This window comes from Panthera leo, chromosome F3, assembly GCF_018350215.1.
Source record: "Panthera leo isolate Ple1 chromosome F3, P.leo_Ple1_pat1.1, whole genome shotgun sequence".
Classification (NCBI taxonomy): domain Eukaryota; kingdom Metazoa; phylum Chordata; class Mammalia; order Carnivora; family Felidae; genus Panthera; species Panthera leo.
In genome coordinates this window covers 42,013,431-42,083,774 of record NC_056696.1, presented here as the reverse complement: position 1 = coordinate 42,083,774, position 70,344 = coordinate 42,013,431, and the positions used below count along the sequence as shown (strand labels likewise).

The window sequence follows — 70,344 nt, the reverse complement described above, 5'->3', positions numbered from 1 at the left end:
GGCCTGCAAGGAGAAACTAAAGAAAGAACCTAATATCTCCTTTAACTCAGGAAGTGAAAATGCATCTGAAGCATGCCTCCTGGGAGGAGAGCCTGGGGAGACCATGTTCTTCTGGCATCACCATCCCCTGGAACGTTCCTACCCTGCTCCTGGGTGTCATTTGAGAATTGGTTTCCCATCAAGTAATCAGGAAATATTAGGCAAAGAGGTTCCAGCTGTTCTCGCTGGAGCCCTGAGATGCTACTGTGTTATTGGCTTCGGGCTTCAGCTCCTATGTGTGAGGCCGCCCCAACTGTCCCCAGCCGGGCTTTGGAGGACAGGCGTGAATGAAATGAAATGAGGGGGTATAGGGGAAGCAGTCCCAGAGAGAAGTATTTGATGAGAAGCAAATCCAGTTTGGAGGGCTCTCTGACTGGGCTTTTGGAGTCAGGGAAAAGAAGGTCATTCAAATTATTTCAGTGGAGTCACACGCACGTGAGAACTCAGGAAAAGATGAATGGCCAAGTCATGAGAGAAACGAAGATTGGACGGTGTTCATGGCCCTTTGCAATGGCGCTCCGCCATGAAAATGACTACTATAGACGGAATGTTTGTGTGCTCACCCATTCAGATGTTGAAATCCTAACCTCCACTGGGTTGGTATTAGGAGGTGGGGTCTCCAGGAAGTGATTAGGTCATGAGAGCAGAGCCCTCACGAGTGGGATTAGTGCCCTGATAAAAGAGACTCCAGAGAGCTCCCTCCCGCTTCTGTCATGTGAGGCCACAGTGAGAAGATGGCCATCTATGAACCAGGAAGTAGGCTTTCATCAGACACCACATCTTCCAGGACCACGAGCTTGGACTTGCCACCCTCCCAAACCGTGAGAAGTAACATCTTGTTCCCAAGCACCACCACCCCCGCCCCCCATTTAAGGGACTGTTTCAGCAATCCAAACAGACTCAGACAGTGACTTTACAGTTACATTACTAACCTCGTGTTGTCTTTTCTTTCTCAACCACAGCTTTCCATAATGCTACACCATGTAGATTTATAGGTGGATATGGATATGGGTAGCAAGATGCTGAAATGCAACTCTTTCTCTCAGTTTTGAATAGGAGCCCGCAACAATAGATGCCAAGCGAGTCCACATTCCAGAGTGAGGTGCTAAGCCACCACGCAGGACTTGCAAAGGACATATATAAAAACCCATTTTGCAATCCTGAGCACATCAGTCACCTTGAGGGTATTGAAGGGTTGAGACCGAAGCTGGGAGAGGGGGAGTCAGAGACAGAGAGAGAGAAAAAAAGGGGATCTAAGTTTTTGGAGAAAGTTGTAGGAGTGTTGGGGAGGAGGGGAAGAGAAGCTTGCCCCTCGAACCGAGTGATGAGGGCAGTAAGGGACCATATGAAGAATATGACAGAATAATAGACTGGTGCAGGACCCCAGCCTAAAGGCAAGAGACTGTGGCTGGCTAGTGTCTTGGCATATAGTGGAGCAGAGAGAGCTGTGTTGGGAAGTCACCAATATCCTGATAGGAGGCTGGAATAGAGATGGTGGCCTGGGGCTGTCTACAAAGGGACCCTGCCCAAGAAGACTGCTTGAAGGACTTTTGGGGCCCCAGTGTGGACCCAAGGATACCCATGAACAGCTAAGGAAGGAAGGGTGAATGGGCAGTGGCAGCAAAGACATGGTCTGTATCAAGGAAACTGCCATCGGAGGAGCCCAAGGGGACCATCACCAAGAAACATACACATAAGATCCAAGAGAAGAATTTCAGCTTTAAATATCCACCAAGGCCAGAAAACACAAACACTATGCTACAACAGTCAAGTGAGACTTTTCCCATCTCTTACATCTTTCTCCTCTCTGAGCAATAGCCCTGGGGGACAAGGGGCAAGGGACAGCCTAGTGAGGGAGGGGAAGATGAGGAGATGAACAGAGCTGATCACCATCCCTCCTGCCCCTGCAGCTTCTGGCCTGAGACAGACAAGGACTAAGAGAGAGACGTTTTCATATTGTATGAAATTTAGAGTTTTGACTCACTAGACAGGAAAGAACTGATGTGTCAGGAGAAAGAGAGGATCACTGCAGTAGCAAAGGTCTTGAGAAGGGATCGACCCAACGTCTCCCTCCTCAGCAGAACAGAGGCTGTTCATCCGGTAGCTGAGGATTTAGGGATGAATTGACTAAGGAAGTGTGGTTGGATTTCCTGGCAGGATGGAGCCTCATTAGAGATTAGTTGTCTGCATTTAGGAGAGGACCAGGCCATGGAGTGCTGGCTTTCTTCTGACCACGTCAGCTCGCTCAGAAACGGTACAGAACAGAGCGCTGGGTCTGCCTAAGGTTTGGGTTTTACTGGGTAAATATGCTGGAGGAAGACAAGAACATGTGCAAAGGATGAGTACACTGAAGGGCCATAATACCTACCCCGGGGGTGGAAGGAAGTGAAAACAAGAGCGGGATGAGGGGCACTAAATCGCAGGGCCAACATCGCAAAGGTCCCAATGAGCAGGAAGAACTGTGGGGCTGATTGTATCTAAAGGCGGCCATCACAGACAACCCTAAGATAGAAGACACAAATCTGTTAACACCGCTCACTCCCACCTCTCCACCCTTTAAACCCTTCTGAGGCTTCCCATTGTCTATTGTCTGACCCTCTATCCCTGGCATGTTCTGTGTATCCTTCAGCAAAATGCAGGAGCTGTGAATCTAGCCCAGTGCTTGGCCCTTCAATGCCACTAAAATGATTTCCCCCCAGATTTCAGTCCCTGTCCTCATTTTTTCTGCACACTGCCATTTCTGGATCTGTGTGCCTTGGGCAAAGCTCAGTCATTTTTCAGAAAATCAGAGCTGGGGTAGATGCATAGCCCCCCCCCCCCCCCCCCCCCCGCCCCCGATCCCAGCTGTGTGAAATGTTTCCCATGGAAGAGCTTTGGGAGACAAATAGTATCCCAACTCCTTTAGGTGGCTTTCAGAAAATAATAGGGAAAGACCGTAGGCATAGACCCTCTGGGACCCTCCAGCTAAAATGGCAAAGGCTCGAGACCCAGATAATGCCAGGGAACTCCAGTGAGAGAACTATCCTTAGAGCTCAAGGGTCTCAAGGGAATAAAACCAGAAGCTCTCATAATCTTGACTATGTAAGCTGAGGCACATACAGTTAGGAGCTGGCTAGGGAATGTACAGCCTCCTGCACATTGAGCTGTTCTGGTCAAGTACACGTGGTAGGTAGAACCAAAAAAAAAAAAAAAAAAAAAAAAAGTGTTTTCCAATCTCTTTTCTTTCCCAGGCTGGTGACTGTCCCGCCTTCTGGAGACAATCCCCTGAAGGAAATCGAGCCCACTCTAAGCCTCCCTTGGCCACGTGGCCGTGGCTTCTAATGGGAGCGGTTCTAACACCAATGCATTAATCCCCAGACTCGAAATAAAAGAGGAACTTCCACGCTGGCTCCCAAGAACGAAGTGGCCAATTTTCCAGAACCTTGTGAGCTGGTTGTTAAAGGCATACCTCATTTGAAATTAAGTTACACAAACTGACAATGTCACATTAAAAACCAAAGGTAATACATACTGAAAGCTCATCACGTGCTACTTATTTCACCGCATTTTATTACTATCTGTGCTCGCGAGGTTACGTAAGTCTATCGTATCTGTACGGCAGACATGTTGTAAGATGGGGCCATACTGAGCATCTCTTCCTAACTCTGCGTTCGCTGACTTTAGTTCTGGTAGTTCCAAATAGGCCGTGGAGATCAGCACCCACACCCCTACTCCTCAGAGGGCTGGAGCACACCGCTGCCCTCCAGGGACCCGTCGGAGGGCAGTCAGGACTACAGCATCGCCCTGCCATTTTCTCTGCCCTGTCCCCACACCCTCCTCTCTGCGGGGAGGGGACAATGCGGCATTTACTTGAAGGGAGTCTTGGCCAGATGGTCTCCCTCAGACAGTGGTGCTGAGGAGCTGGCTAGGGAAATATTTTCCCAGCTCTGCCTGGTTTCCTTCTGAACGGGAACAAAACCAGTTCTAAGGAATGCAGCCAGTAGGTGAGTAAATAGGGCGGCTGTGATGTGAGTTCCAGCTGAAATAAAGCAAACTTAGGAGTCTGGTTTGTATAAAAAGTAAGCTTATAGATTCAGATTTTCCTCCCTTCCTGCCCTCCTATAACAGGACACAGTCTGTGCCCGCACTGCCCTCCCCCTTCCCTGGGGACGCAATCAGCACCTGGCCGTTCCTTGGCTCCAGGACAGGATAAACTTGCTGTTTTCTGGACACTTGTTGCCAGTGGCAGAGCTCTTTCTTTCTCCTTTCACAGTGGACATTGCTTAGACTCCATGGGGCTCTTTCAAGGGCCCACAGTCAAGGATCCGCTGTTCTGAATTAGAATAACCCTCCATCCCCCATTCCGTTCAAAGCTCCGTCCTTTCACATGAGGGTCCAGTACAGGACAGGGAGGAGATGGGAAACCTATCAGGTTTGGGAATTCAGCTAGACTTCTGATCCTCCCTGAACACATACAATTTTCTTTCCTACCCCGAAACCTGATGGTGAGTTAGCCACACTAAAGACGTACCGTGCACATGTACTCCGTGCTAATATATGCCATTGCCGCCGCAGAAAGGGCTCTATTTCCTAGCTTCTGCTTGTTCATAGGCATGTGTTAGGGCATAGTGGAATCATCTGTCATGAACCCGAATATCTACAGGCGGACATGGATATGTGTGTAGACAAGCATATATGAGCGCCATATTGTAGATGTCTGGTGTTTGCACGTGTGCTGAATGACGTGTGCAGCGGTTTGTGTTTACCTGCGCCTTTGCTTGATAGCGTGTGTGCAGGAGGAAGCCCAGTGACTTCTACAAACCTGGTTCAAATGCTTGGAGAATGTCATCACCTTCTAAAAATAGAGCTACAAACATTTTGAAGAAAGGATTTCTTTAAAACACACACACACACACACACACACACACACACACACACTCTGAAACATATTTCTTTTTAAAGACTCCTCGTGTATAATGGGAAAACGTCAAATATTTGCATTTTTCTGTCATAAGGATTGTTGATTTTATCCAGGGACAGGATTTCATCATTCAATTTCAGCTAAAAATTCTTTTTTTAATTTTTTTATTTTTTTTAAATTTTTTTTTTATTTTTTTTTATTTTTGGGACAGAGAGAGACATAGCATGAACGGGGGAGGGACAGAGAAAGAGGGAGACACAGAATCGGAAACAGGCTCCAGGCTCTGAGCCATCAGCCCAGAGCCCAACGCGGGGCTCGAACTCACGGACCGTGAGATCGTGACCTGGCTGAAGTCGGACGCTCAACCGACTGCGCCACCCAGGCGCCCCTCAGCTAAAAATTCTTTAGAGGGAAGGTCCTAAGGGGAAGGAGGAGAAGCCATAGACCCTGAAGGAACAGGTTTGGATGTATCCAGCTTCCTTGCTTCTTTCCAGCTGCTAATATCTGCCTCTTATACTTCTTGTCCCTCCTCCCACTGTTCAAATGGAAGGAGCTTGTCTCTGGCTGTGGATCCATTTGGCACATGGGCAAGGGACCAGGGGGCCAAGCCCTTCTTCCTTTTTAGGACAAGGAGACACAAAGATGACATAAAACTGTGTTGTGGTAGAATGAGGTTAGAACTCTGGGGAAATGTCTACTTCTTTATGGGCCATGAGATCCTACAAGGACTCTCTGCAGTGTTTGTGGAGATTCCTCCAGAAGATTCTAAGAGGGGACTCCTGACGCTCTGAGGTGAATTAAAACTAGGATCACAGAGAGGCAGACAACAAGCAGGATGACCTCTGGAAGTTTTAACAGTACAATAACTCATGTCTACTGGGCCTTTGTTATGGTGGCATGGATTGAAGGCTTTGTGTGTATCAGCTCATTTACCCACCACAACGGTACATGGATGATCATTACCCCTATTTCATATCTGAGGAAAATGAGACACAAAGTTGTAAAGACACTTGGCCAAGGTCATAGAGCTAACAATGGATTACATGATGCATCCAAGGTTCGTACCCTGGTGGTCTGGCTCCAGAGTCCATGCTGTTAGCCCTTAGGCCACCCTAGTCCTGCCAACTCAGCTCCAGGGCTCTGTGTCACTTCAGAGAAGTCAATGCCTCTTCTTAATACTCGCATACAGAAGTTTAGGCTAAAACAGGCAGACATCAAAGGTTCCCAACTACCAGGAGTACTTTTAGATGTGTGTGTTCATGCCATGAAAGCCCTAAGCTAGAAGGGAAGCTCAGGAAGTCACCTGTCCTCCTAGGTTGAGGTTGGGAAGTTTCTGCAGGAAGGAAACTAACATTTATTGAGCCTGGTATCTGACAGTTCCTGAGCTCCTTGCCTGTCTCAGTCACCAGCGTTTCTCGATCACCAGGTCTTGACACAAACCCTGTGTAACAAACCCTTTGCTCTGTCATTTCCCCTGCAGTTGTAAAGTATAGCTTAAATAAAATCCTGCCATGCACACAGACTTTTTCTAAGGAAAACTGCCCTGCCTACAGGCCCCATAACCTTGTGACCCTGTCTCCCTGCATACAGTTGCCTGGGAAGCAAAAGCGACTCGATGGCAGCCAATTCACAGGCTGGCCAGCCCAGGCTATAACAAGGTGACACAAGTGACACTCATGTATGGTTGCTTTCAGGAGCCCAAGCTGGGGACTAATGGAAAACGGAGGTAGGTAGCATGGAAGTTAAGGTGGAAAGATGAGGGGAGATAGAGAGATATGATGGCGATACAGGGAAGGGAAAGGCCTTGATGGCCATGTGCAACATGAGCTTACAAGGGAGCAGAAACTAGGAGTGAACAGAGGTTACATGGAGAGAGAGAGAGAGATGGGGAGAGAGAGATAAAGAGACAGAGACAGAGACAGGGACAGACACAGACAGCGAGAACGTGGCTGAACCCCAATGGCCTTCTGGTTTCAGAACAACCACTAGCCCCTCTGAGCCCTAAAGCAGCTTGAGTGAGCTCCTTGCAACCAAAAGACCTACTTAGAATTCCAAAGTTTTCAAATTATTTATGTTTTTTCTATTGTTAGAATTCAGAGTCACTGTTACCCCATAACAAGTCTTCTGTTCATTTGTGTTTTAAAATGCCATTTTGAGTGGGGGGAAATATTAGTAAAGGTAGGAAAATTTCATGTAACATGAGACACCTCTTATCTGTGCCTGCAGCAACCACATCTCACATACATCAGTAGTTGTCACAAATTCAGATTATCGCAGCGCTCTACTTACCTGCAAAATTGATTTAGGTCTTATAAAAGTGTCATTCATGTGAATGCCATCCATCGCAGAGTGAAGCATATGGCGGTGGGAAAACAGATGAGGACCACAGGCTATGCCATTTCAGAGTCCAACAGAGACTCAAAATGCCTCCCCCCTCTGCCCCCCAGCCAAAGATCTGCAGCTAGAACATGTCAGCGACAGGATAAAAATCTAGGTCTTGACTTTATATTCCAGGAGTTTGATGGGCTAGAAGTTCTGAAGGCGCTTGCTACAAAACAGCTAATCCTGCATGAAACTTAATTGTCATTTCAATTCCAGGCTCATAGTAAATAATTCTATAAGGACCGAAAAAGGCCTTGAAAACCATGAACTAAAACCAGCACTAGGAATGGTAAGTGTAAGGAAAAGGTGAAGGCTGCCCACAGGACATATGCTCCTATCAGGGTGGCCCTTAGGAGACTAAGCCTTGGGCCATCTGCAAAGTTGGGAAGCCGGGCCCAAGACTGAAGTTAAGCCAGGGACCCAGGGGGATTAAGCAGTCCCTGGTCAGGAGTGCCCCTTACCTCCCGCAGAAACAAATGCAAATTCTCACTGAGGAAAGTACCTTCATGTTAGTTTTCCAGGTTTTTCAGAAATTAGGCCAACCAAATAGATCACCATCAAAGATCACCAAGCACACAAGAAATAAACCACTACAGCAAATGTAGCCACCTGCCTCCCCAGCAGGCTTCAGGTATTGAAATGATCAGTTACAGAATATAAAGTCATGACAATAAAAATGTTTTAAGAAATTTAAAAGAGGAATGACAAATATGAGCAGGGAACTACATATTACCAGAAGTGACCAGGCATATTTGAGAAAAGAACCAAAAAGACATCTCATAAGTGAAACACCACCGGGAGTTTAAACAGAAGAGGAGACATAGCTGAGGAGAGACTAACCAAAATGTAAATACAGAACAGAAAGAGAACACATGAAAAGCATTAAGTAATAATGGAGGATAGAATGAAAAAAAAAAAAAAATCTGAATAAATATCCAACGAGAATCCCAGGAGAGAAGAGACTGAATGGGGGAGAGAGAACATTTGAAGAGAATTTTCCAGAACTAGAGGAAGACACCATACACCATGCAGAATAAACACATGGAAATTCACACCTAGACAATGTTTGGAGGAATGTGAAGAATAAGAAAGTCAGGGAGAGGATCTTACGGTCAGTAAAAGAGAACAGAGAAATCACCAGCAAAGGCATGATGTGTAGACATATCTCAGACTTCCCAGCCGTGATAATGGAAGCCAGAGGTGATGCAATCACGTTGAGGGGGGAAAAAAAAAAAACCTCTCACCCTGCAATTGCACAAACAGAAATGTTATTATTCCCAATAGAGGGCAAAATAAAGGCATTTTCATAACTCGGGCTCGTGCTTCTCCCTCGGCGGTAATGTAACTGCTGGCAGTTCTCAGCTACTTCTAGATCTGACATTGTTTTACAAGAATTCCCTTCAAAGAAATTGTTCTCTCTTCTCTTTCTTCCTGCCTCAGCTATTTCTCCTAAGGTCAGAGCATGTTTGTGAAGAAAACAGGCCTTTTTCTTGGTTTGGAGGGAGCTCCAGGCCTAAAGCCTGGGAAGTTCTCCATCAGGAAAGGCCCCGAGGAAGTCAAAGGTTCGCAGCTGTACCCTCGTGGCAGCTGAGATGGGGCTCAAGCTAAGCCGAGGGGGGCAGTCACGGAGCCTACCATGAAGGCCCCCGAGTCCTTCTAGAAACCTTCCAGGCTCCCTGGGAGGCCGCAGCTTGGTAAACACCGTACCTTTAAATACCATCTTACTGGAGTGAACAGAATCTGCAGGGACTTCAATAATCACTTCAGTGTTTCCCTCTAGGCCTGGGGCCTGGCTGGCTTTTCCTTCTATTTCCCCAAGGTCAGAAATTACTTTGTAGTTCTCTTGGCTCAATTTCCTTTCGGATCAGCACTAGGCTTTTAACGAAAGGATTTTCCCCCTTGAAATGCTCCAAACTCTCAGCTAAAACTCCTGGCTTTAGATCACAAATCCCGCTCCTTCCCCTCCCCTCCACCTTTTCCTCCCCTGAGGAGCAGCCCCGAGGGTGATTGATTTGCTTAACATTTGTTGGTGCAAATATTTGAATCAGCTAACATTTGAATCTATTTATGTTATTGCTTTCTAGGGGCTGGCATTTTTGAAGGTCTTCTCTGGTCCTCCACGGAAGAGGCAAAGGCCTCTTCTCAGCAGAAAATGGGAGGAAACACAGGACCCAAAAAGGGAGGACAAATGGAGACGTGGCAAAGGAAAAGGGACACCCGAGATGTCAGCGGAAGGGCTGTTGTGTCCCTCCCCGGACCTGTATCTCAGCATTTCTCTCTCTCTCTCCCTTCTTCCCCCTCCCTGCCCTGCTCTGGGCTCGCCTATACCTCTACTCTGCTCCCACCCTAACACTCCTACTCCTTCTTCTTCTTCCACGACTCCTGGACAAGAAAGGACTTTCCCCCTGTAACCTAGACCTTGCTTCATCTTGCCTTTCACCCCTAGGCCCCTCAGGCTTGGGTTCCTGGAAGTCCTACCCTCACTCCCTGTATTGGGTCAGATAATACTAACTGCTATAACAAATAAACCTAAAAATACACGTGGCTCAAGTATGATGGAAATTTATTTCTTGCTCGCATAAAGTCCAAATTGGGTCTTCTGGACTGGCAGGCGGCCCTCCTCTGAGCAGTGCTTGGCATCCAGTTTCCTTCCATCCTTCTGGCCCCACCACCTGCTCCCCCTGGCTCCCCACGTGCCAGGGGAGGCTCACACGGGCCTCGGCCAGAGACCGAGACCCCCGTGCACCAGGCCTGGAAGCAGCCCTTAGCTTCCCCTCATTCCATTGGCTGGAGCCCCGTCACGTGGGGAGGCTGGCGTAGGTAGGGTAGCCGTCCACCCACCTCTGCATCTCTTGCTTTACTATTTTGCCTGCGACATCTTCACCGGACACCGGGTAAGGCAGGGTCTACTGTTCAGAGAAGCTGTGCTGCTTCGCTCATTTTTCTGGCCAGGGATGGTCGCTAGATGTCATCTCCACGTCACTTCCAAGTACGTGGGAGTGGCCCCTCGGCATTGTCTCCAGAAGCATTCTGAGCCCTCACTGACTCTTGAGTGCCAGGATTGACAGAGCAGGTGTGGTGGCACCGGTTCCATTTTTGGGCTGCCCGTGCCCCCACAGCGTTATCTTGTGTCTATTTCCCTCGTGGCCGTGTGTTTCGATGGCCGGTGCCGACACCCGCGGGATGTTGTTCCCCCTTCCCGGCCTACTTTACCCCTCTGGGCTCAGCCTCTACCTACCTCGTTAATATCAGTTGACTTGCAGAGCAGAACCGTCCCGTGTAAGATCGGGGAGAAGGAGCAGACCATGAAAGGCTCTCAAAGGCAGCCCGGTGACCTAGGCAACACTGAGTGGTGGAGGGGAGGAGGGAGCATGAGGGGACGTCCTGTGTTTCAGGAAGCAGCCTGCTGTGGGGGGACTGTCATGGCGGCTGAGGACAAGAAGAGCAGCCAGAAGGTGTCTTATCAAAGTGATAAAGAAATCTCATCAGGGGCCTCTGATTGACCAGCCCCTTCTAAAACCCAGCCACCGCCCCCCGCACTTCCACATTTCCACCATGGCTGGAGCACCGAAAGCTGAGGTTATGGTGTGACCCCCCCCACTTCCCCCATCACACCAAATTGGCTACATCCCTTCTGGATGCAAATACATGCAAGTCCCCGCCACAGGTATGCTTCTCTGAGGGAACAGAGTCCCAGTTAACCCAGCCCTGATTGGCAGGAGCGATAGACCGAAAACGTCAGGTTCCTGAGCCCGAAAGGGACCCACTTGGCCTCCATAAAGTTCCCCGTCCTTGAGGGCCATCAGAAACACCTGGCAAAGTTGTTACCATTACAAACTCCTGGACCTCAAGCCAGAACCCCTGAATTCGATGCTTCACGTTTTATTTCCTTCTCGCCGGAACCCTATGAAATAGGCACTCGCGTTTTCTCCGTTTTACAGATTGGGAAACTGAGGCACGGGGAGGGGTTTCCTCAGACCACATAGCTAGTAAGCGAGCAGCAGAGTCCAAATTTGATCTCAGAAAGTCGTGCCCCAAAGTCTCTGTGCTGAGCCATTACGCCAAACAATCGCCCCGTCCTAACTGGCCTTTTCTCCTTTCCCAGGAAGTGTGGGGGTTGGAAGGGGAGAAAGATTCGAGAGAAGAGCTGAGAGGACAAAGGGGGGAAGGACCACTGAGATCCATCTTACCTGCCACCTGTCCCTGTCATGCAGGCAAGAGGTAGACAATGAAGGGATGGGGGGTGACAAGAAAGAGAGGCCCCCACTTGTATTTTGATCGGGCCACTCAGGTAACGACCTCCTGCTTCCGAGGAATGGCAAAGTCTGCTTTCTCTGCCCTCCCTGTCCTTTTCTTCATCGACACCTGACACGGTCCTCCTGATCCTTCAAGGCCCCCTGGGAAGCCTTAGGTAACTCTTCATCCCAACAGAGCCCACAATGACTCTCTTTTGAAATTAAAAAAAATTTTTTTAATGTTTATTGATTTTTGAGAGAGAGACAGAGCATGAGTGTGGGAGGAGAAGAGAGAGAGAGAGAAAGGGAGACACGGAATCTGAAACAGGCTCCAGGTTCTGAGCTGTCCGCACAGAGCCCGACACGGGGCTCGAACTGGAGGAGGGCCGGATCATGACCTGCGCTGAAGTCCGACGCTTAACTGACTGAGCCATCCAGGCGTCCCCTCTCTTTTGCAATTTTATGTGTTCACATCTTTCTCTAGCCGTGTGCTCCTTGAAAGCGGGGACTCCAACAGTCCTCTATGTCACTGAGGTCCCCATGCTTGGCACATAAGAACACTCAACAAACGCCGTTGAGAAAAAGTGAATGAGGGAGTGAGACATTTTTTACTTAGCACCTACTGGGAGGCAGACACCAGCAGACCCCGTGGATCTGTCAGGACGTGCAGACACTGCCTCTCATCGCAAGAAATGTCCGATCCGGTTCAGAGAAGGAGATGCGCCCCCAAGAAAAGTTAAGATCAGAGGCATCACGGGCCTGCTGTGTCCTGTGAGTCAGCCGCTGCCCGGCTTCTCTTTTCTTCCCGATTGAAAGGGTTTTAAAAACCTCTGGGGATATTCCCTGTGATTCTGTTGTCCATTTCCCCAGAGATGTCTTTATTTTATTTTATTTTATTTTATTTTATTTTATTTTATTTTGTTTTATTATTTTCTCTACTCTCATCCTTTACTCCTTTGAGGTGGATGATGGACAATCTCGATTGTACAATTTTGTGGCAAATAAAGCCTTTATTTCCGATTTGGCTGATTGCCGCCTATTTTTTTTTTTTTTTCTTTTTAATTTTAATGCCAATCCAGTTCGCAGGAAGAGTTCTATTCGCTTCCAGGGTACAAGGTAGTGATTCAACCATTCTCACCATTGCTCAGTGCTCATCGGGACAAATGCACTCTAATCCCCTTCATCTGTTTCACCCATCCCCCCCTCCCTCCTCCCCTCTGATAACCATCAGCTTGTTCCACAGAGATAGAAAGACCTATGTCCTCGATGACATTTCAAGATGGGAGGAGTGAGGGAGGGGAACCGAGAACGGTCACTTCCCAGCTGCACTGAGGAGGAGAGAAAATTTGACAGGGGCCCTGGGCCCCTGGTGAAGAAATGAGGGGCTCCGCAGCGAACCAGCCTGGGAAGAGGCAGTGCCCCAGTGGGTGATTTTTATGCCTGGGTGCCAGTCCAAGGCTGCTCTCCATAGCTTTGCTCTTTGGGGGGGCGGGGGCTGGGGGGTGAATGGAAGGGGGAACCTTGCTATTGCCGCTTCTACTCACTAGGCCTGCTCAGAGCCCAGGAGCCCGAGACCGGATGTGTCCCCCCAGGCTGCCGCACGCACGACGTTCATTTGGGCCTTCCATACGGACTGGCTCCACGCTGCGGCTCCAGGACTTAATTGTGAGCCCATCACGACCCCTTCTGTCCTCAGACAGGAATGTGCACAGGCTGGAAGCCGCAAACCGTGTTGCACGGGAACGAGACACCGGCGAGTGTGGCCTGGGTGGGAGATCTTGGTGTTGAGCCGTGCCTGAATGGATGCCGTCCTCTGATGGACGAAAGGAGGCAACGAGGTCAGGGGGCCCAGCCAGGGCCACAAAGGTCAAGAAGGAGGCAGAGGCATGTCATGAGTTTCCCCTATGGAAAAACTGGTGTGAAGACACAGGGTGGAAAAGTTAATGTATCTCCCAGATCCCGGCTGTTTTATTTTTTCTTCTGATCTCAGACGTTTCCCAAATGGCTCATCCAGGCCTGGCCAGTCCCTCGGCAGAGCCTAGGAGGATGAGGTCAGGGCTGAGAGGTCAGCACCGCCGACAGGATTCAGGAGCCCTGAGGAATCCATTTTCCTTCTTTCTGGAACGAGTCCGTCCAGGCTGGCCCAACAGGTGGCCTGGCCTGGTTCCCACTCCAGCAGAATGCCACGCCATGGTCTTGTGTCCCAGGCCTGGACCTGGGTGGGAGCCATTGTTAAAGCTGCTGGAGCCCAGTGCCCTCGGTGCCTGCATCAAGCCCCTGGCTGTTCATCCACCTCTGACCTCAGGCTGTAATTGTGACAGCCAGCTTTCGGCCTTGCTCTTGAGACCCTGTTTCTTATACCCGGAGGACCGAGGCCTCCCCACCAGTCTTCTAGTGAATCCCTGCCTCTGGGAGTTGTCTGTTCTTGCCCAGGGATGGCAAATACCCCCTAGACGCCCACGGTAGCCACTGTCAATCATACCGCTCTTTCCTCCTTTTTCTGCCGAAGCCAGACTTAAAATCCCCCTTGACCCAGAGCTCCAGACGGTCACTACCAATCCATGAGACCTAGAATGGGAGTGGACGCCAATTTACCCTCTCTGGGTAAATGTTTCTTCCATTTCTCCCTCAGAACCCAGAGTTCTGACAGCAGCTAAGGCCCCTCAACGGACTGGGCTGCCACAATTTCCACATCCGTCTGTATACCCCACGTCTCTTGTGCCGTGTCCATTTTGCTTTGGGACCTCCAGCTCTAAGGTGGTCCTCCCTGGACCACCACCTGCTGTGTCCCCTCTCCCACACTATATTCTGCCTGCCAGTCTAGATCCCCACCGGCCCCTGCAGCTGGCTCCCCTAGCAAGTGCCTGACCCAGCCCAGGGGCAGATTCCCAGCTCAGTTCTGTCTCCTCTGTCCTGTGACAGTTCACCAGGCCAGACCCCAAATAGGATAAGAAGCTCAAAGCTGCTAATTAGGATTCCAGCTCCTTTTCCCTTCTAATCTCAGAGGGAAATTGACATTACCATTTTAGGAAGAGGAGAATTGGGGGAGAAAGAAGATACGAACATCTTACCTGGTTCCGAACTCAAAGGGGGAAACCCCCCCCCTTAGTCAGGCTGAGCAAAGTCCTGGAATGTAAGCAGGACGGCCAGCTTTATCTGATGTCACCCCTGTTAAAAAAGGAAGGTATTTGATCGCCATTTACCTGGGAGCCTCAGGTTTCATTCCACAATAAACTCTCATTTCACAACTTTTTCCAGCTGTCTCTATGACACTGTCCTTGACCTAAGTGGGCTCAAAGCCCATCTCCTCAGCATCCCCTGAGTATGACTTTGGGGGCCCTAGGGCCCTGGCTTAACAATGCAGATCTAAGGCACTGGCTCCCTTTTTTAAAATTAAAAAAAAAAATTATTTATTTACCTTGAGAGAGAGAGAGTGAGCGAGCACAAGCGGGGGAGGGGTGGAGAGAAGACAGAATCCCAAGCAGGCTCCGCACCATCAGCTCAGAGCCCGATGTGGAGCTCGAACTCATGAGCCATGAGATCATCACCTGGGCAGAGATCAAGGGTCAGATGCTTAACCAACTGCACCAACCCAGGCGCCCCTAAGGCATTGGTTTCCTAAACCTCGTGCTTCAGCGTCACCTGCAAGCTTGTTAAACATACAGATTCCTGCGCCCCACTCTATTCTGACCAAGAATCCCCTGGATTGGGGCTTGAGACTCTGGCCCTCGACCAGTGTCCTTAACATGTGGTCTGCAGACCACGTCATCAACACCTGGAAACTTGTTAATGCAAATTCTCCCTCTACCCCAGACTCGCCGAATTAGTGGCGCTCAAGATGGGGCCACGCAATCCTGTTTTAACAATCCTTCTGGTGATTACGGCTGCACACAGAAGTCGGAGCACCCCTGCCCTAGGTGGCTCTGAGACACATTTGAGTTGGGGAGCCATTGATCCAAGAGGCCCTCTGGAATTCCGACGCCAGCTGTGGCTCCCTTGGGCACACTCAGGGCAGCCCACGAAGTGGGGAGCAAAGACCAGGACATCTCTAGTTTTCTCTCTGTTGCAGGGGAAATGTTGCAGTGGACAACGTCTCCAAGGCTGTTGATATACCTGGCAGCCTTTTCGGCTGCCAGCCAGCCAGCCGAAGGCCCTTCTGAAAGGTTCTATTCAGAGTTGTTAGAAGAGTAAACACCACCGCTTTTTTCCTTTCCCCTGCACCTGGGACTGTGACCAGAACTTTTGGCAGCTGCAGCGGTGGCCCCAGGAAAGGGTCAGGGCAAGAGAAGATCAATTCTCACCTGCTGAGGAGATGGACCCCAGGGAAGGAGCTGGCCAGCCGGTTTGGAAGAGGAAATGTCTCCCGGAAACAGGGCCAATTCCTTGGAGTGGGAAAACCAATCTCTCACGCATATCCCTAGCACAGTGCTTACATTTAGAAGGTGCCTGAGTAGTGGACTGTGCTGAATGCTCACCAGATGGCCTCTGGGGGTCTCTCAGTCTGAGGGGGACACATAGTCAGGTTGACCACCCACAGATAATGCAGCAGCAGCAGCATTAAAACCAAGACGGGAAGCTACGTCATAGCCCTCAAGGGTCAGAGCACTTTGGGTTGGCACTGGGGACCCCTATAGTTGCAGACAGAGCAGAGATTTCAATCTGTCCTATTCTTGGTGGTCCATGTCACCTGACCAAATCAGGGCTCTGTGCTGAACCGGCCACTGCACAGAGTGAATCACATCGCTGTGAGTCCTGTCTCAGGGGTCCAGCACACTTAATCATTTCCACAAGGCCATATGAGTCCTGGTTTCTGGTTTCATCTGCAGTTGATGTTTTAAATCTTCTAACCTGTAATTCACTAGGGGACAAGAATCAACTCTCTGGTATTTTATGAAATCATAAATACAATTTTGACTATGTTGAACTTGAACCCAGAAAGGGTCAGTATGCATTCCATCACCTCGTATATTCCTGGAAACCATTCGTATTATGGTGGGATTGGGTAACCTTCATGTTTTTTCCCAGCCTCAATCTCCTTATCTGCAAAGTAGGGATGACACCATCAACCTCACCACGCCCTTTTATCACACTACAGGCATTCAACAAATTCCAATTCCTACTTACTTTCTCCTTTAGACTGGAGAAGCCAACACTCAAGGCCACAAAATGGTGGAAGTGGGGCCAAGTCTGGATTCTCTGACTCTCCACCCAGATACCACTGTGGTGATTTGAATTGTGCTCCCCCAAAACATTTGTTGAAGTCCTAAGCCCTAGTACCCATGAACATGACCTTACTTGGAAATAAGATCTTTGTACATATAGCCAAGTTAAAATGAAGTCCTTGGACCAGAGCGGGTCCTAAAGCCAACGACTCGTGTCTTTATAAAGAAAGGAGGAGATTTGGAAACAGAGATACACAAAGAAGGCCATGGAAAGATGGAGGCAGAGATGGGAGTGACAAAGTACAAGCCAAGGGTGCCCTACAAGCTAGGGCCACCAGAAAGTAGGGAGAGGCAAGGAAGGATCCTTCCCTGGAGCCTTCAGAGGAAGTGTCATATACCTCTGTCAATACCTTGATTTTGGACTTCTGGTCTCTAGAACTGTGCAAGAATAAATCTCTGTTGTTTGAAGCCACCCAGTTTTTGGTCATTTGTTCCAGCAGCCTTAGGAAACTAGTACTCCATCCTCCCCCCAGAGTATGGCCACTGAACTTTCCTTGGCCCCATTCTTATCAGCAGCCTCTGCTTTCCTAGGGATATCCCCCTCTATCTGGCTCTCTCTGAAACAAAGAAGTATTTTACATGGAAACCATGCTTTATAGTTTAAAGGGCAGCAATGATGAAGTCTTGGGGTGATGGTGGGTGGTCTGGAGCTGACGGCCAAGAAAGAACTCTTGAAGACATCTTTGGTGCAAAAAGGTGATTTTATTAAAGCATGGGGACAGGACTCGTGGACAGGAAGAGCTGCACTGGGGTGGTGATGAGTAACTCATTACATACCCTCAGGTTGGGAGGGGCTCAGGGATAGCGCCAGTCTCTAAGGTATTTGGAAGCAAGGTTTCCAGGACGTTCAGGGACTAGCTGTTCCCATGGCCATTTATTGCCATTTAATAAAACCTCAGTCATGAGACCCTTTAGACGTGTATCGGGGGCCATAAGCTTGGAGTATGATTGCCACATAGATCTTGGGGGAGTTGAGATAAAGGAAGTAGACTTACAGGATCCTCAAGGTTGGGATGACGTTAAGCTAAGGTTCTCTTTTGCCCCCAGCAATGTGTCATCCTTGAGGCAGCTGAGCTCCTAGAGGGAGGTCACTCTGCGGTTTCAAGGACTTGTCAGTGGGCTGCAGGCAGTAAGGGAATTTAATTTTTCATTTGCCTTAGTTTCCCACGTCACCATGGCAAGCAGTTAAACCCCTTTCCTTTGTTCCTGGGTAGCCCGGAGTGTCCGAGGAATACCACACATGTTCCATCTGGTTGTGGGGGCGGGGGTTGCCAGCCTGTGTTTTGCCCTCAGCTTGCCCTACGCTCTCTCATCAGCCAACAATACCCAAGTTTTCACTCCGTCCACACAGCCTGCCTGAGAGTTTTGTTCTGTTGACCCCATTTTATAGACGTGGAGACCGAGGGCCAGAGAGACCGAACAGATCATCCTATGATGTCACAGCAAACAAGGGGAAGAGACAAGATTGAACCCAAATATCCCGCCTCTTCGGCCGGGATTCTTTATCCCTAAACTTTTTTATTGCAACGTATTACAAGACACATACATAAAAATGCACAAAACACAAATGTAAAGCTCGAGGAAAACAACACCCACGTGACCAGCATCTAGGTCAAGGACTAGAACATTGTTCACCTCCCAGGCGTCCCCCACCAATCTCTCTTCCTTCCCTCCTCCCCCAGGTAACCGCTGTCCTTTGCCAGGCCCTGCGCTCTCTCTTCAGGAGACCACACATTCCATTCTGACATTTGTGTCATTAAGAATCAATGGAGGCTATAGTAAAAGGTCAGAAGCCTCTGTCCTAGGAAAGTCCTCCAGACCTGAGGCTCAGCATTTCCCTGCAGCCATGCCTCTCTAGGGTTCTTCTCCGTCCTTCTCTTCAGAAGAAAAAAAAAAAAAAAAACACAACTCCTAACTGGTCTTGACATTTTCAGAACCATAAAACCTGGGCGTGGCAGCCACTTCTTTGAAGGAGTCAAACCACAGACTTTTAACAAGAGGGGAGGGAGGAGGGAGGGCAGAAGGATAGGCCCCGGGGCTGGGAGAGTGGATGGGTTAAAGATACAAAACAATTACCAAGTCTCCCAGGACTGGCTGTCCGCAGCCACTTCTCCCTCCCTCCTCCTGTCAGAGATGTCTCTGCTATAAAATGGCAGGAGTCACTCTGATCCTCAGGATTTGGGCCTAATCTTGCCCAGAGGCAGAGGTAAACCACGCTGCTCCTTGGCCTGAGTTTGTGACCTCTCTCTCGCTTCTGGGATCCTGGGCTCCAGCTCTTGGTATCCCAGAGCAGGGCAGGAACAGGGGAGAGCAAGAGACTAGGGGCCAGTCAGAAAGCGTCAGCCAGGAAACTGAGCTGTTATTCCCTTGCCTGACTTCTGGAAAGTCACTTAAGTCTTCTGGGCTGCAGGTCAAGCCCTCTGAAGCAAGGGCACCGGTTGAGGCCCTCCGGGGTTGGTAGTGAGTTAACAGCAATGCAGACACGAGATGTCCAGTCGAGCTCCCAGATGAGAAGCGACAAGCAGTTGGATCTTTCTGCAGAGGACAAGCCTCTGGGTCACACATTCCCCCCCGCCGGGCTGCCTGAGGGGGTGGCTCAATGCAGGCAGCCATGAGGGGCTCCTAGAGACAACAGGAGCTCAGGGGAAGTGACTGCTCAGCCAGCTGTCGGTTACCATCAGTGCCACTCTCTATCTGCTGTCAGGCCTGGCACCAGGAGAAGGCAGGACGGTGCGGCGGGTTGGGAGAGCCGACTGGAAGGGCTCTCTCTGCTTGGGCCGGGGATGGGGGGTGTTGGGCCGGGGGGGGGGGGCAGTCTCCACGCCCATGGGGAAATTTATACCCACTGGAGTTGTTTTCTGGGCAAAACGGTGGCCTGGATTCTGAAATCTGCTCCAAGACATTGGCTCTATAGACTAGAAACTGGAAACGCCCGGTTTCATTCTGATCCTACTACTTAGAGCGTGCTTGAGCAAGTCACTTCCACTCTCTGAGCCTCAGTTTCCACATCTGGTCATCATAATAACATGTTTCAATTTTACTGAGCCCATATTATGCGCAGGGTAATGGGCTAGATGCTTAATATGCATTCTCTCTAATATCTACCCTATCTAGCACACAGGGATGCTGTAAGGATCAAATAAAAATGTATTTCCTGGGGCGCCTGGGGGGCTCAGTCAGTTGAGCATCTGACTCCTGATTTCGGCTCAGGTCATGATCTCACGGTTCATGGGTTCAAGCCCCACATCTGTGCTATTAGCACAGAACCTGCTTGGGATTCTCTCCCTCTCTCGGCCCTCTCTCTCCCCCTCCCCTCAAAAATAAATAAGCATTCAAAAAACGTATTTCCTTAAAAACTGAAACATAGCATTACCATGTGACCCAGCAATTCCACTCCTAGGGATATACTCCAAAGAATTGAAACCAAATACTTACCCACAAATGTTCACAGCACTTCACGCTACTCACAACAAGCCAAAAGGTGGAAACAACCCAAACGTCCACCATTGGGTGGATGGGTAAACAGACGGTGGTACGTTCACACAATGCAATATTATTCAGCCATAAAAAGAAATGGAGACCAGATGCGTGCTGCAACATGGATGTACCTGGAAGACATCACGCTAAGCAAAAGAGGCCAGACACAGAATCACATATTGTATTATTTCTTCTGTATGAAATACTCAGAATAGGCAAATCCTTAGAGATAGGAAGCCGATGCATGGTTGCCAGGGAACGGGAGATGGGGACAATGGGGAGTGGTTTCTTCATGGGTAAAGGGTGTTCTTCTGCGGCGATAAAAACCTCTTGAGACCAGAGAGGGCTGGTGGCGGCACAGCTGGGAATGCGCCGAATGACGCTGAATTGTACACTTAAAAATGGCTAATCGTGGGGGCCCCCCGGGTGGCTCAGTCGGTTGAGAGTCCGACTTCGGCTCAGGTCATAATCTCACGGTTGGTGAGTTCGAGCCCCATGTCGGGCTCTGTGCTGACAGCTCAGATCCTGGAGCCTCCTTCAGATTCTGTGTCTCCCTCTCTCTCTTCCCCTCCCCCATTTTCTCTCTTTCTCTCTCTCTCTCTCAAAGATAAATAAACATTAAAAAAATTAAAATGGCTAATTGTGTATCATGTGACTTTCATCTACTAAGACATATCCATACATAAATACGGAAGTCACGGCCGTGTGTGAAGTCGTTGGTGTACGTGACCTCTGGCTAGCTTTACTCCTCTAAAATGAGAAGGGATAAAGGCAGCTTGCCCTGGCTCTCCTCTAAAGCACAATGTAGCCACGCTTCTCTGCACGTGGTTGGATTCAACCTCCTGGGTCGGTGTGGTCGCCAAACTGCACAGGCGTATGTGATCCGTGCACGCCCCGATCGGCTGTGGGCTGCGGTGCTCCACGGGGTACACAGTTCCCGCGTGGAGACGGCATTCCTTCCTCTGTAGGGAGGAGTGTGCCCACAGCTCCCCACGCACCCACCTCGGGGGGCGGGGAATTATCAGCAAATACGATGGGTTCCTATTAGCACCGAGCCCTCCTCATACACAGCGGTGACCAAAAGCTGAGACAGAGACAATAGCGAGTGGCGGCAGGCCGGTGGGTCGTGGGAGGCTGCGGGGGTAGCAGCCATAATGCAATGCGCAGGCAGGACTTGCTTTTAGCTGATGAACAACGCCCCACACCCACCTAGTGCCTCTTTCCGGGCTGATCTCCAAGCACTAAAAGGGCTCTGCTCTCCTTGGGGATCATCTCCAGAGAGGCAGAGGCCAGAGGGCGTGGGGGGGCTAGATGTGCACCATAGGGAAGGAGGGACTGCCCTCCGGGTTGGCACCCAGGCCTCCTCTGCCGATCGTCCTGGGTTTATTATTTTGCATGAAGATCCCAGAAGGGCTGGGTGGACAGAGCGGTATCGTGTGTGGTGGGGAGAGAACGGTCTCGGGTGCTGTGAGCTCACCGGGAAAAGGCTCCTTTCTTAGACTGTCAAGCAGGCGGGGGCCCCCAGCTCTCCTCCATCCATCCCCCGCTCTGACCCCCAGAGGATGCGGAGGCCCAGCAGGCCCCGGGTCACCAACCTCTGGATGAGCTGCCTGCTGCCCCGAGGCCACGTCCCTAATGACCCTACGGGACTGGAGCCAGGTGACCTCTCTGAATGTAGAGTGTAGAGTGGAAGTGATTTCGTGCCGCTGGGCTCCTTGGCCCCCAGTCGGTGCTGCAGTTAGCATGGGCGCTTCCAGGGGCCCAGCCGGCGCCACTCAAAGCTCCCTGTTCGTGGTAGCCAAGCCCGCTGAAATCCCGGATGCTGGAGGCCTTAGGTAATGGCTCCTTAGTGTTTCCTTGCATTTCCCCTGGGCCTGGGAGGTACTGGCACTTCAGGGGAAGCCAATGGCAGCCCCGAGGACTGTGCCCAGCCTGAGAGCTTCCACATGTTTGGCCCTCCATCGGGGTGCAGACAGCAGCCTGAGTAAGGTTTTGTGGGAAGGGAGAGGGGGCCGGCACACGCCAATCAAACCGTTTGCACCCATCACCCTCCCCAGTGCATGCACGCACACCCACACCCGTGACCGGCGAGAACCGATGCTCAACAAAGGCGGGAGAATAACGCAGAAGGGGGCCAGCGCTTTTCGGCAGCCGGCCTCTGCAGCTGGCAAAACAACAGAATCTGAATTTCCTTTACCTGCAACCAGCCGGCCCTCTACACACACACCGCTGCCCCCCCCCCCCGCCCCCGCACCACCTCCTGCTGCGGTAAATGAGAAAAGACTGCCCCACAGCAGAGGAGAGGACGTTATTTAAAGCATCAACTTTGTGGTCTGAGCCCCAGTCGCCTTTTCCACTCCCTAAAAATGCCGCCTGATGACCCCTCCGCATGGCTCTGAGCCTCCGAGGGGCTCCCAGGCCGGGGGTCGCTGACATGGGGTTCTAGGAACAGCAGTATGACCAGGCGAGACCATCTCCCGGCTCCTAACCTTTCCAGTCTTCATTCCCTGCCAAAGAAAGGCACCTGCTCACGTCAAATCCCAGTAATTGGTGGTGCCAGCGCCTCTCGGGCAACCAACCCACAGCAGCCACCTAAAGACCAAGCCTCCTACCTCGGCAGCCTCCTCCGGCTTCCCTCCTCCCCGCACCGCTTCCCTCCCCTTCCTCCTGTGGAGGCAAAGCTGTCCCATCTGGCAGCTGTCAACTCAATGCAATTCAGCAAACCTTACCGAATACCCACAATGCCTCAAGCATGGGTGCGGGATTGTGGGGGAGCTGTTCCTTCAGCAACGTCAGTGCAAACCAGGGCCAAAGCCGGAGAAAACTAGGCAAGAGTACAGAGAAAGAAAGAAAGAAAGAATAAAAGAAGGCCCAGTCACCTCCGTACCCTTCAGGCTTGGTTCTCGTGGAAGCCTGGCTCGGGAGAAGGGCGGACGGGGTGAGTGAGTTGGGCCTGCTGCGGAAGGTCAGGTGACGTCCCATCCCCAACTCTGGGGTGGAGACCCCAGAAGTTGATCTTCCAGAGTTGGGGCCTTCTGAGAGCTTTTTTTCTAATACTCCCAGGTGGGTCCAGAAGACTGCTTTGGACAAACGTGGGTTGTAATACAGGTTTGGGGGGCAAATGCTGAGCTCCTTCACTGTTGCCCTTGTCTGCCTTCGGTGGGAGACCCTCCACAGCAAGAGAAACGAGGACGGTGAGGAGTTGGCATTGCCCGCGAGAAGCCCAGAGAATCTCCACCAGTATGTTTCTCCGAGGGGCGGGGCAATTCCTGGTGACCCTTGGGCAGATAGCAGCCAGAAGAAGTCAGATTTTGCTTCCCAGTTGCCTTGATCTCCTCACTCATCCGCTCACCCAGTCGACCTCTCATTCGCACAGTACGCCACAGGCTGGGCTTGTGTTCAAGTCTTAGTTTACCTCTTTGAGCCTCAGTCTGCCTTCCGTGTTAAATGGAAGTAATCGTAACTGTGCTTCAGGGTTTTACGAAGCTTACATGATGTATGTAGAAGAGCCTAGCCCAGAACCCTAAAAAATATCAGTCCCTTCTTCTTTTCTCTGGTGCTCCGGAAAGAAGGCAGTCTCTTCTAATCCGGTGCCCCATACCCCAGTTATCCCCTCAAAGTAAAACATGTTGGCTCGCGGAAGATGCTCGCTCCTTTGTTGAAATGGAGAGCTGGAGGAAGAGAGGGCAATGGATCAGGAGAGAGGGGCTGGTCAGAAGGAAACCTCATGGGCCTGGCAGAAATGCCTCAGGGGGTGAAGTCAGAGAACCAGAGAACCGTGCTGCCTTTTGAGGATGGCTATCCCCACCAGGGAGGTGGGGGAGGAGCAAATTCTCCCACAAGGGGTGTGTTACTTAACGTGGTTGGGGATCAAAGAAGCGGGAGGTAGGGGGAGGGAGTGAATCTTTCTGTATCTTGATTGAAGATCAAAACAATTTCTATTCTTGCAAACTCCTTTAGAAATATGGCCTCCTTGGGGCGCCTGGGTGGCGCAGTCGGTTAAGCGTCCGACTTCAGCCAGGTCACGATCTCGCACTCCGTGAGTTCGAGCCCCGCGTCAGGCTCTGGGCTGATGGCTCGGAGCCTGGAGCCTGTTTCCGATTCTGTGTCTCCCTCTCTCTCTGCCCCTCCCCCGTTCATGCTCTGTCTCTCTCTGTCCCAAAAGTAAATAAAAAAAAAAAAAAGAAAGAAAAAAAAAAAAAAAAAGAAATATGGCCTCCTGGGCATGGGAAAGGGAATTTATTTCTTTGCAAAGCTTACCAAGACGCCTGGCTGGGACCCATTTGGCAGTTTCTCCAACAGGACAAGTGGCGAAGAAGCAATACTGTCCCCTCCTCATGATCCAGCCACAGAGAGAGGGAGTGGGGCTATCTCTTCCTGCCCCCTGGTGAATTCCACAGCCAGGGGGCATCTCCAGGATGCATAGGGGCAGCTCCCCCAGCTGTCCCTCCAGTGACCAGGGAGCTTGCCAGCCAAGGTGAATGGCTGTTCAATTTGCCATTGCCGGGGTCCACAGAGCCCCTGGAGATGCATGATGTATCTACAGCACCGTCTTCACCCAAGGAGTTTTCACCGGGAGGAGGGGGATTGCTGTTGAAATAAACATGAATGTCTCATGGAACAAAATGCAAAATTTGCATGACTTTCTAACATCAAATGTGAGATTTCAGCTTGAGGGGCAACTTTGGATGATGCCCTTGGAGGATGATCACCGGAGGGCACGCTTTCATTCTTCTCTCCTTTTCTGGATACCTCATAAAGAAAAGTTTGGAAAGCCCCTCTTTCCAGAGACAGATGCTTCAGCGGCGGCCTCTATTTTAGAGGTCATCATGTCGATCTCCCTGCCTCCAGATAGCACTCTCAAACATGGCTACACGAGAAAACCATCAATTAATCAATGAAAAGATGCTGGGCCCCATCTGCACAATCCTATTTCAGTCATCTGGAGTGGGGCCTCGGCCTGGGTGCTCTCCAAAGCGGCCCCACTGGCTCCCCCTGTGCAGCCAGGGTTAAGCACCAGTCCCCTCAAATGGAGAGCTGTACTGCCAGAATCCCAGACTCTGCGGGGTTGCTAACCTCCAGTTCGCTATTTTCCTTACAAGTGTCAGATGCTTCGTCTGTTTTCTTTCCAAGCTGCCATCACCCAAATCCTACTAAAATCATCTTCTCTCCAACCTTGCCATAGATTAGGACATAAAGTCTTCCTTTCTATGACCCGACCCCAACCAGTTCCTGGACAAAAGCCCAAGGTGAGGAAAGGAAGTGCCATTTTTCTAAGTGTTTCCCATGTGTCAGGTGCTCTCCTAGACCCTTACAATTGCTTTAACACCACCTAATGAGCTAGGTGTTAATCATTCCCATTCTATAGATAAGGAACCTGGAGACCAAGGAAATTAAGGAACACACTCTAAATTTCTGAGATTCAAAGCCATTCCGTCTGACTCAAAACCCATGCCTTTTCCAAGACAATGACAAGACATTACCTTTCCTAAACTTCTTTTTGTTTTTAAGGAGTTTTCCTTATTTATTTTTTTATTTCATTGTTAAACTATTACTTTACTACAGGGACCATACAGAGGTAAGCAGGCAATAGAATGGACCAGAGTTCAAGACATCGCACACATTACTAAGGATCATTATTCTCCATTATTCTCTGAACTCCAGTAGAAATAGATCTGAGTCCTTAAACCTTTGCATGGCCCCATGTCACTGGTTCTTGCTTTGAGGAATTAGCCCTGTCCATCCTCAGGTAGGAGCCGATCTCTTTCCTCAGCCCAAAGGGATTCAGAATGATGCTATTCCTTAGGTAGTATTCTTGTTCTACCCCCCCCCCCACCCTAAATTTGACTCTTCAACTCTGTCTGAGAAGGAGCCAGACATCTCCTCTTCTGGGCTGCTCTGTACTTGGCTCTTAAATCCTGACCTTCCGCCCCCACCCTCCCCACTCCCACCAAAGATATTTCTCCAGATCTGCAGTCCTACACTGACCTTGCAGTCGCCTTTCTTGTTCTTCCTTGGCAGGGTGGGGGAGGAGGGGTGAAAATGCCAGCCACCTAAAGTCCCGCCTCTATCCTTGGCTAGCTTCTCTCTGATTGGTTTAAGTTATGAAAGTAGATTTACTACCTTTCGGCAAAATCCAGCTTTCACACCTTCCATTTATTCAACCAGTGTTTAGAAAGGGCCTAATAAGTGCCAGGTACTTGGCCAAACATTATGCTAACTAATGACATTGCCTCCCTCCCCAGGGAACTTGCAATCTAGTAAAATAACCAAAGGTGACTGCTATTTATTTTTTATGTTTATTTATTTATTTTGAGAGAGAGAGAGAGAGAGAGAGCGAGACAAGCAGGGGAGGGGCAGAGAGGGAGAGAGAGAATCCCAAGCAGGTACTGTGCTGTCAGTGCAGAGCCTGATGTGAGGTTTGATCTCACAAACTGTGAGACATTCTGAACTTCCGTTTCCTTATCTGTAAACATAAAGTATGATAATACCTACTGGATGGGGTTGTGGTGAGGATCTCAGAAATGGTAGCTGGTATTTTAGAGCTAATATCGAGTCCTGGTCTTACCAAAGTCAGGTAATTGTAGCAAGTGCCGGCATCCTTGGAACTGGTCTGTCTTATATTGGTTCTCTTCCCCAGTACAGCCCAAGGAACATCATTAATTCTTAGCTCATTTGCAAAACAAGAAGTATGTCATACACTGAGTCACCTCCAGACTTCAGATTTTAGGTTATCTCGTCTGCCTCCTTCCTCATTTAGGTTTTTCTCCCTGAACCAACCCTGACTTCCCAATTCAAATGCATTCATACTTTCTAGAAGGCGATCTTCTGAATTCCGTCATATCATCATCAGATTAACAACACCAAGCGTGCAGTAAATACACGGTAAAAATAAGGGATGCTATCCATTAAAAGAGAAACGTTGTTCTCTGTCTTATTTTAAGGAGCTTATTAGAAGAAAATTCTGAAGCCCTCAACTCCATTTGAAAGAAAACGAGTCTTTCCGGCTCCAATATCTTTGTCTCATCCTTCTGGAAAGAGGAGACTATCCATGGTGAGGACTTCTAATGACCCCTCAATAATAAGGGAATAAAGAGAAACATCTGCACTGGAAACTTCGGGACACTCTTATTGGGTGCCAGTGTAGCCTAGACTTTCCATCAAAACATCAGACTAGTAAACAATCCCTCTCTGGCGTCAAGAGCTTTCAGGATGGGGCAGCAGTGGAGTCTGGATTGTACCACCATGATCATCTTTCTACTGACCTCTTTATATTCAACTCACTAATTCTGTTTGGGTGGATTTCCAGCCGTATCCCTCCATCCCCTGATCGTTGGGGATCAGAGGCTATGTTATAAAAACAGGGGGTCCTGGGGCTTATGGAGAAAGAGGAAGGGGGTGGTGGCCACTGAAGCATCACGGTGTCTTTGCGGACAGGGATTTGAATCAGAACACATTTCATCCCTTCCAGACAGGGTGGGTCCAACATCAGAGACAATCAGCTTTGCCTAGCGGCTGTGGCTTAACCTGTACTTTTCTGGGTAGAGAGGAAATAGCAGTGGCTTGAACCCCTGGAAAGTCAAATAGGTCCGAAGGCCAAACGGTTTTCCTGGCCTTGTTGGTGCTGTTTATTCCACCCTGCGCTGGGTACTGAAGACAGGCAGACTGTAGGGAGCCAAAAATACAATTCATTCCATAACCCTTTGCTGATTACCTACTAAGCACCAGACGTTGTGTGCCCAGCTGGAGCTAGGGGTTACATAACTGAATAACAGAGCCTCTCTTTTTAGTTTGCTTGCACTTTGGTGACTGGGTAGGGCTGGCTCGACGCCTCCCAGAGAGCACCAGTGTCCCAAATGAACCCTTTTCACATGTGGACTCCCTCGGCAATCTGGAGGACATCAGCATCCCCTACTTGGTTTCCCATATTGAAGCCAAGCTCCGAGGGCCTAGATCCAGGACCCAGGCAAACAGAGCAGAAGTAGTCCAAATGGAGATTAGAGCCCATTGACAAAGGAACTTTTGAACAGTGGCTGGTCCCCTGGAACCTGCCTCCTGACCTGGTCCCAGTCATCCTCTCTTCTTTCTTCCTCCCAAGCCCACCTTGGAACAGGGCAGATAACTAAAGACTTGGTGCAAATCTCACAGCTTTAGAAATGGTCACCACAACACATGGAGATACTGCCTTTTTGGGTGGAGCTTTGTTGGGAAGGATCCCAGTCAATGGTTGGTCCCCAGGCTCCCCTGACTTTCACTGTTAGTAAATGCAGTATTGTTCACCATGCTGCAGTTTAAAACAATAACCATCTGTACCCAGTGGGGTGAATGTGCCCGGCTGTCTAGGCCCCTCTAAGAAGTGTCTCTTGGGCCCTGTTGTCAAAACCAGGGTCTGCTTTCTGGACTCAAGAAAGATGAGAAGCTTATCCATGCATTGTTGAAAACCATCTTCATATTAAGGCCACTCTGCCTCACTCACGAGATCAGAGTTTGCCACACAGGCTCCTGCTTTCTTGTGAGTAGGCATTATATGGGAACCTTCTATGTGTGCCCAACATTTAAGACCACGCCGGCCGTGGAGTACATGCTCATATTTGTTAAACTGAAATGAAAGGTGTGTGGGCTCCAGAAGAGATGCTGTGTATCCCAGCCCCCTCTCATTGTTATCTTCCCCTGTCTCCAGATTCCAGCAGATTGGGCCACTATAATTAGCTGGGCTCCATAGTCACTGAGTCCGACTGGGACAGTAGGGCAGTGATCGCACCCTCCACTCCGTCAGTCCTCTGGCCTTTTGGTGTGCGAAATTCTGTGGGCTTCAGAATCATGCAGATCAAGGTTCAAATCCTTGTTTTACCACTCTTTAGCTAGGCACACCACATCCCTGCACCTCCTTTTCCAAAACAAAATACCTCCTGTGATCATTAAATGCAATAACATAAGTAAACCACCTAGTTTATTTTTTTTTTAATTTTTTTTTTTTAACGTTTATTTATTTTTGAGACAGAGAGAGACAGAGCATGAACGGGGGAGGGTCAGAGAGAGGGAGACACAGAATCTGAAACAGGCTCCAGGCTCCGAGCTGTCAGCACAGAGCCTGACGCGGGGCTCGAACTCACGGACCGCGAGATCATGACCTGAGCCGAAGTCGGCCGCTTAACCGACTGAGCCACCCAGGTGCCCCATAAACCACCTAGTTAAAGCAGGTGGTCAGCAACCATTCGTTACGTTTAATCTTTTAAAAGACTCTTCATAAGTCTTGAGAAGAGTGGGTTCCTGACAAAGACCTTCCCGATGGCCTCCACAGTTCAGACCGATGGGAGCAACCAGAAGTCACATCTGCCTTGACCCCTCTAAAGTCTTCTAATTCAAATCTGAGGCTTTCTCAATTGGTATGCATTTTTTTTTACATCAGGAGTGTCTCAAACTCGAACCCTTGCACACTGTTGGTGTTCTCGTCTACTATGGGAAATAGTAGGGTGGCTTAAAAAATGAAAAGCAGAATTACCTTGTGACCCAGCAATTCCATTTCTGAGCATCTGTCCAAAATAATCAAAAGCAGGGTCTCAAAAAGATATTTGTCCCCTCATGTTCATTGCAGGGTTATTTACGAGAGCCAAGAGGCAGAAGCGACCCAAATGTCCATCGCTGGATAACCAAAACGCGGCGTATACGCACAGCCGAATGTGGTAGGAAGGAGACTCTGGCACACCCCACAACAGAGGAATTTTAAGAACACCATGCTAAGCGAAACAAGCCAGCCACAAAAAGACGAACACCGTGCGACTGCACCGATGCGAGGTTCTAGACTAGGCAAACTCACAGAGACGGCAAGCAGAACGGTTGCCAGGCAATTAAAGGACAGTGCGTGATGCTAGTGCACAATAAATGATCAACCAACGTGAGATCCCCTTCCTTTCCATTAATTCCGATGGAGGAGGGAAAACTTGCCGCCCAGACGAGTCTACGCTGGTAAGGGATGGAACTAGAGCCAGAGCCAGCCGTCCTGTGTCATGCTCCGTTACGCCCTCGTCTGACCACCTGCATGGAGGGGGAGCCAAGAAGGCTAAGTAGTCCTGGCTCTCTGGGGGGACACATGGGTTGCTAAAAGCGTGAAGATGCCTCTTCCCAAATCCCTGCCCTCCCCAGCCCTGCATCTGGCCTGTGGGTTTAATGAGAAATCCAGGCACTTGGTAAGAGACTGTACAAATACCTTCTAAGGCGCCACTAACTCATTCAGCAGAAAGAGACTCAGAGCTGCCAATGCTTTAGGGAAGATAAGTGAGTGGAAAGAGGTGGTTTTTATAACGTCAGGCGGACAGAAGAATTTTGCCTGGTTGAGTGTGAGCTCCGCCCCTGCAGCAGAGCCGAAAAAGCCAGGATCCGGCCTCCTCAGTCCCTCTCTTCACAATATTTGATTAGGAATTTGGGGGCGGGACCCTGGCCTGGCACAGACCCGCACACTCTCAGTAGACGTTCTGTCTTCTCTCTCTCTCTCTCTCTCTCACACGTTCTCCAACCCAAGGAGGCCAGACAGAGGGACGTGGTCACTCTCTGAAAGGTTCAACTGGAGGTAAGTTTAGCCATTTTACTTCAGTTTTTTGGTCCCTTGTGGTTCCATAACGGGAATCAAGGAAAGGGGCTGGCGTGTGGGGAGAGGGGCTGGCAGGGAGGAACCATTCCTCATTCTCCCATCTGGGCCATGACCCCAGGATGCCGAGAGGGGCAAAGGAGGAGGAGAGGGAACATGTTACTCTGTCCTACGGTTTCTTTCTGGTTGTTGGGGGGAGAGGGGGACTCCATTTCTCAGGCATGAAAAAGTAGAGGACTAGGTATCTAGGGAAGCCAGCACTCAGCATCCACCACTCAGCCCTCCAGTCTGTCCTGTAGGCAAGTTGTGGTACCTAAGTGCTGTTATAGGGGAAGGATGGAGGGAGTGTGAGTGTGTGTGTGTGTGTGTGTGTGTGTGTGTGTGTGTTGCTGGGGGGAAAGGGAGGGAATAAAGAGAAGAGTTGAGAATTGACCATGTTCAGGGAACTGTGAGGGAGGGTCCAAGCCAGCGGAGGGGATGACTTCTGTTCTGACTTCCTGGATCCTGATAGGAGGGAAAGGCTGTAGAGGCATAAAAGAACAGCACGAACTCCTGAGTCAGCCTCCCACAACTCATGGAGCCCCAATCCCAGAAACTTTCCACCTCACAAATCTCTGCGCACAGGAGGGTCTCCACCATTAGGGTGGGCAGGGGGATTGAAAAGCATACGACCCTGGAGCAACACTGCTAAGAGTCGGAAGAGAGGAGAGGCAGAAGTTTCCCATCCAGCCCTCTTAGCACTCATGGCTCCTAAGGAGAGGCCAACGTGGGTAGGATGCACAGCCCCTGGAAAGCTGGGTCTTGAGGAGGAAGGTGGCTCTTGCCTGCCAAGATGCCCGGTCTGGAAGGAGAAATGGAGACAGAGGCTCACTGTGCCACCTTGGTCCTGCAGCAGCCCAGGGCTGTGCATGGAAAAATGCGCCGTTGGCAGTGGGCCACTCCATCCGTCTTCCCTCCTGGACAGATCCAGGGCCCAGCCAGCGTGCCCAGGCAGTGGGCAGTTGGGTTGGCTTCTCAGAAACACTGTGGGCTCTTTGTCTGAGGCCTGAGGCCGCTTGAGGATGAGCCAGATGGCTCTCCTCTGCAGCCCAGAGGCTAATGGAATGAAGAGGGCCTAAGGGAATCACTTTCAGGAAACAGAGAGCTCGGGGGCCCGGGAGGAACGGTGGCAGAAGGTGACTAGATTGAGTGCCGCAGTCAGGGTCTTTTCCCATCAGTTCGTTGGATTTGATGCTGACTTTTAGATTCCTTTCTTTCTCCTGTCTACAGTTGCCCGTCCCAGGAGGCCCAACAGCAATGTGAGGGACATATGTGACCCTTCCGGGACCAAGAAAGATTCTAAGGTTCCTCGGAACAAGGGTGACACTCACAGCTCCGGAAGGTTCCCACTGCTTGCAAGGGCTAGCTGGTGCCTTGGCTATAGGTATTCAGAGCAGGGTGCCCAGGCCTGATATGCCAGCCCCTGGTCCCCCCCATACCTTCAGCTTCCCTCCCAGCATGCACCAAACCCACCTTTCTCTCCAAGCCTGCCCTGTTCTCATCTCACTGGCGCACGGGCCCAAGGCAACAGGCTGCCTGGCACAGTGGGGGCCTAGTAGGAGGCTGGTAATCCAGGTGGCATCACAGGTAGCTTAAGGTGGGAGAGGCGAGGCCAGAATCCCACTCCAGAGCCACGTTCTCTCGGGTACACTCAAGTGTCTTCGATTCCTTTTCCATTTTTCAGTGTTCCTCATTCATTTCTCTGGGCCTCACGTGGCTCTAGCATAATGTCCATGGTGGAGCGTGAGGGGGGGCTAACACTTTACCAGACAGCACAGACCACATCGGGTAGACAGACCCAGACCCCACACACCGGAAGACAAGTGCCATACCTGGAGCCAGGGTCCCCCGTCTGGAGGGGACTGTGGCCGTTGTGCTACATGAAGACCTGTGCCAGCCGGGCTGCGTGTGTAGCCACAAAACTGCCCACCGGAGAGTTTTCTCACCCAGCAGACTGTTCCAGACACTGGCGCTTTGGAGGGTAGCCCAAACCTTGCGGTGACTGCAGGGGGGGGCCACACCCCTCCCCCAAGACTGGAAACCCGAAACCCCCAGCCTGCCCAAGAGACCAAAAGATCTTCCAGAAGTAATTCAGACCTTCCCCTTGGAGGTCTCAAGCTGCTTCTGGAGGTTTCCCAGAGACATGGAAGGAACCAGAGGGTTTTTTCCTTGGACTCTTGGAAAATATCATATCCCCGAGAAATGCAGACTGAATACGAATTCGCGCCTGAAGAGCACCCACCACCCCCACCCCCGCCCCCACAGGGATGATTGCCGTGGGCTCTCCAGCTCCGCCACCAGAACCTTCAGGTGGCTAGAGGCTCCTAAGGACCTGCCCCTAGAAAAAAATGCAGAGCCCCCCCCCCCATTCAAGTTCCTTCTAATCTTGAAGGCTCTGTTTCTGTGACTCCGTAAAATGGACCCAGCTCCCCCAGGTGGCCACGGCCGAGCCGGACCGCGTGTGCGGAGTCGGCACTGGGGGAGGGGAGGCACGCAGGCAGTGAGAACCGGGCTCCCCGTGAAATCGGCACAGCTCCCAGCCCAAGGCTCCCCGCCCCCCAGCCCCGCCCCGATCCGTCGTCCTGCCTCCCTACTGTCTCACTCATGCCTGCTCGCTCTGTTCTCTCTCCCCTCTTCCAGAGAGACAAAATGCAGTGGGCCTCCTTCCTGCTGCTGGCAGGGCTCTGCTCCCTCTCCCGGGCCCAGTATGACGAAGACCCCCACTGGTGGTTCCACTACCTCCGCAGCCAGCAGTCCACCTACTACGACCCCTATGACCCTTACCCTTACGAGCCCTATGAGCCCTACCCCTATGGGGTGGAGGAAGGTCCAGCCTATGCCTACGGCTCTCCGCCCCCTCCAGAGCCCCGCGACTGCCCCCAGGAGTGCGACTGCCCCCCCAACTTCCCCACAGCCATGTACTGCGACAACCGCAACCTCAAGTACCTGCCGTTCGTCCCGTCCCGCATGAAGTACGTCTACTTCCAGAACAACCAGATCTCGTCCATCCAGGAAGGGGTCTTCGACAACGCCACGGGGCTGCTCTGGATTGCTCTCCATGGCAACCAGATCACCAGCGACAAGGTGGGCAGGAAGATCTTCTCCAAGCTGAGGCACCTGGAGAGGCTGTACATGGACCACAACAATCTGACCCGGATGCCCGGCCCGCTGCCACGATCCCTGAGGGAGCTCCATCTCGACCACAACCAGATCTCCAGGGTCCCCAACAACGCTCTGGAGGGGCTGGAGAACCTCACCGCCTTGTACCTCCAACACAACGAGATCCAGGAAGTGGGCAGCGCGATGAGGGGCCTCCGGTCACTGATCTTGCTGGACCTGAGTTACAACCACCTGCGGAAGGTGCCCGATGGACTGCCCTCAGCCCTCGAGCAACTATACCTGGAGCACAACAACGTCTATTCCGTCCCTGACAGCTACTTCCGGGGGTCACCCAAGCTGCTCTATGTGCGGCTGTCCCATAACAGTCTCACCAACAATGGCCTGGCCTCGAACACCTTCAACTCCAGCAGCCTCCTTGAGCTTGACCTCTCCTACAACCAGCTGCAGAAGATCCCCCCGGTCAACACCAACCTGGAGAATCTCTACCTCCAAGGCAATAGGATCAATGGTGAGACGCTGACGAAGGGGGGTGGGGAGCGGCTGTCTGTTCCGTTAGAAAACCCCTGTCCCGGGTGCCAGTAGCCACGCAAAAGACATAGAAGCAGGGGAGACAAAGGTCGCGAATGAAGCAGCCTGCAGTCCAAGCTATACCCCCGTACAAGGGGTACAAAATGGCCCCTAGACTACACAGCGGTTCTGGAAAATTCCTTGGGGGCGTGGGTTGGCTTGGAGGGAGACTTCCCAGTAGGGGTGAGCTTCCGTCTAAGACTGGAGAGAGAGGTGAGCGTGGGCTGGAGGAACGGGACAAAGCCATTCTGGGAAGTGGAGTGCCACAAAGGGACCAGCCACTTAACAGGCCACCTGCAGGGGACAGCCAGGAAATCTGGGTGTCTGAGAGGAAGGGCTTGCACGTCGAGGGGCAGTGAGGGGTGAGCTTGCAGAGGTGGGGATGAAAGCAGTTCATAGACAGGCGGATCTAAGTGGGGTTTCTAGGGTCCGTCTCGGGAGGAAGGTGGGCTGTTAAGAAACCATGGAGTTTGCACTTACTTCCTGAGCCAGAAGAGGATGCGCTCTCTGTTTCCACATGCTCTACTCCTGCCTCTATAGTCACTCTTGTGTTTTGGCTGTTTATTTATTTTTTAAACCTAACAGCTGTTGGGCAAGAATGTGCAGCCTCTCAGAGCTGAATGCGGTACTTGTTCTGGTCCCTTCTCCCTGGAGTACAAGGAGCCCCTGGTGGTAGGGCAGAGGCCCCCGGGGTAACGGGAGCCCTATCACCACAAGGCCCCGGGGTGGTGGGCAAGGACACGGGCCTCTTGTTTTCCAAGCACTTCCCAGCGGATGCCTCAAGGAGTCGAAAAGCCTGCCTCTTTGCCTCTCAGGACTAAAATATTCATTTCGGAGAGAATCATCTAGTTGCTTTTCAGCTCCGTCTCAGGATCTTGTGTTCCGAATGTGCTTACGTTACCCGGGGGCCTCTGATGTTTTAATCCCAGCTGGAAGGTACTGAGCCAGCATTTAACCTCCCTTCCTCAGGCAGCAAGGTCCCCCCGTCTCTGGGAAAGGACTCATTAATGACCACTGGCAAAGGGCTCGGAAGCGGAGCCTGCTGTGAGCACAAGGCACCATCAAAGCACTGATGAGGACGGAGCCTTCAAATCCTCCCTCCCGCCCTTTCTCTCGCTGTGCTCAGGGAACAGATCAGTCATTTGGCAAGACGTCCGCGCGCTGCACAGCCCTCTGAGCGAGACAGGCACCTGGCCCCAGAGGCCGACAGTGGGGCGGGCAAGGTGAGAGGTGTCTGATCCTCTGGTTTGAAGGGCAAGACACCATCACGGGCTCCCAAACTGTTTTATTATGTAAAGTCTTTCTCTGGGGGGACGTCTTCTCCTCCCCAAGTGGGGCAGTCCTCGGAGACGTCTCTGAGATGTCGCATGCCGCAAAGGGTCTGCCATTTACTCATGGCTGTCCGTCACCCCACCCAGAAGTCACCTGCCACCCTACTCCACATCCAGGAGGATTGTCACACCAGAACTGTCACATTACGTGCTGTGTTTGACCCTGAAATTGTGACAGCAAAGAGCAGCTGTCACGGGAGGGAACCCATTAGCTATTGCCTGACTATATATAGTCAGAAAAAGCTGGGGAGGGCAGGGCTCTATCACAACATCCTGTCGCCCTCCGCCTTCGTGCGGAGCACACCTGCCACTCAAATACAGGGTGGTCTGCCCCTTCCAGAAGCTCCGCAGAAGATAGAATCACTTCCCTTAAGCGTCCCAAGGTTTTGCCAGAAAGTTCTCCATTAAGCCAAACAACCTACAGATGTTCAGTGTCTCCCCCAAATCCCTTCTCCTGTCATTTTGTTAATGTTTATTTTTGAGAGAGGGAGGGAGAGAGAGAAAGACAGAGACAGAGGGTAAGTGGGGGAGGGGCAGAGAGCGAGAGGGAGACAGAATTCAAAGCAGGCTCCAAGCTCTGAGCTGCCAGCACAGATCCTGATGCGGGGCTTGACTGCATGAACCGTGAGATCGTGACCTGACCCAATGTCGGATGTTCAACCGACTCAGCCACCCAGGCGCCCCCCTCCCACCCCGCTTCTCATGTAATTTAAGCCAAATTCCCTTATCTAGTTATCATTTGGTCTCTCTTCCAGTCTCCTTTTAAGGCAAAATAACACCAACTCCTGCATTTAATTTTTCTTAGTGAATTAATACATGTGAAGTGCTTGTCCAGGGCCTGGCACGTAACCGAGAGGCAACACACGGGAACTATTCCTACCTTTTTCCTCTCGTTGCCACTTTGAAGTTGACAGGCAGAGTTTTTGTTTCGTTTTACTTAAAAAAAAAAAAAAAAAAAAAAAAAAGTATTTATTTATTTTGAGAGAGAGAGCACACACAAGCCACAGAGGGGCAGAGACAGAGGGAGAGAGGTGAGAACCCCAAGCAGGCTCCGCACTGTCAGCGTGGAGAGCCCGAGGTGGCGCTCGAACCCACAAACCGTGAGATCGTGACCTGAGCTGAAATCAAGAGTCAGAGGCTTAACCGACTGAGCCCCCGCCCCGGGCGACTCCGTTTGTTTCACTTTTTGCATTGCGAAGATGGGGACACGGAGGTCTTTTCAGAGAAGGAGTAGCCATCTCTTGGGGTCACCCAGATGACGTAGTGGTCACCCTGAGCGCCGGCCTTCAGCATCCAAGGACCTAGAGTCAGGTGTCTCTGGCTGAGAATGTGAGGAGTGTCTCTCAGATTCAGACCACCAGCAGGAAGGCCCAGTCCCCCCAGCTGGGGCCCCTCTCCCAGGGCCATCGCGCCACCTGGTGGGGGGTGGTGAAGGTGGGGTGGAAGCCACCCTCTGGGGGAGGAGCTAAAAGAAGGGCAGGAACTAAAGGGTGTGCAGGGGAATCAGGCCAGTCCCCTCCCTCCCCTTCCCTCCTCCATTAGCAACCCCCTCAGTTTTTCCAGCCTGGCAACCGCCAGGGAACACAGCTCGGAATGTTATTCGGGAGCTGTGGGATCTGTGGAGCTGGGCGGGTACCCCAGGAGGAATTTGGAAAGACTTATGTCAGTATTTAATCTGGCCTGGAAAATGTCCTCCAGAGTCTCCAGGCAGAAGCCCTGTCCTATTCCTGAGCTTGGGGAAGACAAACGGGGGGGGGGGCACAGGGCGTCCGCTGCGTGGACAGAATCGATGTGCATGGTGTGCCTGGAAGCCCCTAAGTAACCCCCTGGTTTTTTTTTTATTATTTTTAAAAGAATTTTTTAGTGTTTATTTATTTTTGAGAGAGACAGAGACAGGATGCGAGTGGGTTAGGGGCAGAGAGAGAGGGAGACACAGAAGTTGAAGCAGGCTCCAGGCTCTGAGCTGTCAGCGCAAAGCCTGACATGGGGCTCGAACTCACGAGCTGTGAGATCATGACCTGAGCGGAAGTCGGACGCTCAACCGACTGAGCCACCCAGGCGCCCCAGTATCCCCCCTATGTATACACGTGCTCAGGGAGCCGGGGTTTTAGCAGATGGTCGGAGGGCCCGAGGCTGGGGTAGAGACCCCATCTAGTGCAGTGGAGTTGGAAGTGATCTATAAGCCGACCCACCTGACTTCCCCGCAGCCCACCCCACTCTACCCTTCTCTGTGGCCACCACAGATGCAGCCGCTGGCCGAGGCTCTGCCCCCAACCTGCCCCCTCAGAGGCCATGTAATCTACTTCCCGGGACCGGAATGGAGGCATCCAAAAGCATCCAAAAGATCTCCATCATCCCCGCGCTCCCTCCCCACCCCGCCCCACGGAATGCTGTCCATAGAAGGACACTTCCTATCCTCCCCCCTCCTTCTAGTCCAGAGCTCCATTAGTCTTCGGGGCTGGATTTCCTGTCTTATATTTGCTGAACAAGTTAATGGGCTGCAGCCTCGCCCCATCTCCTCTTGGTCAGTTCTTAAGAGAGACTGGAAACAACTGTTCGCGCTCATTGAAAAACACTTTGCTCACCAGCCTATTTAAGCTCCCCACGCTGTCTTCCCTGCAACCTTCTCTTTCCTACCCGTGATCACACCCTCCCTGAGGCCCTCCATGGTCGCCCCCAGGAAGAGAGTCAGAAAAGCCTCCTCCCAGCTCCTCCAGCCGCCCCACCTGCTGAGGAATGCCTCTGGCAGAAGCAAAAGCAGGCCCTGGGTCCCAATGTCACAGCCCTTGAGATAGATCCTACTGGGATCCGACAGGCGACTTCACCAGGACCCCCTGCGACAGGAGCCGCCTCCAGAGGCCCTCAGACAACACGCTGCCACCAGTGGAGCCTCCAGCAGCTCTTTGTGGTGACTTTGCCACCCCTGCTGGAGATTCAGTCGAGTTCCTGGCTTTCTCCCTTCAAGATCCCAACTCGGTAGACTTGAGACAGAGGTAGTTGATTTGTCCAAAAGGACAACCAGAGGCAAAACAGACGGATTTATGTTAAAACCAAAGAGAACTATTGTATCTGTTAAGATTGTGTGGGGATTTTTTTTTTTGGGGGGGGGAGGATATCTTCAAAACAGGGGGACGTCTTTTGAGATTAAAAGAAGGGGCGGGGGTGAGCCATATATTAAATGCAGGAGGCAAGGGAATTGTTGATTTGACTTTTGAGGTCCATGGCAGCCGTATTCGTCTATGGATTTCCGCCTTCCTAGACCTCAGGGCCTTGCTCATCATTCCTTTGGCAGTCCCGGGAAGGAAGAGGTGCACCCCCTCAAAGCTCCGGCACGCGAAGGCAGTTGTCTCCCTGCCCGGGCTTTCTCTCTTTAATTTCCTGCCACTCTATCTGCAAAGTGTCAGGAGATGTTCCAGATTTAGGTCCCTCCATTTCCCCAGTCTTCCTTCTCAGCAATTCAGCAAAGCCCTCCCTCTCCAAAGGCAATCAAGTCCTTCAAAACCGCTAAAGCTGATCTCTGACTACCTTCTGGTTCCCCCTGCCGCTTACAGGCGGGAAAAGATCGCGTCCTCGCTGGAAGGACACTCCAGGACGTTCCGGGGTCTGCAAAGTGATGCGAGGATCAGGGGTGGTTGGGAAGCGGAGTGACAGACACAGGCGGAGACCCCCACTCTGGCCCCGGCCGCTGCCCCCTAGCGGTCCCAGTCGGTATGACTTCGATCGCGGAAGACGCTGCCCCACCCGGCCAAGTCCCATCCTCCCCTCGGAAGGATTGCAGCAGCTTCACCGGGGCCGACCCGCTTCCCTGTGGATCCGGGTCCCTGATCCCGGCTTCTCCCGCCCCCCCCCCACCCCTCTTGTCCCCGCAGAGTTCTCCATCAGCAGCTTCTGCACCGTGGTGGACGTCATGAACTTCTCCAAGCTGCAGGTGCTTCGCCTGGACGGAAACGAGATCAAGCGCAGCGCGATGCCCGTGGACGCGCCCCTCTGCCTGCGCCTTGCCAGCCTCATCGAGATCTGAGTGGCCCTTGCACGGGGCACGGGGCCGAAGCCCCCCGCGCCCCACTGCATTTGGCTTGATGATTTGGTTTGGCTTTTGCTGGAAGGTCTGGGACAGACCATGTGACAGAACTCCATGGGCTCCCTCTGTAGTCTTCTTCCCTGTAGGCAGGGTCAGGTGGGATCAGGGGACAGGCAGCCTTTTACTGAGGGACACGGCCGCAGCTCACTTTTCCAGGACAGATGTGGTGGCAGAGGAAGTAATCCGTGGAAGTCCCAACCCCAGAAACCTCACTATTCTAAGTTCTTCCCAACGATCTGGTGTCATGAACTCTAAAAGTCACTCGGGCAATGGCACATAGCGTGCTTTCCCCACAATCCCTGGCTCTCTCTGTGAGCAACGCCTGACCACTCTCCTGCCTGCCAGGCTGACCGTGTGGTTACTCCGGGCTCCCACTCAGTGCTCCTCGGAATATACCTCTTTGCCCAACTGCCTCCTCCCTCGTCCTCCTCACCCACTCAGCCTTGCTCCACAGACACCTGTTCCGTGCCTTAGGCAGAGGCATGCGAGCCCAAGGTGTGCGGGCATCTGCCTGGTGGCCTATGCAGAGAACTCACACTAGTGTCTGGAGGTGGAAGGAAACTGGGAGTCACCTCTACACCGTCCCTAATTCCGCTCCTTGAAAGCCACCAGATTGGAGGTCACCAGCATGATGACAATATTCAGGGACTGATGCGGGAGGAGACAAGCAACCTTAGGCTTTGATAAATGGGTGGGGCTATATTTTAGCAGCTGGGCAGTTCTTTGAAGGTGGATCAGACTTCCGAACAGGAAAGGACAGCCTTTGCTTACATCGGCATCCATAATGGGGGCAAACGTCCCGAATCGGCCGAACTAAGGAAGCAGCCCCCTGGGGTTTCGCCCTTGCCCAGAACTCTCTATATTCCCAGCAGCTCCCAACTTGGGTCTTCGTCCTCAAAGGCATATGGTTCTCAAAGCACAAGAAAGGTAGTTTCTCCCTCTCTTGTCCAGGCAGAAAGGTCTACACCCTGATGGGAGAAACAGAGTCCAGGCAGCCCTGAACTTGCCTGGCTAGCCCACAGGTGGAGGCTGTGGTTCAGCCGTACGCATTGATTTGTCCTGAGACCACAGCTCGTAGTGGAAGCTCCGGCTGGAGATGCTCATTGGGTCTGTGAAGCCCGGGCCAGGCAGCCAAATCTGGCTTGTGCTGAGGATGAAACCCTCTGCTGTCACATCTCTGAGCTACACCCTCATTCCTGAAGATGGCTGTTGCTTTATAGCTTGGCTGGAGAGCAATTCATTCTCCCCATGTCTGAAAGGTGATGTTGCCTGGGGCCGAACCGGCCTATTCCTTTGGGCGCCATTGGGATGGAGTGGCCGGGGGCAGGGGCTGACCTGAGAAGAGCTAGTCCTAGCCTGGCCCCTGTCCAGATGCCATTACATCCCTGATACTGTGTGTGCTTTGAAGCAGCTTCCCTGAGAAGTGAAGGGGAGGAGCCCTGGATTCTGTTCTTGGCTCCAGACTCCAAAATCCACAAAAGCCAAACCAGCTCATTTCAACAAAGGAGCTCTGATGTGAGGGGGCAAGGCTGCCCCTGCCCCCAGGCCCTTCAGAAAGCGTCTGCATGTGAACACCATCATGCCTCTATAAAGGATCCTTATTACAGGAAATGCATGAGTGGTGGTTAACCTGACCAATAAAGTTATTTTATGATTGCATCTGCCGGAATGGAGTCATTTAAGGCACACACACAGAAGGGTTACTTTAAGGGAACCTGCGGGGTCACATAGGCCTTGGACTGGAAGAGCCCACTGTCCCCTCTATTCTGCTTCCACAGATGTAGCGAAGGGGTTAAAAAAAAAAAAAGTCACCTGTAAAAAATTTCTCGTTAGCAAACTTGGTGTTCTGGAAGTTCTTCTTTGAGTCGAACTTCAACCCCGCTAGCTACCCGTTTCCTTCCATTTGGTCCCCAAGAGAGAAAGAACACCTGGGTTTGTTTTCAGTCATCCTTGTTAACATTTTTTCTTGCTTTCACCATCTTCCCTCCTTGCTGGGGGATTAATTCTGGGTCTGGCGGATCCTGAGTGTAGTTGTCTTGGCTGCTGCCGCCCTCTAGGGGCAACTTCCGGAACTGAGGGTACTCAAACCTGCACAGCCCAGTTGGTCCTGGAAGAGGAAAATAAACCTTCGGCCGCCAGATGCTTAGCAGATGTTACATAAGTAAGGACGGCCAACTAGCCTGGCGCTTTGGGGACAACCCACTGTTTTATAATAGGGAAATAACCGCAACTGATATCTCTTGAGCTGAATATGTTACTCACCGAACATGCTCATTCATCTATTCTGTGAAATTCTATGCCAAGACTGTTTCAAATGTCACACCTCCACTTACGCCAGAGTAAACGAACTTGATTAGTCGTCTCTGAAGTAGGAGTTAGGCAGGAATGGGAGGGTGGGAAAGATCGGGAGCAAATCCTAACGTCAACCACAGGCCTCTCTCCAGGAGCAGCAAGTTGGGCACACCTGCCTTAGTGCCGGACAGATATGCCGTGTGAAACAGACACATGGCCAGAGATCCAGCCAAGCTACAAGGAAGAATCTTCTGCCTCTCTGTTTTGCTTCCTAAGCAGGCTCCGTGAACATCCCACCCAAGACAGAGCAGGGGGAAGAATCAAGAGCCAGGCCCTGCCCTGCTGCAAGTTGCCCCTGGTTTCTAAATCCAGGGCTTCTCAAGAGGGTGGCAAGAGGGGGCAATCCATCAGGCTCATGTGGCTTTCCTTTGGGTTGGTACCATTTGGTGGGTACTTATTATGTGCTCAGTTCTTTACTTACGTTACCTCATTAGCATTCCTAACCATTCTGTGCCATAGGTGCTATTATTTTTGCTATTTTACAGTTGGGGACACTGAGGCACCCAGAAGCTGAGCTCAACCCCAGAAGGAAGTATGGAGGCCAGGATCTGATCTTTGGCCCGTCAGTTTTGCTCTACTGTTTCTACTGTGGTGGACCTGACGTCTCCATGTCTCTGGTGTAAGCAGGTCTGCTAGGAACGCAGAGGGCCCTTGGTGGTCGACAGGGTGCCATAGACGGAGGAAAGCCATCTGACTAAAGTTTTTTACTTACCTAAATCCATTCTGCTAGCTTTCACCGTCCCTTTATGACTTTTCCAATTAAAATGTACTCTTCATCAATAAATGAGTATCCCTGGGCAGGCGCCGGAGGGTACAAAAGCAGGCAGCCCCTGCCTCGGGGTCTTTACCCTCTAATTCGATGATCAACATGGCACACAAAAAAGATTGCAGGGGGACTATGTAGTTACAAACTGAGAAAGGGCTGTGAAGGGCATGAGCACAGGTTTAAATGGAGATTATCAAGGAGGATGACCCAGACTGGCAGTTCAGGGCCAGATCGTAGACATGGAGGGAGAGCGCGGTTATCTAGATGACGAGGTGGGAGGGGCCGTGCAGCGGAGGTAACAGCAGGTGCCAACTTCCTAAGCGAGAGGAAGCTTCTGAGTCGCTGAAAGACGGCGAAGGTGGCTGGAGCAGAGAACGAGGGCGAGGGTTTCAAGCGACAGGGATATAAGGGCGGGAGCAAAATCATCCGCTGCCTCTATTCTCTTATTTCACCCCCCAAGTACTGTACCAGGAAGCTTATCCACAACCCCAAACCCCCTAAGGTCCTGCCTTATATTCCGTCTCGCAGTTCCGACTTCCAGCCACTAGTGGGCAGCATCTCACTTTGCACCGTCAGAGCATTTTCTAAAACCTTTAAAGGTTTAGTCCGCTCCACTTTCTGGCCACCTGCTCTGATCCACCAGCCCTCTGGACACTGACGAAAAATCAAGGCACAGAAGGCACTGTGTAACCAACAAGTCTCGACCTTCGTGTACTGTGGACCCCTTTGGCAGGCTGGTGAAACTATGGACCTCTTCCTTAAAGACATAAAATAGGTAGGGTTCCAAAGGAAACCAGTTGCATTTTTAAATACAGTTATCAAAGTGTAAAATATGTACGTTTTTACATAGCATGTATGTTTGTTTTCAATGTGGCAAATGACAGGATCCAGCAATAAGTCTAATCACGGTCATAGGGAAGGACTAATGGGCACAAATAGCATTGTGAAGTATTTTCAATAATTATAATATGATATAAAAATTTCTGTGATTTCAGTTGACGACGGAACCTCAGGTACCATAAATACTGTAGTGGTTTTTTACCTTTGTAATTGGAGAGAATGCTAAATTTCAGTTACCTGTGTGAAAAATCAAGATACAACCCCAATGTTTATAGCAGCACTCTCAACAATAGCCAAATTATGGAAAGAGCCTAAATGTCCATCAACTGATGAATGGATAAAGAAATCGTGGTTTATATACACAATGGAGTGCTACGTGGCAATGAGAAAGAATGAAATATGGCCCTTTGTAGCAACGTGGATGGAACTGGAGACTGTGATGCTAAGTGAAATAAGCCATCCAGAGAAAGACAGATACCATATGTGTTCACTCTTATGTGGATCCTGAGAAACTTAACAGAAACCCATGGGGGAGGGGAAGAAAAAAAAAGAAAAAGAAAAAGAGGTTAGAGTGGAAGAGAGCCAAAGCATAAGAGACTCAAAAACTGAGAACAAACTGAGGGTTGATGGGGGGTGGGAGGGAGGGGAGGGTGGGTGATGGGTATTGAGGAGGGCACCTTTTGGGATGAGCACTGGGTGTTGTATGGAAACCAATTTCACAATAAACTTCATATATTGAAAAAATAAATAAAAATAAAAAATAAAAAAAATCATTCACCACGAAAAAAAAAAAAATCAAGATACAGTATTTTCTCATCCAAGATCCCAGACTAAGTTAAGCCATGGAAAGAGGCAAAAAGGTGGATGATAGAAGAAACACAAGAAAAGAAGGCAAATCGTGGTCTTTTCTCTCCAGGAGGACGGCTCCATCACTCGACAAATGTTTATTGTATGCAAAACATACAGCAAAAGTGAGTATAAAACTATGAGTATAAAGCTCTCCTGATACTTGCTGTGGAGTTTGGTGAAGATAGTAATAACTGACCTGTGTTTCACCTTAGCCATTTTTTAAAAATTTTGCTTAACATTTTTGTTTATTTTTGAGAGGGAGACAGAACATGAGTTGGGGAGGGGCAGAGAGAGAGGGAGGCACAGAATCCGAAGCAGGCTCCAGGCTCCGAGCTGTCAGCACAGAGCCGGACGTGGGGCTCGAACTCATGAGCGGTGAGATCATGACCTGAGCTGAAGTCGGACGCTTAACCAGCTGAGCCACCCAGGTGCCCCTGCCTTGGCCATTTAAAACACAGCTAATTTGACAACGCTTGAAGCAGTTGGCTGTAAGTGCTGAATGAGGTATATGGACAAAATGTCTCTTCATTTAAAAAAAAAAAAAAAAAGAGGAGGAAATGATGAGGGCTGAGTGGCCAGGAAAGCCGGGGGAGGAGCCCCAAACACCCTCTCCCCCCAGGGGGGCTGGAAGCTCTCCTTTCTTCACCAGCCCCGCCATCCCCTGCACGAGCAGTCTGCTGGAGGGTCCACAGCTGAAAGTGTGTCATCAGGGGATTCGGCGTCTTGGGTAGAGCTTCTCAGACTCTCCCAGAAAGGCCTCTGCCTCAAACAGACAAATGGAAGCCGGCAGACGCGGCTCCCACCACTGGCTGAGCCTCGGGGTGCCCCGGGCCACCATGCGGCACCCAAAGAAAGAAAACGCACTGATCGATCCCGTGGCAGCCTGAGTTTCCAGGGAAGCAGTCCTTCCTGGAAACTAGACAACCCTCTGGGGGACAGGCCACGGGTGGTTTGAGAAGGACTGACACGGGAGACTGAAGGTGGGTCCTTCCTTGGTTGCCTGTGGCCCCACGTGGCCCAGAAAGGCTGAAATGGACAAAAGGACCCCAGTCATGCTGGGGTCCGGCAGGAAGTGCGGATGCTAACGTTAATGAGCAGGCCCACCTGTGTGTTCGGTCACCAGCTATGCTCCAAGGAGAAAGAATAGAATTACACTTGACCCGGTTGTGGAAATAATAACAGGAAACGGGCCAGACTCCCAGGAGGAGGTAAGAGGACCTACCTACCTGAGCAAAAGCATCAGAAAGCAGGTGGGGTTAGTGTCAATCGCTCTTAGAAAGCCCACCAGCAGGAAACACTCTAGCCCAATAGTCCCCACACCTCCTCCACTTGTGTCCTTCGGGGCCGTCGGGCTGGGACATTAACAGATGCCCGCCAGGCTTTGTCAGGCAGTTCTGGGGCAGACCCGAGTCAGATACGAGGGCCAACAAGGGCAGTTTGTATAGGAAGGTGTGGGGAAAGCGATCCCAAGGAAGGAGCCACAAAACCCAAGTCCCAAAACAGAACGAGCTTTATGCGGTCAGGGTGACAGGGACACCAGCAGCCCAGGAGTAAAAGTGACTCAGGAAGACAGGGAGGTGACACGGTGGCAAATGGGAGAGGGCTCAGCACAGCCCTGGTGGCTTCAGCCTGGTTTCAGGGTGTCAGGGGGTGTTTCCTGGCCCAGCCTCACACGCGGAGGCTCTCGGCCTACAGACACCTTGGGCATATGAGAAAGCATTCCTCACTGGCTTCAAGGATCACATTTTCTGAACCCAAAACTAACACATTCCACTAAATATGTATGTCTTTGTGGGACCATAAAACAGGATATTTTAGAACATTTGTGTCCAGGGAAGTTTAAGGCATGCAATCAACAAGAACCACCTAAGGGTCAGATCCTAAGACAGACTGCCTGACGGCCTGGGTGTCTCAGTCCCAATTCTTAGCTTGCGCCCGAGAGCAATTGAATTGAGCTGAGTTAAGCAGGAAAGGAACTCATTTATTCACGTGTTCGCTTGCTTGCTTGTCTGTTTAAAGAGGGTGGCACATCAGGTTGCTGATAGACGATTCTAGAAGCAGGCTTGAAGGGCATGCAGCCAGAAACAAGGTCCAAGGTCAGGCCCATGAAGGTGTCACAGCCACCCCCCCCCCCCGCCCCCCGCCCCAGGGCACAGACCCTGGAGCTCACTCCACCAAGGCCATCCAAAGTGGATGACGGATGCTTCAGGGGAGCCACTGTCGCTCCTGCGTGTGGAAAATGGCAGGAGCTGCCACCACTCTGTCACCCCCCACGAGGCCCCGGCTTTTGCGTGCCACTAACTCTCAACTCAAGGCTAAACTGGCAGAACCATTATGTGCTGGTGCCCTACCAGTACGCGAGACCGGGCAAGAGACCGGGCAACATGGGCACCTCATGTTCGACAGCGGGAGGCAGGCTGTCTCACGTGGGGGAGAATGACCCATAAGAAATGACGGGCTCACATGCTGAGGGGCCAAATGGCAGAGTCACCTTTTGGGAAATCTGGGGGAGGAGTTTTGTGAGGTGCCCCGGTCCCCACACCTGCCTCCACGCCTCCGTGGAGCTGGGGAACAGACACCAACACGCGAGTAGGGTGTTCTCATACACTGTAGGACCCCCGCATGCCAACACCTCCTTCCTCTTACTCTGGAAATATCTCCTTCTGGCCAGCACTGCTTTGAGTCTGTTTCCCAATCTGCAGAACCCATCGAATTAGTCTCCCAGGGCCGCCGTAACAAGTTCTACAAACTAGGTGGTGTGAAACAAATTTTTTTAAAAAATTATTCATCCTTTTGCATTTCTGGAGGCCAGAAGTCCAAAATCAAGGTGCCACGAGGGCCATGCTTCCTCTGAAGCCTTTAGGGGAGCATCCTTCCTGGCCTCTTCCAGCTTCTGGCAGCTCCTGTGTTCTTGGCTTGTGGCCACATCACTCCAGTCTCTGCCTCCCTCTGTCCTCACATGTCCCTCTCTGTATCTCTGTGTCTTCTCCTCTCCTTATAAGGATAGAGGTCACCGGATTTCATTCATAATGATCTCATCCCGATCCTTAACTAATTTCATGTTTCCAAATAAGGTCATTTTCTAAGGGTCTGAACAGATATGAGTTTGGAGGTATGCTATTCAATCCATAATTTCATCTACAGGGGACTTCCCTAAGGTGGACTAAAAGCTTCCCAGAGGATGTCAGACAGATGTTTCCAGGGGCTTGGGGATGGAATACCAGACAGGCACTAAGACCCAGGCACCACAGACCCAAGGTCTGCCCACAGACCACGTCCTGTGGATGACATCCTGACCACAGCAAAAATAGTCCCAGGTAAGCATCGCAGATGCACCGAACAACAGAGGAAAAGAAGGGGGAACATATTTCTGCGTTGGTATAAATAGAAAACAAAGCAATTTAAAATGTCTCCAGATATTCCCTGGGGGGGGGGGGGGGCAAAAAGCACCACCAACGAAGAACCACTGGTACATATGCCCAGGAGGGAACTGCTGAGCTGTGACATGAGCAGTTTACCTCTGCTAGATGTCGTCAACCTGCTCTCCCCAGTGGCACCGTGGGGGCCTGACAGCCCCCGGTCCCCACACCCCACACTGCCAAATATTGCTTCAGACTTGAGTAATTTTGACAGTCTGATGGGTGAGACTTGGTAGGGATTTTTATTTTAATTAGCATTTCCCTTTTTTTTTTTTTTTTTTTCAAAGCTGATAGCAATCACACCAACCTATTCCTTCTCAGAAGTTATGCTGAGCCTTTTTTGGCAATCCCCAAAAAAGAAAAGGAGCTAAATCTGCTGGCCCAGCACTGGAGAATCTGGAGGCGGGATCTGCAGGCTAAGCATGACCAATGAAACTGGTCCTTTACCCCCACTGCAAATTGGCTCCCCCACCCAAGGCCGGGGGCAGTCCCCGAAGGGGACACAGCTCTCCGTGCTGGGGGGAAGGGGGAGCCCCTCACGTCTTTTCTAATCCACCTGGGGCAAATGCAGAAATTAGAAGGGATACGCTAGCGCCCTTCTTCCTCCTGTGGAAGGGGCAAGGGAGGTGGCCTCTCTCGGCCAGCACAGACGGGATGGGGACGACAGCACCGCAGTGACCCACCCAGGGCCACCCTAGAGCATCTGCTGCAGTTACTGTAGTCGTGATGGCATTTGTAGCCAGCGGCGGGGGAAAGGGTACGGGGTGGAGGTGTCAGTGACTGTAGGTGAAGGGCACCGTGGAAAGGGATGAGGAGAGGAGACCCCCGGGGAAGGCACTGGCATCTCCTCAAGCCCAAGTCACAAGGCATCAGGCCATGACTCATGAGCCCTGGTGAAGACAGGGGTGAGGGTGGTTTGGAAGACCCCCGTGCCCCAGCAAGGACAGAAAGGCAACAGTAGGAGGCCGGCGGTTGTGCTGGTCCAAGAGGGGCACGCCCGTCTATTGGCTCCATTGTCACATCACCAGATAATCCTTTCCTCATCGCCTTGAATAGGATGGTTGTGAAACATCGTTACAAACCCACAGTCAGTGCACCGCGCCTCGTCAATGTTTCGTGTGTGTTAGCTGAGCAAGCTGGTTAGATTGTAAATTCTTTAAAGGTAGAGACCATGTCATATGATTCCTCCACATAGCTCACAAGAGTTGGCACAGAGCTGGTTTCAATTTTTTTTTTAATTTTTTTTAACGTTTTTTATTTATTTTTGAGACCGAGAGAGACAGAGCATGAACGGGGGGAGGGTCAGAGAGAGAGGGAGACACAGAATCGGAAGCAGGCTCCAGGCTCTGAGCCATCAGCCCAGAGCCCGACGCGGGGCTCGAACTCATGGACCGCGAGATCGTGACCTGAGCTGAAGTCGGCCGCTCAACCGTCTGAGCCACCCAGGCGCCCCTCAAAATTTTTAAATAACACCTGTTGGATTATATTCTTTTGGGGGTGAAAACAGTGGCATGGAATGGATTTAATTGCCCATTACCCACCCACCCACCTACACACACACACACACACCTGTTTTTCTTTGCTAAAAATATAAAGTGCTTTCAATTGTATGACTTCAGTTCTTTTCCTAAAATATCTCCCCGGTAAGGAGACACGTATGATTCACTCCATTTTACAGAGAGGGTAATTGAGACCTGCCCCCTTTGATTGCTTTGCCCCTGGTGGCATAGACCCAACACTGAAACCCAGATCTACTACCTTCCATTGAACTGTCTGTCGGGTGCTGTGTGCCCCTTGCCCTCCTCTTGTCCCCATCACCCTGCGCCACTGGGGTGCCTCCCACACACCATTGCTTTTGTTTTGAACAATACAAAGCGTCAACAAAGGCTCACTTCAGATATCAACAGGGCCCAGCAGGTGATAGCACTAGATGGTTGCCCAGGGGTCTGGGAGCACTGAATCCTAGTCTCTGTGTTCACTGAAGAAAATTCATGTGCCAGTGTGTAATATCGCGGGGGGAGGCCAGGTCTGAGGAAGAGCTGGGTCTCTGGGTGGCTCCAGGAGAGAGGTGTGAGAAAAACAATCACGATTTGGTGCTAAGGTAGGTATAAGGAGAGATGAGGTAGGTCACTCCATGAGTCCATGCAAAAAAAAAAAAAAAAAGACAACGTCAAATCCTATTAAAATGACATTGTAAATCCTAAGATGCTGCTTTTGTAAACATTTTTTGGGAGAGGGGACTTGGAAGAAAAATCCTTGAGGAAAAGAGGAATCCCATCTTCCCAAAACATCTCTCCCTTGGTAAAAATCCATGAGCTAAAAGCAGGACACATGCTAGGTTGGGGGCTTTGAGCCTATACTAAGTTTTAGTCTGTGTCTTATATTGCTTTATGGATAGGAATCTTAAATTTCCCTAGAATCTGGAGTTCTCCATAGCAGCCAAACAAATAATGGAGGGCTGAGATTCAATGTGGGAAAGGAAAACTCATTCCTTTGTTATCAATACCTGATATAGCATCATTTATTTTTTTAACATTTTATTTATTTTTGAGACAGGGAGAGACAGAGCATGAACAGGGGAGGGTCAGAGAGAGGGAGACACAGAATCCGAAACAGTCTCCAGGCTCTGAACTGTCAGCACAGAGCCCAACGCAGGGCTCGAACTCACGGACCATGAGATCATGACCTGAGCCGAAGTCGGCCGCTCAACCGACTGAGCCACCCAGGCGCCCCAGATATAGCATCATTTAGTAAGCATTTATGTCCCAGGTATTTTGTCACAATAATGGTAGGAGGCGGGTGCTTTTATTAGTAGTATTTTTCATAGAAGGAACTGAGATTCAGAGAGGTTGAGTAACTGCTCAAGATCACCCAGCCAGTAAGTGGAAGAGGCTGAAGTCGAACCCTGGTCCACCAGTCTTTAGCCTTAATCTCTATGCTACCTACCACGCTAGGTCCCTTGCATCTGTGTATTTGTGTATGTTGGCGTGTGTTGGGGTGTGGGAACTGTTATTCAAGATACTTTTCTCTTACAAAACTTACGATGTGTCCTCAGAAAATATATATCGGATCAGAGAATCTGAGGCTGGGGCCAATAGGTACAGTATAATAAAGTGATGGTCAACTTGGTTTTAGAGGGTAGGTGATTAGTAATGCAGAAGAAGGCGTAAGCGTGCACAGACATACAGGAAGAAAACGAAGAGGACCCGAGGAACAAAGTTGGGGAAATAAATGCCCAAATCCACGGGGCCTTTGGAAAGAGAACCGGGAAGGACTAGAGGTTCCGAAACCCAGAATCTCTAGACTTGCTCAAGAATGGCTGGGCCGGCCCCGGCCCCGCAGACAGGCTGCGAAATGGGGACATCACCCAACCTTTAGGGACCCGAGGCACTCGGTCAGCAGGTGGCGGGCGGGAGGGGCTCCCGGCACAGCACCCGCCACGCCAGGGCCCCGCCCTCTGCCTCCTCCACACCCCCCCCCCCCCGCCTCCTCCACCCCCCCCCCCCCCCCCCCCCCCCCCCCCCCCCCCCCGCTTTCTGAATGGCCTCATTCTCCGCAGCCAACCTGCTGAGCAACTGCGCTCCGCAACTACCTAGCGCCCCCGCCCCTACCCCCATTTAAAAAAAAAAAATTCTCGGCCGCACCTCTAGCGTCAGGGAGGACTTTGATTGGCTCGCTCTGCTCCCAGGCCAGCCAATCAGCAGCTTGTTGCCAAGGTGGGGCTTCCCCGAGCGGGAGGAGGCTGCGGCGTCCCAGCGGAGAGGAGAGAGCAGAAGTGAGCGCATTTGGTCGAGCTTCAAGGTCTCAGCCAGCTGCTCCGTGAGGATTGAGGGACGTGGGTGGGTGGCCCAGGGCCCCTCCCTCGACCCACATCGAGAAGGGAGGGAGCCAGACACCTGCCTGCCCTCACACCCGAGGCCTGCCCTCTCTCCCTCCTCCTGGCGTCTCCACCCTCGCTGGGCAGGTCCGATTCCAGGCCGCCCGGGGTGGAATCCTCCGCTGTCCCCGGCTTGAAGGGCATCTCCACTGTCCCCCAAAGGAGTTGAGGACGAGAGAACTGCCTCCGCTGGAAGATGCGGAAAACAAACCCCACCTGACACGGTTAGGGCCAGACTGAGACCTGAAGACGGGCTAACAAAGATATTGTCTTGCAATCTGTGCCCCACAGTGACCAGGTGACCACCTCATGCCTGGTGACCTTGCGGCCTGTGAGGGGCTAAGGAGAGGCACGGGGGGGGGGGGGGGGGACCCAGGAGGCAGAAGTGTCCTAACCTTTTGGATTGGTTATTCCACGGGTAAAATGAGGCTACCAGTAATGCCTAAACTGGCACACAGCGAGGGTCTGGACCAGAGGGTCTCAGAGCCTGAGGACCCGAACTGTTGGCTCAGCCTGGTGAAGGTGGAAGAAGGGTGCAGGTGGGAAAGGGGGTTACCTGAGCAGCTCTATGATCTTAGGAACAGTGAAGACCACATTTCCAACCATAGCTCATTACCAATGGGAGAAAAGGTGGAAGCAAATTGATGCCCACGCCAAATTCTCCTTTGGCCTCGTACCCAATTCCCAGACTCCCCATTCGTCTCGGTTCCCAGTGTGCAGCCTGTATAAATGCGTCCTGGGCTGGTAAGGGTGCCAATGATACTTAATAACACTGTGTACTTACTAAGCCAGACCCTCGTCTAAGCCCTTCACACCTGTGAATTCCCTCAACAACACTCAATGCGAACTGTATTTTATGTTCATCTCAAAGGTGAGAAAACTGAGGCATTGAGACGTTGCGTACCTTGCCTGTGGTCACAGAGCTAATAAATGGCAGAGCCAGATTTGAACCTAGCTGGTATGTTTCCACCGAGGGGCCCCATCTGAACTTGCTCCTTCACCACGCTGCCCTTGCTGCAATGTGGTCAGAGAAAAAGGCCAGAACGGGTTGCCTTCTGAAGCAGCATGTGCCCCGAGAGCAGGAACTCCAAATATCTGCCTTCTCAATACTTCCACGGACTCGTGGTATGGCCTCGCCATAGAAAATGAAACCAGGTAAGCTGGCGAATTGTATGTTATAGGAGTTTTACCACAAAACAAAGAAAGAGAGACAGAGAGAAATCCTCCCACCCACCTGCCCAGTCCTGATCACCACCGTTGGGTCAATCTGAAGCATCCCTAAGTGCCAGAAGAGAGGTGAAGGGGTGATCCCCCACACTTCACAGTTTTGTTGTATGTTTCCAGAAGGGACCCCGCTTAGGGCAGTCATGAACTCTGAGGCTGGGGAGTGGCGGGCAAGAGTTCAGGGAGGAGAGGCTGAGCCCCTTCTCCCACCTGGTGTAGGGAAAGGCTACTTGCTGGGCACTACTTGTGTCTGGAGAGCGATCCCTGACCCCCTTCTGTCCCTCCTTCTCTTTACTCCCTTAGCCCTGACCTCTTGCTCAGCACTCCGCACCTCCCCCACCCCCACCTTCACCCACCCCGCACCCGCTTCCCAGCTCCTTGGGCACACCATCTGCCTAGCTCCCCCTTCCCCAGGGACTTAACTCCTTTTATTGAGACCTTTAAATAATTAAATGCCCCAAAGCCTCCCCCACTCGGATCCCAGCCCCTGGCCTGGGGTGTTATTCAAAGACCAGGAGCTGGGCTGGAGGGCTGCCAACCCCACCGCCACTATTCAGCTCCTTTCTTGTCCTGCTCTCAGCTGCCGGGCAGCTAATGGGCCTTTTCTCCTGCTTTGGCCCCTCCGCCTGCCAGGCCCAGGCCACAGGAACCAAACAAAAAGCGAGGAGCTCTAAGGGATCCGTTGGGGGTGGGGAGGGAGGAAGACACCAGACCCACATTGAACTGGGAAAGGGTTGGGGACAGAGAGTGGAGAGAGAGGACCCCAATGGCTTTTCAAGCTCCTCATCCCTGCAGAGGAGCTGGGGCCAATCACTCCCACCCTGGGGAACTGTAGGCAGAAAATGGGGGTGGGGGGGAGGGGTGTGGCAGGGGGAGCAGGCTGGAGGCTGTCGATCACTTGAGTGGTTTGGGGCTTGGGCAGCGTGCTCATGCAAATTATCTTAGTGAGTCACTGAAAGTTTGGTCCAGACACAAAGAAGCTGCTTCTCTCCCCCGCTGCCTCCCTTCACTGCCCAGCAGAAGCCCCCCCACCGCCAGCCAACCAAACAAAAGGCCCAAGCCCAGTGGTGCGTGAAGGAGTGAATGGGCGAGAACCTCCCTGGTGACGTCCCCACGAGACAGATGGCAACAGTTGCCAGCCTTCTTTCATCGGCTCCCAGTCATAAAGAACAGCCCTCCTCCCTCCAGAGCACATCAGCTCCAGCCCAAATACACAAGTTGGCTGGGGGGGGGGGGGATGGGGCGGGAGCTGCCAGGGGAGCAGGAGGTTGGGGGGGACTGAGACTGGATGTTTGGCTGGAAAACAAAAAGGTTGTTCAAAGCCCTGGCGCTGGGGCCAGCCTGCCCATCTGTCCTCCTTCGGGGAGGCTCTGCCCCCATGCTCCTCCTCAGCTTCTGGCCCATTCTGTGCGGAACCAGGGGCCCTGGGAAGGGAGACATCACTTTGGGGCAGCAGTGCTATGCCATGGTAGTTTGGGGCTCTGCACTTTGAGGCTTTCATTAGGCCAAATCCCCCGCCTGGGCATTGTTTCGACTTTTCAGAAACAGAGTTAAAAGAAAATCCAAGGCTTTGGAGAGAGGTGGAGAACAGCGGGATCTGGGTCCTCTGCCATTGATGATCAAGTTTGAGTTGTTCTAGAATGGGATCCCATCAAAATAATCCACACGTGCCTTCAAACGTCAGAGGCTAGTGGAGAGGAGTGGACCAGGAATCAGGGGACCCGGCTCTGGTCTCAGCTCACCCTCTGGTTGGTGGGTAATTCTGGGCTGACGGAATCCCAGTTTCCTCTCTGTCAACTGGGGGTAAAGGCATGGCCCGGCTGCCCCTGCCTCCAACACTGTGGAGAATAAGCACATATGCAAGCCCACGTTCTACGAACAGAAGAGGCTGGGCATATATGAGGCTTTACTCTGCATTTCCCCACACCCATGCCCCCCAGGAGGTAGAGTGGGCTTGGCACTTTGAACGTTTTCAAAGTACTTCATATCTACTCTTCTGTGAGGCAACTGAAAGCAGAAAGGTCTAAGGCAGGGAAAGATCTTTTTTTATGCAATAAGGTTGGAGGTTCCCCCTGCTTCCCCTCCCCTCTCCCCCCACCAGTCTCCTGAATCTCCGATTATTGTCTCCCTTCTCTCTCTGCCTTCCAATTTCAGCCCAGCCTGATTGGGAACTCTAAGATAAGGGGCTAAGAGATCTCAATAAATACAGAATAAAAGGGAAGATCCCCTGTGTCTTTTTTTTTAAATTTTTTTAATGTTTATTTATTTTTGACAGATAGAGAGAGATAGAGCATGAGTGGGGGAGGGGCAGAGAGAGGGGGAGACACAGAATCCGAAGCGGGCTCCAGGCTCTGCACAGTCAGCACAGAGCCCAATGCAGAGCTCGAACTCACGTACCTCGAGATCATTACCTGAGCTGAAGTTGGACACTTAACTGACTGAGCCACCCAGGTGCCCCTCCCTTGTGTCTTAAAACAATAAAAAAGGTGTAGCATATGCAAAGTTATGATTCCAAGGCCATAGGCTTGCCTCTGGGCTAACCTGACGCCCCCCCCCCCCCCCCCCCCCCCCCGCAAGTTGCATTTTCTGCAGAAAGGCTGAGCTGGTGGTGCTAGGGGGCTGGGTTGGGGGGCAGGAGGTAGAGAGCAGAGCTCTGGACTCCCCTCCTACCTGGCTTCATGCCCTCTCTTCCGTCCACCCACCTGACCTCCTGTTGTTTGTGTTGGCCAAGGTGACTCTGCTCGGCTGGTTTGGGTTTTTTCTCTCTGGCATAAGATAGTAAAGGCATTTCTCAAAACATCTCTCTTTCCCAACCCTTGCTCAAACTAACCTCACCCATCTTTGATCACTTCCATTTGTCTAACAACCATCTGGGCACTAACTTATGTGTAATGTATCCTTCTGTGTAATTTCCATTTGTTTGCATTTAATCCATGCCGTCAGTATTTTCTGTTCTCTCATGTGCAATTATCCCATCACCTCCTTTGGACTGGCAACGCCCTGAGGCCAAAAACCCTATATCCTCATCTCTGCCTTCCCCCAACCCTGTGCTCCTTCCTCACAAGGACCCATCTCCAGGCATAAAAGGGCAGACAGAAAACTGGACCAGAAAAAGGTCTTTCAAGGTGTCGTGTGCAGCTGGCCCTGTGCTAGACTTCAGACCCTGGACTCCAAGGCCGCAATTGATCCATTTTAATCCCCCACATTCAGATAGCACTACAATTCTAACAAGCGCTCCTACATCCTGTTCCGCCCTTGCGTCTTTGAATCTCACCCCACAACACGGTCAGTGTTCCGTTCCCCTCCACCCCCAGGAGGTGACATGGGAGAAGTCTGTTGGTCAAGCAGTGACGATGACAGGTAGATGATTTTCCTTTTGTGCAAACAAGAGAAGCCACTGGGGCCTGGGCCTCCGCCCTGACAGGGCCGGGTGAGAGAGGAAGTGGGTCACAATGGATACAAGGAGTTCCTGTGTTTTGCAGCAGGGGTGAAGCAATGCATTTGGCTGGTCTGTCTCTACTGGATCGAGAGCTCTCCAACAGGAAAGACACAAAAGGCAGAGGAGGGGTTGGTCACTGGAGCGTCTAGCCTACACTACCTGGTCCCCCAGCTCTCTTGCTGTCAAATTCATACCCAGGCACCTCCAGATGCTCTGGGAGATGATGAGCAATATCCCAGGTGATCTCTAGGGCCTTATATTCCATTCGAAATGCGATACATAAACACGGGGCGCCTGGGAGCTCTGCCGGTTAAGCGTCCCCCTTCTGCTCAGGTCATGATCTCATGGGTTCGAGCCTCACGTCGGGCTCTGTGCTGATGGCTCGGAGCCTGCAGCCTGCTTTGGATTCTGTGTCTTCCTCTCTCTCTGCCCCTCCCCTGCTCATGCTCTCTCTCTCAAAAATGAATAAACATTAAAAAAAAAAAATGTGTAGGAGTGAGATTCCACTCCAAAAAATATAAGAATATTTTTTGACTAACTATCTGCACTGTGAACTGGGGCTTGGTGTAGAAGTCCCTCGAATCCAGAAGACCAGGACACTGGTGACCTGGGTGTCACTGGGTGACAGGAAGAATTAGAAGTCCTGGGTCCAGTTTTGCCTTCATTTTTCTTGTTGTTTCTCCTCTGTTTATTCAGCCAGTCCTGGGTTTGAGCTCAACTCTGCCTCTTACCTGTAGGAATTAGAGTCCAGGGCAACGGGGCCTTTGCCCTGAGGTTCCTGGGGTGACCCACATTGTAGGCCTTGACCCGTCCTCTGGGGTGGAGAGCTTCTGGACATTTCATTTGTGCAATGACCCCCTTTGTTCTGACCCAACAGAAGTCCCTGCCCTGCTCTGCCGAGGAAGCCTTCCTGGGCCTGTCACTGTTTACAGACTCTCAGAAAGGCAGGTGTTGGGAGGAAGCTGCCGCTTGCGGTCGGTTCTCCCCAGATACAGGAGCGCCCGGCCCCCCCTAGGCCGGCTGCCATTGGCTAACAGGAGGCCAAAACAGACTCCTCTCCCGCCTGCAGCCACCCAGCCAGCAAACAAAGAGCGCACAGGAAACACCTGGAGGAGAGGGCAGCTGGCAAGGGGACCCGCAGGAAAGAAGAAAGGGTTTGCAGGAGGAATTAGGCTGGTGAGGAGCTGTGGGTGGGCGCCCGGGGCTTAATCGCATTTCTCTTGGCCCCCCGCCAGCTGCTGAGACCTAGTCGCTGAGTTGCTCAAATGCACCATCCCTGGCACCCTCCCTCCGCCAGTAAAGGGATCATCCCTTCCTGTGCCAGCTTTCCTAGCACAAGGGCACAAATACCCGTAAAGACTGCTCAGAGGGCTTTCCCTCTGCCCCTCTCCTCCCTTCTGTGGCCCTCCTCATTCTCAGCCAGAGAGTCTGATCCTCTTTGGAGCAAGTAAACTTACTAATTTATTTACTTCTTTAAGTTTATTTATTTATTTTGAGAGAGAGCAAGAGAGAGAGCTTGCACCTGTGAGCGGGGCGGGGGCAGAGAGAGAGAGGGAGAGAGAGAATCCTAAGCAGGCTCTGCGCTGTCAGATCTCACGGCGATCTCACAAACCAGGAGATCATGACCTGAGCCAAGATCAAGAACCCGATGCTTAACCGACTGAGCCGCCCAGGCGCCCCTAGACGATGTAAATTTAAACCCAATGTCCAGGAGTGAAGACAGAATCCTTAACCAAGGTAGCCGCCCATGTTATGTCAAAGTCTATTCCAAAGAGAAGTCTCCATTTATTTCCAAACTTATTTATCTAGATCTACATCCACATCTGCTTACTTGTCGTTTAGTACTTCAAGTGGTTGTGGTTCTGGGTGGAACAGACTTGACTGAGGAGAGTCAATGACACCCTACCATCAGCATCTGCCCAAGAGCATGTCTGGGGGTTGCATAAACCATGTGCTGGAAACTTTGTATGTATGTAGCAGCAGCAGCCCACAGGGCTCCCTCACCCCCTCTTAGGAAACCCCCTGATAGGGCACTTTCCTTTCTGGGTCTGGAGTGGGAAGATTGGAAGGGGGCCATGAGAGGAGGGCACTTGCCCCACAGCCTCTTGGGGGTACACCACAGTTTACTCAACCATAGCTTTTCATTCAACAGCCAGGGTACTCGCGTCAGACTGTCGCACGCCAAGTCGTGGGCAGCACACGAGGGTGTGAAAAACAGAAGACAAGGGATCCTTCTATGGAGGCGTGTGTGGTAATCGTGGGAGAGGGGACGCGAGCTTGCAGAGCCTCCAGACATCGACCAAAAGTGACACGTGAAGACGTGCTGACTGTGTTTGTTATGAACACGTAAACAGTGATAAATGATGTGTATACATCATTTAAGAGGCGCTGGAATAAGGAATGTAGTATGAGGGGGTAAGCAGTTTTAAACCATATGTACAAACATTGAAAAGCCTTGAGGTCAGAATGTTTTTAAAGAACGCAAGCAGAATTATTCAGGGAAGGCATCCTGAGGAGGCAACAGGGGAAGGAAAAAGCGTGGACTCTGGAGACAGACACGTCCAGATTTTAAATCTGTTTCCACCACCTCCCCCTCCAGTCACTGGTGCTTTGCCTCCTTCATCTATGAGCTTGAGGCGACCATCTCTCAGAGTGTGCTCATGGAGATCGTGCGAGAGAGGCTGCGTGTAAGGCAGCAGGCAGAGTGCCTGGCCACATTGGTGTTCGGCACCCAGTAGGTGCTCGTGTCCTAGAAGAAAGCATGTCAAAATACTTTGACAAGTGGTTTGGGGCCGTGATAATTGGCAGAGTAGGGAGTCTTGCAGATGTGGTCATGACGGCAAAGAAAAGTGAACAGGAGAGAGTTGTGAAGGTGGGGTATCCTGGAATGGTTAGGCCATTGCACAGGGAGTCTGGGGTTGGAAAGTTCGGGAGCGCCTTGTATTCCCATCTTAGACATTCAGAATGGCCAGGAGAGGCAGCGGGAAAGGAATATGATGAAAACGAAGTTTGTGGTTGCCCAGGCTGCTGGCCAGCCTGGGTAGGGAGGCAGATAGAAGGCTGTTGTGTGTTATTTCCATACGATGGAGCAGGACCAGGGCTCTGCACTGGCCTAAATGGAAAAGAAGAATCAGGGATTTCCCCTGTCCTGTATGGAAATGGAAATAGAATGGTGAGAGGTGATTTAGCACAAGTGGCTCATTTTACGGATGAGAAAACTGAGGCTCAGGAGGGAGGAGGGACTAGTCTAAGATGTCAGAGACGAATCTGGTACTAGTTATTGTCAGACCCGAAGCTAGGGCTCCTACTTCCCAACTCCTAAGCCCATGGGTGTTTCTACCACCAGGCCGCTGACCTCCAGAGTCGACATTGGGAAGGATTTCTGTGGACAGGATCACAGACAGAGAGTCTATTTTCTCTCTCCAGCTACCTTGGTCAGAATTCCTTCCCCACACGTAGCCCAGCCTTCTCTCCAGGTGTGATTACCGTCTGGGTAAACCCATTTAGGGAGTTAATTGATAACTAAGGTTCCCCCACATTATGATTTAAAATGTGTCCACCCCTCTCTAAGTAACATTTACGTTTCAATAGCAGGTGCTTAAAGACCTAAGAGCCTGTAAGATTCAAAGGACTGTTTTCTTAAGAAGGTGCAATCACAGGGGCACCTGGGTGGCTCAGTCAGTTAAACGTCAGACTCTTGATTTTGGCTGAGGTCATGATCTCATGGGTCATGATCTCACGGGTTGTGGGTTCGAGTCCGTGTCGGGCTCGGTCAGGCTCCGCACTGACAGCTCCCTTTCTCTCTGCCCTTCCCCTGCTTGTTCTCTCTCTCTCTCTCTCTCTCTCTCTCAAAATGAATAAGTAGCTTTAAAAAGAAAAAAAAAAAGGTGCAGTCACAGGTTAGCTCTTCTGAGCTGGGACCCCTCACTGGCAAACCCTGAATGAACTTGATTTTTTTTTCTTCTACTCCTTACCTAAATTCCTTTCATCTATTAGCCTCTACTCTTGGCAACTTTGAGACCCATCTGTTCGGCCAATATTCACTAACACCTATTCAACACCAAACACTGCTCAGGTAAAGTCCCTGGCTTACATTCTACTGTAAATTCAGCGTTATAAGGGGGTGCCTGGGCAGCTCAGTTAGTTGAGCATCTGACTCTTGATTTCAGCTCCCATCATGATCTCATGGTTTGTGGGTTTGAGCCCTGCGTCGGGCTCTGTGCTGACAGTGCAGAGCCTGATTGGGATTCTCTCCCTGCCGTCACTCTCAAAATAAACTTAAAAACAAAATCCTTGTTTAAAAAAAAAAAAATCGGGGTTATAAGGACTAGGACAGAAGAAAAGACTGAGTAACGTGGGAAGGAACAGTGTCACTGCAAAGCTGGAAGAGAAGGTCTGAATCTTGAGAGACCAGAGTTAACCAGACAAAAGTGGGTAGGCAGGAGGGGGCAGAGCATTGAGCAAAGGCCCAGAGGCTGCAGTCCCAGGCATGAGTTAATGGGCACCGGTTGAGGGTGGGCAAGTTGCCTCTAGTATAATCCTTGGAGGGGATCGAAGCCGGGGGAAGGACAGGCAACACATCTGGGCAAGGCTTGTTTGTACAAGATCATTATCCAGGGCCCTGGTAGCCTCTTAAACTGAGTTCAAATGTTTTTCATACCAGCTCTGCAAAGGAGTGGTGCAGAGAGAAAGCCAGAACTCTCCAGAACTCACCAGGCTTGCCCTTCCCAGCTTCCCCGTTTCTCTCTCTTCCTGGAAGGGAGAACGTGATTCCGCATGATTCCACAGGTGGGCGGGAAGGAGGTAAGCAAGGTCGGTATTGGAAAATCCGTTCCCCACCCACTCTGCCTGTGAATGGGCACATAGCCCAGTTTGGTATTAATTTACAAGCAGACCATGGAGCCAAGAGGTCAAAGCTCCCCTCCAGCCAATGAGATCGGATGTCTGGGGGGCACATGGTACATTTCAGCCAGAATGGCCAAGATCAGACATGAGTGCATTCATTCATTCTGCAGGTACCTACAGAGTACCTACTACAGGCTAGGTGATGCCGGGAAGGGCTCTTTGGACTGTGAAGAATTTTTCTTGGTTTTGTTTTGATTTGATTTTAAGTAGGCTCCACACCCAACACGGGGCTTGAACTCATGACTCTGAGATCAAGAGTCATATGCTCTACTGACTGAGCCAGCCAGGTGCCCCTGGACTGTAAAGACTTTCAAGCAAAGGATTGAAAATCATCTTTCGATGGGGAGGCCGAAGGCTGCTTGGATGTTCTTCGCTATGGCCATTCTCGGAGGCACTAGTGGGACTAATACTTAAATAATGGTTTCCTCCCAGTTACCAGAATGTCAGTGTCCTTATTCAGCTCAGGACCAATTCAGATTAGCTTCTACTTAAAACTAGAATTTTCATTTTTTGCATACTTAAATATGCAAAGCGCTATGCCAAGTGGTTTAGATCTCATTTCAACCTCCTTAACATTTTCAGATGGGTTCTATTCTTTTTTTTTTTTAATTAATTTATTTATTGTGCGTGTGTGAGAGAGAGAGAGAGAGAGACAGAGAGAGAGAGAAAGAGAGAGAGAGAATGAATCCCGAGCAGGCTCCATGCTGTCAGCTGCAGAGCCCAATTCGGGGCGTGATCTCACAAACCATGAGCTCTTGACCTGAGCTGAAATCAAGAGTCAGAGCTTAACTGAGTGAGCCACGCAGGTGCTCCAAGATGGGTTGTATTCTTAGTCCCATTTTACAAATGGGGAAATGAGGCCTGGTTGAAGTAACTTGTTCCAGATTGCACACAGGAAGTAGGTGGGAGAGAGGAGATCAGACCCCCAGGCAGCCTAACTCCAGGGCCTGCCTGAGCTGCTAACCTGTTTGCAGCCCTGCCCCACTGGGCTTGGAAGTGGAAACTTTACCCAGCAGGAGTCGGACTCAAGCAAGGGAAGACTATTTACTTCACTTCCCAACCCAAATGACCTTCCAGTTCAACTAATTGAAGATAATGATAATAATTGTCCTAATTTGCCCTCCAGTGACTGCCAGGATAATGGAGATGATTTAGAATCAAAAGCTGAAGAAAGGAACAGAGGTCATTTCATCCAACTCCCTCATTTCTGAGACAGGAAAATTGAGGGGCTTGGCCAAACTCCCACAGCTGGTTAGGAAGGACCTGGGCTACAACCCATATATTCTCCCTCCCAGCCCAGAACTTCTGCATCCTGCTTTGCTGGGCCTCAGTGCCAGTACTGGCCTGGAAGCCAGGAGTCCTCGCTATCTGTGCTCCCGGAAGGCCACTATGGGGCCGATGTCAGACTCACAGAGGAGCGTTTCTTCCCCCTGGGCTTGCTGGTTGAAACATCAAGGTGTCCCCCACCCAAACCTTCTTATCAGGAACTGGGATGGGCTCTTAATCTGTAGCTCCCAGGCCACGTCTACACTCTCTGGACAGCGTGTTATCATCCAGAAATAGCTGACGGAGCCCAGGTCTCCCTGGCTGGCGCAGTGTACCAAGTGGGGAAGCTGGGAGCAGAATGGACCAACCACCCAATGCCCGGTCCCGGGACACGTGAAAACCACCAGCTGCTACCCAAACTGTTCCTGCCTACAGCCCCTGTACCCCCAGCTGGCCAAGGGGTAGTCCCCACCGCTACTGAAATTGGCCAGATCTAAAGTAAGCAACACAGAACACTCCCATGTAAATTGAGGGACTGTTTTTCTACCAGGAGCCGAGAACAATCCCCAAATCAATCTGCTATGCGGCCGTCTCCCCCGCTCGGAGACAGAGGTGGGTGATGATGTCCCCTTGGCCTCCGATAACCCTCCCTTTCAGGCTTTTTACTAAACAATATGAAAAACAATGAGTGGAGCCTCTTAGGAAAGAAGAAGGTAGGTGCTGGTAAGAATAGCACGCCAGGAAGGGCAAAAATTCAACCCTAACTCCATCCTTACATCCCAAAAGGCGGGTCCTTACAAATGAGTGCCTAGGACGTTTGTGCTAGAAGCTACAAATGAAAACGGGGCCATTCCTTCAAATGACCTCTTGACACAAGTGTCCCTGTAATTAATTCTGTTTGTGATACAGATGAGCCGGCTTCCCGCAGCCCCATTTCCGGCCTCCGCTACCCTCCCAAATGCACCACACACAGCCTCTCTGGCCTACCGACCACCTAGGACGCCCAGGTCAAACCGCATGTTTGTTCATGAGGGTCATGGAGGCATGAAATGAAGCGTGTACCTTGGTGAGGGATGGTTCTGTTCACGAATCAATGTGCTTAAAATGTGGTTTAAGTGCAGCCCACCTCTGGCCAAGAAAAAAACTAGCCCAGGTCAGTGATGTACTTGTGACCTCAGCGGAAATTGCTGAGACAGCAGGTGGGGGGTGGGGTGCGGAAGCCTGTGTCAAAACCTCATGGACCGAACCCAAGAGTCGGGGATGATAAAGACTGTTCTTATTTCCTCACATATATCCTATCCATACAAAGGGAGTAATAAATTGGTAACCTTTGGCTCTCAAATCTTTGCTGTTGGGAGTAGCTACTCTTTAGCTGACTGGTAGCCTTGGCTGTCCATTATACATTCAGTTCCAGGGCCCAGATCCTGAGGCCCAACTGCTCTTGTCTAATAAGAATGGTGGGTACTGGGGCACCTGGGTGGCTTCATCAAAGGTCTGATTTCTTGATTTGGGCTCAAGTCATGATCTCGCGGCTGGCGAGGTGGAGCCCCGCGTCGGGCTCTGGGCTGACAGCTCGGAGCCTGGAACCTGCTTCGGATTCTGTGTCTCCCTCTCTCTACCCCTCCCCTGCTCGCACTCTGTCTCTCTCTCAAAAATAAACTTAAAAAAAAAAAAAAATGGTGGGTACCCAATGGCAGTCCCAGAGATGACAAGAGAGCCTGTGCCAGGAACTTTCCAACAACTCTGCCCCGGCGTGGCAAGGGGTTCCGTGCCCCCTTCTCACCATCTCAGTCTGAGACTCAGGCTGTGAGCCTTAATCATTTGTCATGTGTTCCATGCCTCGCACTGACTGACGGTACATGCTTGCTGAACAAACAAACAAGGGAACACAGCTGAGGCCTAGCGAGGGCAGGATGCGTGAGACCCGGCTAAAGAGTGCTCAGTCTAGAACCCCGTCCCGTCCAGCATTTTCACGGGGAAGTGAGAATGCGCACTAAGGAATGAGGTAAGGAGTACTTCTTGGCTCTCTGTCACATAATAAGATTTTTCTTTTACACCAGCCACCTGCTACAGGTCTTCTGAGTGTAACTGAAGAGAAATACCATGAGACACCAAGAAAGGATTTGCATCGGAAGAAAACACTTAGTGAGTTGAGGATGTTGGCTTCTCTACACCACACGGCTTCATCTGCTACATTTTTATTAAAGTAACCAAAAAAAAAGAAAAAAGAAAAAAGAAGCGCGTACATTTGTCCATAAAGCTGTACATTCTTCCATATAAAAACACTATTATACAATTAGTAACCTTTGTCTTTTCTGTCAGAATAGCTTACCAACGTGCTACTATTATTTCTTTTTACCTAATAGGAGAGACAGGCCTGCTCAACAGTCCAGCTCTGGGTGTTTTGCTGTTTTTTAAAGTGAACATTATAAAAAAAAAAAAATAAGAAGAAAGAAACAGAGAGAGAGAGAGAGAAGAGAGAAAAGATTAAGCAGGAGACCATGAGGCTGCTTCTTTTTTAAAAAGGCAGGGATCTGTTTGCGGACAGGATGCAACAATGCCACATCCAGTGAGTGATTCACAGCTTTGTCTCAACCCACAGGCCAGAAAATGAGCTCTTGGGTCTGTGGGTCTGAAGTTAGCTTTAAAGCAATAAAGGCTGGAAGCAGGGTCTGGGAAGGCAGCTTGGAGTCTAGAGTTGAAAAGGAGGCAGGACTGGCAGGACTGGGTAGGGACAGTGTTTGGTAAATAGCACCTTTGAATCAGAAGTGAGTGGTTAAGAAATTCAGGGAAGGGGACGGGCTGTGGAGTGGGGGACCCTCGGGCAAGGAAGAAAGTTTCCTCACTAAGGGGCGACAGCCTGGTGGGCTGGACAGGAGGGTAGCCAGGTAGACCGGACGCTCTAGCTACGTCCTTCTAAAGTGATTTTGAGTTTGGGAAACTCAAGGCCTTCTGAGGACCCCCTCACTAATGTCACTGAAAAACCGAAGGAAGGCGATTTCTTCCCAGTATAGATTTCCACTGGCTCCGACCCAGCACGGTAAATATTGCACAAGTCTACAGACAAATCTGGGTTGTACTGAGAGACAGCAACTTCCCCACAGGTGCTCTGAGCACCAGGGAGAAAATAATGCCCAGGATTTTGGCTTTTAGTGTCAGCCCTACAAGAATACCAAGTAGTCCTGCAGAAGTCGGGGAGTTCCCATTCGGCCAAGGAACACCTGCGAGGCCGACCAGCCAGCCAGAGTCCCGAGGACGGAGGGATAGTTCCCGAAGCCCTCCGGGGCACCAGGAGGTTCTGAGAGCTGGGTCTCCTTCAGACTCTCCTGGGACCCAGGAGGCCATATTGCACAATGAGTCGAGAGCTCTTGTTCTGGAAAACTGGGTAGCTCTGTGACCCAACCAGAAGGGGAGAAGAACGGGAGAGTCAGGGAGGAGTGTTGTGCTTTTAAAAAGAAGGCAGTAGTAAAGAACCTAGAGTTCCCTGTAGCTTTTGAGCCAACTCTTGAAGGGATAGTGGCGGCAGCAGCAGCATCAGGACGTTCCTGTGATTCCAGATAGACGGGTTTTGGCCAAAAAACCCCAAAAAACAAACAAACAAAAACAAAACAAAACACATCCCCAGTGGATACTCTTTGGGTCCCAAAATTCCATTGCAAATCACCCCCAACTTAATCACCACATATACTCACACACAGAGCAGCACACAGCAAAGCAAAGGTTTCGTGCAGAGTTCCCTTCGGCCCCAACCCCGATAACCTCTAACTCCTGCCTTACTCCCCCGACCCCCACAAAACAAAAAGCTTTTGTTTCCTGGCTGGGAAGCAACATCTACCAGGCCCCTGAGCATAGAATCAGAAACAAGTCATGATTTCAAGAAAAGCTGCTTAGGGCAGAAGCAATCAGGAGAGGACTTTTCACTCTCTGCCCTGGATCTCATCAGAAACATGAAAGACGATTAGGCAACATAGTATAACTTAAGTCCAGGCTTGAATGCCCCTGAGTAAGAGAGGGGCCAGGGGATACAGGTGTCCCGTTCCGGAGAGGGAGAGGTTTGAGCTCAGCCCCTCTTCTCCCCGCAAGGCAGATCCTGACCTCTCTTTCACAGTTGCTAACCTTGCTTGCTCCCTCCCCCATCTTCTTGGGGTGCCAGCCAAGCTTCTCCCACCTCACCTCAAGCCAGCGCCCCCCCCCCTTCCGTACTCCCCCCTCCCGTAGGCAGACACGCTGGTTCCCGGACTCAAGCGCACAACAGTTCTCTCCGAAGGCACCTGGGGAGGCCACTTCCAAGCAGCTCCCTTTAAGGATTTTTCTTTAAAAAAAATCTTTTGGTTTTTTTTTTTCTCCCCTTTTCTTAAAAAAAATAATATATTTATATATATATATATAAATAGCTCTTCATTTAAAATACAGTTCCCCAGGTTGAGGTATGCAGCGGCCTGTTGTCACGACAGAACGAGTACAGTAGAGTGCCTGGTGGGGCTGGCGGGGGATCTAACTGGAGACCGCCATCACGTAGTTCTTCGAGGGGCTGCTCCGGCCCAGCATCATTTGGTTCTTGCAGGTGAGGAGCCCATAGGAGGCTGCCACCGGGGCCTCCTCGTACAGGACGCAGATGGAGCCATCCTCCCCAATGCGGTAGGACACCTCGTAGGGGTCCACCCACAGGGTCAGCTCACTGGGCAGCAGCTGGTGCAGCTGGGGCTGGCTGAGTCCGATCTGGCTGGCCACCTTGCTGATGATGGGGTCCATCTTGTGGTTGATACGGATGCAGCGGTAGCCGGAGCCCTTGGACGGCTTCTCAGGAAACCAGTGGTGTTTGTAGTGCTCTGTGGAGAGACAAGAGGGAGATGCCCTGGTTAGAGCAGCTGGGCTGTGGGGGAAGGGGATGAAGGGACAGGAGGAGAGGCAGGAACCCAGAGATTTTAAGTAAGCAATGTAGTTTCTCATGAGTTCCAGGACCTCCCTGAGACCCTCCTGTCGCTGTAGCAGAGATAATTGTATGGAATCTGGAACCCCCCCCCCCACTAGGAGGAGGATGTGTGTGTGTTGGGAGGGAGTCCCATAGCTCTGAGGCAGTCCCAAGTAGCCAGTGCTTTTGGCACACCCCAGTTTAAGGAGGAGGGGTGAGACTGGGGAGGGCATGTCCAGACAGGGCCGCTGGAGACCTACTGGCTGAAGTTGGAGGCCAGGAAGGCTGCCACCATTGTCAGATCCACAGCGACTCATTGTGTCCCCCACTCTGAGCCCTAGAGGCTCCCTCTGCCTCCTTCAAAAGCCAGAGCCCCTGAGCAGTGGCTAAGGGAGTCGAAATCGGGTTGGTTTTGATGAAACATATGTTGCTCCTCAGAAGGCAGGATCTGTGTGGGCACGTTTGGAGATGGCTATCGCTGCCCAACACCGTCGGCCAACCGGCTGGAAAACAGCTGGGAGGTAAGTCTGGCAGCGGCTGGTTATCTCTTGTCCACCGCCCTTTTCACACCGCCCCCGCCCCCAACACACAAGCCAGCAGAGCGCAGTTACGACCTACAAGGCTTTCTCGGGACCGTAATGGGTGGCAGATGGCTCAGGGGGGCCAAGCATACAAAGGGGGCCGGGATTCCAACTTCGAACGAATCAACGATCGGCCCGGGCACAGCGCAGCCCCGCACTGCCGGAAGAACCACGGCCGAGACTCCCAAGTTGTTAAGAAGGCTCAACTGCGCCTTCTTCTCCCATAATGACCCCTTGGCTGGCCGGGCTGGGTCGTCCGTGGCGCCCTGGAGAGTCTCAGTAAGGGCAACGAGCTCGCGCTCAGGCCCGCAGGTGCCTCCTCTCCCGGGGCAAAAGCCGCGACTCGGCTCACACTCCAGGGCCAGGGTCTGCGCCTTCGAACGCACCCTACCGGAGCGGACACGGGCCGAGACCCGAGCGCAGACCCAGGGGACTGCGGGGACTGCGGGTTGCCCCGGGGGCTGGAGGAAACCGAGTCCCGGAGCTGCTCGTGAGCGGAGCCCTGCTCTGGGAGCAGAGGGAAACGACCAAGGCAGGAAGGGGAGCCGAGCCCCAGCGGCAGGGGTCGACGGACGCCAGGATCCTCGGCGTGTGCTCACCTGTTAGTGCCTCCTGGAGAGCGCCGCTGAAAACCTTTAGTCTCTGTTCGCTCACGCAGCCCCGGGTCCTCAGGAGGCTGGAGAGGAAGCCCACGGCGGCGGCGATCTCCGGAAGCATGTCTGTTCTCTTCCCGGTCCAGCGGGCCTGGCTCATGTCTTGCTCGGCTCAGGAGGCGGTGGCAGCGGCGGGGAGCAGCGAGAGGCAAGTGTCCGGTGGGACGTGCCGCTTCTCAAGCTTCCTCCGTGCGCTCGGCCGCTGCTCGGGCTCTGCGGGGACTTTACCCGGGACGCGCCTTTCATACTATTCCGAGAGGCGGGGGAGCCCGCGCCGGCGCCCATTGGCTACTGCTAGCGGATGGGGGCGTGGCCTGACGCCCTCCCGGCCCCGCCCCGCGCGCTCCCGGGGCCGCGAGGCCGCTAGCCCCTGCCCCCGCCCCCGCCACCGCCCCCGCCACCTCCCCTGCGCTGAGGTCATCGCCCGCTGACGTCAGTGCTGGGAACCTGAGCCGGGCTTGCGGGCCGAGGGAGGCGCCGGGAGAAAAGGGGAGCCGGGGAGGGGCCGAAGCCTCTGGGCGGAGGAGTGCTGCGTCCAGTTCGCGGCCAGGATGCCTGGACCTCCTCTCCTCTCCGCCGGTCCTTCCAGATTTAGGTCACCGGCCACCTCCTCCAAGAAGCCTCCGCTGATAACACCTCTCTCTCCCACGCGGCCCCTTTTCTGGCTCCCACATTTTCCAACGCCCACGGTCAGAACGAATCACTCGGACGCTTTGTCACCTTTTAACCGCTTTGCCCTGTTTGTTAAATAGGTTTCTCTCGGCTCTTCGGAAATGTGGACCAAGTCTTGTATTTACTTAGGCAATAATCCCGTCTCCCCCAAACATGTTCTGCCCTTCCTCTACACCGATGCCTTTTCTCTTGCCTGCTAGCATCCAAGTCTTACCTGTTTGAGGGGGAAGGGTGGGAGCAGTGTTGCAAGACTTTTCTGTCCCCGCAAGTTATTTTTCTAGTCTCGCCTTCCTTTGAATGCCAAAATTTTTGAATAAGTGGTCTGCTCTCAACTGCACACATTTTCCTGGCCACTCCCTTTTCCTCCTCCTCCCCTCTTCCCCCAGCCCTCCCTCATGTCCTTCCTCCTTGTGGATTGAAGCTTTTGTAAACATGGGCTCTTGCGGGAAAGAACCCAGCCTCAGTGTCCGAGATCCACACGCAGGACCGTCAGGACCTGGCCCGGTCACAGGCGCTGGGCAGATGTCCACTAGATGGGCAGAGAACTTCGAACCCACATCCCGGAGTCTGGCATACGTGGGTGCCCCATATATATTTGTTAAATGAGTCAA

General features: G+C 51.5%; 2 protein-coding genes across 2 annotated transcripts; one reads left to right on the top strand and one right to left on the bottom strand.

Annotated features, from left to right (window-relative positions):
* The first annotated feature begins 30,700 nt into the window (after positions 1–30,700).
* On the top strand, positions 30,701–41,637 carry FMOD (fibromodulin). Its single transcript, XM_042925892.1, has 3 exons — positions 30,701–30,822; positions 33,520–34,507; positions 39,767–41,637. The coding sequence occupies exons 2-3, from the start codon at positions 33,529–33,531 to the stop codon at positions 39,916–39,918; spliced, it is 1,131 nt and encodes a 376-aa protein (XP_042781826.1). The 5' UTR covers positions 30,701–30,822; positions 33,520–33,528; the 3' UTR covers positions 39,919–41,637.
* Positions 41,638–65,097: 23,460 nt separating this feature from the next.
* BTG2 (BTG anti-proliferation factor 2) lies at positions 65,098–69,283 on the bottom strand. The gene is made up of 2 exons (XM_042925472.1): positions 69,008–69,283; positions 65,098–67,744 (listed from the first exon to the last, which is right to left on the bottom strand). The coding sequence occupies exons 1-2, from the start codon at positions 69,159–69,161 to the stop codon at positions 67,410–67,412; spliced, it is 489 nt and encodes a 162-aa protein (XP_042781406.1). The 5' UTR covers positions 69,162–69,283; the 3' UTR covers positions 65,098–67,409.
* Between the last annotated feature and the right edge of the window lie 1,061 nt (positions 69,284–70,344).

What these genes read in the sequence shown, in the direction of transcription:
- FMOD (XM_042925892.1), top strand. Translation starts at nt 33,529, where the DNA reads ATGCAGTGGGCCTCCTTCCTGCTGCTGGCAGGGCTCTGCTCCCTCTCC. An exon ending in CCAAGGCAATAGGATCAATG is followed by an intron (nt 34,508 to 39,766) that starts GTGAGACGCTGA and finishes TTGTCCCCGCAG; the next exon opens with AGTTCTCCATCAGCAGCTTC.
- BTG2 (XM_042925472.1), bottom strand. Translation starts at nt 69,161, where the DNA reads ATGAGCCAGGCCCGCTGGACCGGGAAGAGAACAGACATGCTTCCGGAG. An exon ending in TCTCCAGGAGGCACTAACAG is followed by an intron (nt 67,745 to 69,007) that starts GTGAGCACACGC and finishes GTCTCTCCACAG; the next exon opens with AGCACTACAAACACCACTGG.